General features: G+C 43.2%; 1 protein-coding gene across 1 annotated transcript; it reads right to left on the reverse strand.

Annotated features, from left to right (window-relative positions):
• Positions 1–5,133: 5,133 nt before the first annotated feature.
• Positions 5,134–33,431, reverse strand: LOC109864632 (myoD family inhibitor domain-containing protein-like). The gene is made up of 5 exons (XM_020452488.2): positions 33,106–33,431; positions 32,674–32,836; positions 30,698–30,826; positions 14,053–14,346; positions 5,134–9,497 (listed from the first exon to the last, which is right to left on the reverse strand). Exons 2-5 carry the CDS (start codon positions 32,765–32,767, stop codon positions 9,247–9,249), a joined length of 768 nt encoding a protein of 255 aa, XP_020308077.2. The 5' UTR covers positions 32,768–32,836; positions 33,106–33,431; the 3' UTR covers positions 5,134–9,246.
• Positions 33,432–72,089: the final 38,658 nt, after the last annotated feature.

The raw sequence follows: 72,089 nt of genomic DNA on the forward strand, positions 1-72,089 counted from the left end.
TGCATTTAACAGTTCTTACTTTCGCCACTAGAGGGTGATCAGACAATTTCTAGGGGTCTGTAAGTAGTTGACTTTTTATGCTTGCCAATTAGCTGGCAGTTCTCAGCTGTTAGCAGCCAATGACTAGCAGTTTCTCACTGGTGATAAAAACTGATTTTTGCTGTCATTACTGAATTATTTAATGTAACAAATCTAACAAACCTCAACCAATTCATGGTAACATCATAAACAATTCATTTAAACCCAGCGTTTATTTGAAACAGGCATTTATTAGCTTAAATGTGGGCCAATACCAGGCTATTAGAAAGGGACAGGTGGCTATTTGAGACTGCATTTCATTTATGTTTTACATTAGTAATTTGTAAAAATAGAGAAGAGTAACGGCCCAAGGCAACTGCCCTGAGGGATACCGCACTGTACATATCTGATATTATTGTTTGCATTAGTTAGTTACATACCTTTGACAAGCATGGCAGCATTACCTGGTTGTAAATACCCTGAGTATAATGAAGCAAGCACTCAGCGTTCCAAACAAACTGTCAATCCTAACGAGATGACTGGAGGCCACTTGGAGCCGTTCATTTAAGTGATGTTAAGATCAAACAATCAAACCAGCGACCCGGGGAGAAAATACAACACATCCACATCAGTAAATGACGGGTAACAATGGTGACATCTAATTTATAGTTCAAGGACCGTGCACAAGCAAACAAACAGGCATTTCTGTTCCACACGTCCTTCTCAATTTGCCTCTCCCACGGTCCATTGCCTTTGGAAGGAAAAAAAAAGTTGAAAGTGCACAACTTTAGTCTGATGTCTCACTTGCAGTGCAGAGGCCTGAGCCCGCAGCCCACCAGTCTTAAACTACCTCCCCACCCAAACAAAGGAAACAAGCTGACAGGCCTTGACACAAATGGTCCATTTACATGCACGCTTACTTACAGATACAACCCAGAGGGTGGGGTGGGGGGCTAGAAGGCTGTAACGGGTGGGGGTGCACTTTGTGCAATCGAGCGGAAATTATTTGAAAACATCTCAATGTGTCTACCCTATTTCCTTCCATCCCTCCTTGCCTTCTTTCTTTACTTCATTTCTTCCTTTCATTCTCTCAGGCAGGTGTTGTCAGTCCCCACTTCACAGAGTCAAGTGGCAGAAACTTTGAACCTCTGCACCCCATTCATCTGGCAGGTTTTGGGCTCAGCTCGTGATCTTTATAAGCGCCTGGCTCTTGCTGTCTTTACATGTTGTCAGCAGCGCCTCCAGGTAACAGAGAGATTAAGCACAGTGAGATGCCCTCGTACATCAGCAAAGCTTTAGTGAAGGGGGTCTTTAAATATTTAGGGTATGAGTAGAATGACACGTTGCTGCGCAAAATAAAAAACAATACAAATCTAACCATTTACATTTAATTCCTGGATGTCTGTTTTGTAGATAACTATGGTTTAGAAAAACTGCAAAATTGTTATTTTTGTACAAGATAATACATTTCTTTGTATGACAGTGATATCCTATGTGAGGAGATGGAGGAATATTTCATGTTAAATATAAAAGCGTTCATACATCATTAAATGCACATACATCAAATCAGCATGTTAAAAATACATCTATAAAGGCTCAGATATCTAGACATTTCTATAAATAATCATCCATCAAAATGATTAAAAAATATTTTAAAAATCAAAATCTTAATCCATCAATATAATTTTCATGTGTGCATACTCTAGCCACATTCTCAAGCATTTTCAAAACAAGCAAATAAACATCACGTGATTTCACCGTTCTGGCCCTGTTGTCAGACTCAATTAACTTCTCCAGGTAATGACCCTATTTGCATAGTAAACCGGGCCCGCGTGTGTGAACCCTAATGGGGCCACTACCTGAGGAGATTAATTGAGAGTGACATGAATTGAACTCCATTCTTTTTTCCGCCCCTCTTTCTTGCTTACCCCCTCCGCAAAGATCTGTCTCATTTTATTTTCTACCGCGCTACAAGCCTAAATAGCAGGAGTCCTTCAAACTTTGACACGGGGCTCTGAGAAGAAAGGATGTTGCTTGCATTATGCATCATTACATGTGATGTTCGGAGCAGGTGCAACACCGGGCTTGCATGGTGTTCCTAGCCATGGCAGAGAATAAAATAAATACCCCAGCTTCATAAGTGAAATGGAACATGAGATGTGCCTTATTACCAAACATGCTGCGTCTCTGTTCTAATTACCAGGTAACGAGGTTTAAATTTGCACAGGCTGAAAAGGACAGCAGTACAAAAGCACACAAAAACAGACAAATCCCACTGTAATGCTAAACATAAGAGTACTATAGCTGGAGCCATTTGGAAGATAGTCCTTTCCGGCAAATTGCCATGTAATGCACCCATCCTCGTTTCCTATCAAATGACTTGTACTCGATATAATTACCGGTGTGGTTAATCTTATCAACATGTGAATGAAGTCCACCTCTAATGTGAAACTGAGGCAACTAAAAACACCATTAAAACCCCGTCCCTTTAAACCCCCGTTCCTTTATGCAATAAAAAGTGACAGAATAAATTTGTTCTCATGGCTAAGGGCAGCAGACATTCATTTTCCTAAGTGACAATTCCATCCCACCCAGAAAGGAGAGGAAGGAAGTGAGAGAGAAAGAGCGTGCGCGCGAGAGAGCGAGGAAGAGAAAGAGGGGTGGCAAGGCACTCTGACTTATTTAATATTGTAAGAGCGATGACCCCAGGTCCAAGAAGCGCCAACTTTTAAGACTGAAAACAGAAACAATGGATTCGTCTTAATTGTGACATTACAGGCACTCGCACAGCCAGGAACAGAGGGGGACTGATTAAAAGGACGGGAAAGGTGGGTGACTTTGTGAAAAGGTCATCGCACACTTATACACCTGGGGTTTTCACGTATTTTCCTCTCAAAAAAAAAGAGAAGGAGAAAAAAAAAGAACAAATTCCTATGTGATAAAAAGAGTAAGGAAAGGCATTTCGGGTGCCGGGGATGATATTTTACAATGCATTAGTGAAATAAGATGGTAATTTCGTGGGCAGTGTGTATCCGGGCAGAAAATTACAAAAGGGAATGATCCTCCCTGTCTCTGTTAGCTTTCAGCGAGTTCGCCTGCCATCACCCAGGTGGGCTAGGCGTGGGGGTTAATTGAGAGGTTAACAGGAGGTTGTGTCAGTCAAAGGTCAGTGCTGTGCTCTACCCGGCAGGGGGCCCCGTGGTCTCCATGGTCCCTGCTAACCTCGCCGAGTGTTGGTGGCCGTGTTTCCGTGTTCCTCCGCTGCGTCTATGTGAGAGGCTTTCTAATAGAGAGTAGAGCAGAGGGGAGCCACACTGAGCCGTACTACAGACTACCTATTGTCTCAGTGATGAATAGTGGGAAAGATGAAAAAGGACAGTAGCGCAACAGAGTATCATAGGGTCTCTGGTCAGTGCTGTAGTCATACTACTGACCTCCCACATGACACACCGGTGTCATTTGATGTTACAATATAGTTGGATAAAAAAAATATATACTATAATACTATAAATTGCATAATATTGTAACTAACTGCCAATTCATAAGTATTTTGGAAAGCAGACAGTATAATTACAGAGCACCAGCTAAGAGTTGGTCAAAGTAGAAAGCACACAGACCTGACTTGGAGACCACCACACATTGACTGCTGCCAACCAATTAAGGATGTACAGTACATATGACATTCAGTGCATTCGAAAGTATTCAGACCCCTTGACTTTTCCCACATTGTTACAATTTAAACCATTTTTTGAATAACGCTGTATTTTCTTCCTCAATCTACACACAATGACAAAAAAAAAAAAAACTTTTGCTTTAAGGACAAAATTTAACATCATATTTACATAAGTATTCAGACCCTTTACTCAGTACTTTGTTGAGGCACATTTGGCAGTGATTACAGCCTCGAGTCTTCTTGGGTATGACGCTACAAGCTTGGTACACCTGTATTTTGGGATTTTCCCATTCTTCTCTGCAGATCCTCTCAAGCTCTGTCAGGTTGGATGGGTAGCGTCTAACCAGCCCCATAGCATGATGATGCCACCACCATGCTTCACGGTAGGGATGGTGCCAGGTTCCCTCCAGATGTGATGCTTGGCATTCAGGCCAAAGAGTTCAATCTTAGTTTCATCAAACCAGAGAACCTTGTTTCTCATGGTCCGAGAGTCCTTTAGGTGCCTTTTGGCAAACTCCATGTAGGCTGTCCTGTGTCTTTTATTGAGGCTTCCTTCTGGCTACTATACCATGATTACCAAATTGGTGGAGTGTTGCAGATATGGTTGTTCTTCTGGAAGGTTCACCCATCTCCACAGAGGAACTCTGGAGCTCTGTCAGTGACCATCGGGATCTTGGTCGCCTCCCTAACCAAGGGCCTTCTCCCCCGATTGCTCAGTTTGGCCAGGCGGTCAGCTCTAGAAAGAGTCTTGGTGGTTCCAAACTTCTTCTATTTAATAATGGAGGCCAACATAGTCTTTGGGACCTTCAATGCTGCAGACTTGTTTTGGTACGCTTCCCCAGATCTGTGCCTTGACACAATCCTGTCTCGGAGCTCTACGGACAATTCCTTCGACCTCGTGGCTTGGTTTTTGCTCTGATATGCACTGTCAACTGTGGTACCGTATATAGACCGGTGTGTGCCCTTCCAAATCATGTCCAACCAATTGAATTGACCATTGGTGATGTAGAAAAATCAAGGATGATAAATGAAAACAGGATGCACCTGAGCTCAATTGAGTCTTATAGTAAATAACACATTGTTTAAAAAAAAAAGGTTATACATTTGTAAAAATCTAAACAAATCTGTTTTTGCTTTGTCTTTGTGGTATTGTGTGTAGATTGATGAGGAAAAACATTATCCATTTTAGAATAAGGCTGTAATGTAACAAAAAGTGAGAAAAAAAAAAAGTGAAGGTGTCTGAATACCTTCCAAATGCACTTCATGTGCTTTAGCCATGTGTTCATCCTGTTAATCTCATGCCAATGCTAGGTACGGCATGACAAGAGTGACAAAACAGTTGGCTAAAGTGCCAACAGATCTGCTTCCATGCCAGGAAAGTGTTACACAATGGCTCATAGCAACTCTGAAGACAAGTAATAAAACATTTACAACATTCATACTTATTTTTAAAACGTTTTATTAGTTCAGACATGATTCTGAATTCATGTATAACAGCCTACAAAGTGTGTTGTATGCTAAATGCAGTGAAAAGAGGTCTTCTAGAAGATAGAAACGGTGAAGACGGTACAGTATATCACATACACATCAACTCATGGACAGAATATAAAAACATACGAGTTTGAAAAAAAAAAAGAGAAATACATGTAAATACTATGTCTTCACATTATCTATAGTGTTGTTCCTGTTAATAGGCCTGCATATCCAGAGGAAGACTGTGGTTAGTTTGTCATACGAACGTTAAGAGGTCTGCGGCTTCGTTTCATACAGAGTGCGACGGAACGCTATCGGCTGCGGAGGTGTCCTTCCGACTCCTTTAAACATAATAACAATCCACCATTAGAGAAGCAAGCCTAAGATTTGACAGCACATTATCTTTTGATGGTGTGAAGAGGAGGAACATTACCATTTAGAATAGCTACACACTAATGAGTCCCCTTGTTAAGTATCACTAAAACAAGATCAAAGCAAATCTTTTTTTCGAGGCCGAGGGAAATGATTCACCACAAACTCAACTTGATACACAGAATTAAGACGAGAAAAAAAATCTGCTGGGAAAAAAAATAAAATGTTGCGCATTAGTTTAGGATTCTCTTCTCCTCCGACTGACAGTCAAGAATATTTCCTTATTGTGTTGCGAGTCATTCACTTGTAATCCAAAAGCCGCTTATGGCAAACAGGGTCAGCCATGTCATAATTCCTTATCACTTTCTGTTTCTAAAGAGTGCAGTTGAAGTGGTAATACTGGAGGCAGTATCCCAAATACATGCCAAAATAACATCACAGAAGTAACCGTCGTACCGTACAGTATATAATCAAAGTGGAGTGTAAGACTGAGCAAATAATTGGTCGTCGTCAATGTAAAAACATTGTTTCCTACAATATGAAAATGTTGTGCAATTCAACAGTCGGACAAATTTCTTAGCCCTTGTATATTCCAGGTAGCCAGTATTTCCAATGTATATCCAGTATATTCCCGTCTTGAAAGATCGACAGGTGAAAACCATGGTGAGAGTCTTCAGGATAGACTAAAACCATTATTTCCAACAATATGGCTTTAACATTGCGTAAGGGCACACGCTACAGCATAACTCAAATGTTAATTAAATCATTAGTTATATCAGGCCAACAATCAGGAACAATCTGACAAGATTAATACTACGCATATCTGGAGTGAACTGCTGACGGTAGGCCTAAATCAAAATCTCCTCTGATCTAATAACAGCAATGGCAGCATACTCCAAAGCCTGACAACCCAGATGTCCTTTAACTCAATGTTAACCCTGTAGTTAACCCTGCCTGTGATCCATCACTCCTTCTCAAAGAGATTTGTTGACACAGGAGGTAGATATTTTGCTATTAGACTACATAGCATAAATGGTATCGTAATATCTGTCAAAAGACACTGGGATGGGACAATTAACAAGCGTTGGAGATTTTAGTTCTAGGTTTCCGAGATTAGCATTGGTTATACGTAATGGAGCTTCATTTGTAAGTAACTCAAGCACACTTGAACCCGAAAGACAACTAAAATGTGTCCTACAAAGCATGTACATTTACATCATTTAAATGGCACAGAACAAAAAGTGATTAAATACATTGTTAACAGAAAAGGTATACATTAATCTACCGGATTTAGTGCTGATCTTCAAACTTTCTTTACATGAAGCTTTTCAATACGTATAGGTTTAGCAAACTACAGTAGATATGGACTAGAACTACGGCTGTTCTGATCGGTTGACGCATATTGTTCATGAATGTGTCATGAAGGTGTATTAATATGAGTAGGAAAAACACATCCCAGAAACATCAACATTATTACAGTGTCATACAGTACTGACTAAACTCTAGAGGTCGACCGATTAATCGGAATGGTCGATTAATTAGGGCCGATTTCAAGTTTTCATAACAATCGGAAATCTGTATTTTTGGATGAACGATTTTGCAGATTTATTATTATTTTTTACACCTTTATTTAACGAGGCAAGTCAGTTAAGAACACATTCTTATTTTCAATGACGGCCTAGGAACGGTGAGTTAACTGCCTTGTTCAGGGGCAGAACGACAGATTATTACCTTGTCAGCTCAGGGATTCAATCTTGCAACCTTACAGTTAACTAGTCCAACGCCTGCCTCATGAGGAGCCTGCCTGTTATGCGAATGCAGTAAGAAGCCAAGGTAAGTTGCTAGCTAGCATTAAACTTATCTTATAAGAAACAATCAATCAATCATAATCACTAGTTATAACTACACATGGTTGATGATATTACTAGTTTATCTAGCGTGTCCTGAGTTGCATATAATCGATGCGGTGCGCATTCGCGAAAAAGGACTGTCGTTGCTCCAACGTGTACCTAACCATAAACATCAATGCCTTTCTTAAAATCAATACACAGAAGTATATATTTTTAAACCTGCATATTTAGCTAAAATAAATCCAGGTTAGCAGGCAATATTAATCAGGTGAAATTGTGTCACTTCTCTTGCGTTCATTGCACGCAGAGTCAGGGTATATGCAACAGTTTGGGCCGCCTGGTTCATTGCAAACTAATTTGCCAGAGTTTTACGTAATTATGACATAACATTGAAGGTACGGAAATACGGAATAGTTCAGTATTTCACTGAAAGAATAAACGTTTTGTTTTCGAAATGATCGTTTCCGGATTCGACCATATTAATGACCTAAGGCTCGTATTTCTGTGTGTTATTATGTTATAATTAAGTCTATGATTTGATAGAGCAGTCTGACTGAGCGATGGCAGGCACCAGCAGGCTCGTAAGCATTCATTCAAACAGCACTTTCGTGCGTTTTGCCAGCAGCTCTTTACTGTGCTTCAAGCATTGCGCTGTTTATGACTTCAAGCCTATCAACTCCCGAGATTAGGCTGGTGTAACCAATGTGAAATGGCTAGCTAGTTAGCGGGGTGCGCTAATAGCGTTTCAAACGTCACTCGCTCTGAGACTTGGAGTAGTTGTTCCCCTTGCCCTGCATGGGTAACGCTGCTTCGAGGATGGCTGTTGTCGATGTGTTCCTGGTTCGAGCCCAGGTAGGAGCGAGGAGAGGGATGGAAGCTATACTGTTACATTGGCAATACTAAAGTGCCTATAAGAATATCCATTAGTCAAAGGTATATGAAATACAAATCGTATAATTCCTATAATAACTACAATCTAAAACTTCTTAACTGGTAATATTGAAGGCTCATGTTAAAAAGGAACCACCAGCTTTCATATGTTCTCATGTTCTGAGCAAGGAACTTAAACGTTAGCTTTCTTACATGGCACATATTGCACTTTTACTTTATTTTCCAACACTTTGTTTTTGCATTATTTAAACCAAATTGAACATGTTTCATTATTTATTTGAGGCTAAATTGATTTTATTGATGTATTATATTAAGTTAAAATAAGTGTTCATTCAGTATTGTTGTAATTGTCATTATTACAAATAAATAAAAATTGTCCGATTAATCGGTACCGGCTTTTTTTGGTCCTCCAATAAATCGGTATCAGTATTGAAAAATCATAATCGGTCAACCTCTACTAAACACACTAAAAGGCTGCTAAATATCAAAGTAAAATATGGATTCCTTTGATTTTGCGTCAGGAATTGACAGTTTGGTCGAGAAAAAGAAGAACACTTTTAAAGGCAAATATGTCAGTCGGATAGGATTCCTGAAATGATAGAGATCTTCCTATCCAATAAGGCATCTAAAGTAATACTGTTTAAAGAGCTGATTAACATATTTGTCAACAGTAAACACACTTTGGTTAATTAAAACAACATGTTTATACTTGTGGTATGTAACAAAAGCATTTCTAAACTATTTTTGGCCCCTGCTTGGCCATGTTGGCAGAGAGGCCCAGTGTAGATTAACAGATCCCTCTGTGTAGGCTTATATCGAAGGCACGCACTTGTACACACGCACATATGCTAACTCACCCCACCCCATTAACCCACAAACACTTTCCCCCTCTCCCTCCCTCTGCTGGAGTGTAAAGTACAGGTTACAGTAGCAATACGGCCATCATTCCCAATCCCATCATGGCCCTTCCTATGTGGGGAAGCAGATGCCGCAGCACTCCATGCAGATCTCCAGGCAGTCGGAGGACTCGCAGCAGGCGTCCATGATGCCACAGTCCATGTCGTCGCAGGGGCAGTTGCAATCGTCTCCCATGTCCTCAGCGCAGCAGCAGCAGCAGACCTCCGACGTGCAGGTGCCACAGCTAGCCTGGGCCACCACCATGTTGCACAGGGTCAGGAACTCACAGAACAGACAGGCCAGGATGCAGTGGACACAGCAGTCTGGGTCCAACACACACCATGTCCATAGAGACGGGTGGAGGATGATGAAAAAGGATGAAGGATACATGAAAAAAAAAACACAGAAAACATGATCAAATACAAAGAAAACAAAACAGAAAACAAGAACTAAAGCCTATTAAAAGCCAGTGGGAAAGATCTGATTAAAACCCCTGCCTGGAACGGAGCGAGTTAATCCCTGGGTCCTTTGTAATCAGAAGCCTTGAGCAGGGCTCAGGCAGTTATACAGTCACAAATCAGACTGGCCAATTACTCAGACACATACAGTATGATAATGTCCTAACAGTAAATAGGGCAAGATAACAGACTATCACTATTAACTGACAAAATAATTTGCAAAACAGACAAAACCACAGATTGAAATTGAACAACGGTAGAATAGTCAATAGTAGAATATTGTCTCTATGGATGAAACTGTGTCCATGACTGGGTGTGTGTATTGTCTGGGCGTGAACCTGTGTGTGTGTGTGTGTGTGTGTGGGCATGAACGTGTGTGTGTGTGTGTGTGTGTGTGTGTGTGCATTCAGGTGCATAAGAGAGAGTGTAAACTGAGTAGAAGGTGCAGACTAAGCAGGGAGGAGGAAGGAAGGCCAAATGGAATCAGGGAAAATTCCAAAAGGGACTGAATTCCACTTTTGAGTTTTGATTAGCAGCTTTCTAAATAATTGGGGCATTATCATGCAAATGCAGACATGATTACGTAAAGCTGATTAGCAAAGTCCGAATTCTTCTCTCTGGCAAATTGTTGTGCCAATGCTGCCATTTTCCTCATCACTGATTAACATTCAACCTCTTCTTCGACCTTTTACGTGGCTGGGGAGCACGACGCCAAATCACTGTTGTCTTCCAATGAACGGATGGAAAGCCCTCTCTGCTTCACCAATGAGACAGCTGTCGTTTTATTTTATGGAATTTATTAGTCTGTTTTTTGTTCAGAATGTAAGTGATGTCATGCACTAATGGCCGTTACATGAAAATCAGGTGGTACACAGTAAAAACAAAAAAAATTGACGGACAACAGATTTAGACAAAACGAAGTAAAGAACATGTAGACATTTTTAAAAATCAAAGCACATGCAAGCATTTTAAACAATGTTAGTTGAAATGAACAAACATCTTTGTACTATAAGTCCTGTGTCACAGATCTCCTCTGCCGGGCTGTTTTCTGTACCATGCAAGGAGCTGAGAAGGCTCTCCCAGCAGAGCCAGCCCAGAAGAGCTTTGGAGCTGCAAGATATGGATATGGATGCAGAAAAATGCCAGTACAAACAGAGTGCATTTTCAGAACTTTCATCAGACCATCCTCAGCCTGTCAGAAAGACAGGGCTCCTTTCTGACTGGGTTTGAGGAAGAGAATGAAGGAGAAGGAAAAGAGGAGAGGATGGGACGGGCTGAAGAACACTGAATGCTCATGTTTGAGCAATCAAATTCCCCCCCCCCCCCCCCCCCCTGTTCCCTCACACAGGCAAAGCTTGACCAGTGGCGCTGTATCAGATACAAACCAGATAGAATGCCAACATGGAACAATACAATTGTGTTCCCAAAGATGTTTGAACGCAGCTAAATCATAGGCAAACTACAACGGAGACACTTTCGAAGAAACGCTTCATTTGTCAGCATTTGAAACGATGGCATTAAGTTACTGAAAAATCATGAATTCATGATACTGTGCCTATACATATTGTGCACCGTATCCTAGAACTGAAAGCGCTTGTGTACTACTGGAGAAAGTGGAATGAGCAGAACTTTGCCAATGTCAAATGATGAAACCTCAAAGCCTCTCAAACCTTGAAAGACGCCTTGCAATAATTAAGCTAGTACCAGAACAGTACACGGTTCTGATACAAAATGATCTAAATACTGGCCATAGCGTCAAGCAGTTAGGGCATCTTAGTTAGCTATTCACTTGGATGTATGATTCAACAGCAGCGATTAGTGAAAACCTTACAGAAGGGGGTGAGGAAGGGGGCTGGGTCATGTACACAAGAACGCCAGACATCTCTCCTACCACAAAGAAAAATACGGCGGAAATTGACACCGCCTCAGCGAGAGATCGTTCATGTTTAATGTCAGGCCGCGGCGAAGATGCCCAGATTCTGGAGGGCCAAAAACAGCGGCGAGCGCATCAGAGGAAATTGTTTGAGACATCTGGAGAAAGAAAAAAACTCCAAAGGCTCACATCAAAAAGAGGAGCAGCATGACATAAAACAAGCTGGAATGGGTGCACACCATCGAGCCAAAACGAAAACATTCAAATGAAGAGAGACTGTTGGATGGAGGGCCAGGATACCGCCTAGCTGCCTGCCAAAAGCATAGGGAGGGAGAGAAGGAGGGTGAGGGAGAGCGATTGAGAGGAGAGGCCCACCCCATGCAGTAGCCTTTACAGTGCAAGTCCATAACGCATGAATGAGGGTCAAACTTGTGGCTATGGGGAATATACACACAAACCAAGGTGTGACGACAGAGCAAGCAGACTACAGAGCAAAGAAAGCATTCCAAATCAGTCACCACAAAGCCCTTAAAAAGTATTGGATGGGACTTAAGGAGCTCAAATCATAATTGAATTTTTAAAATTTAAACACAAAAAAGGCCCCAACCGACCCCCAGCCTGACTAAAAGACGAGCGGTAAACAACTCTTCAGTCAGTAGGAAATACAGAACTTATCACAGCTTTATTTCAGTGCTAGAGATCATGTGCCAAGAATGCTCTGTTGTAGAATCCCCTGAGCTAGGTCCTCTTCCAGAGGAGCTGTTTGGTAGCTCATTTCACAGGCAAACAGATTATGGTAATCCATGTAAACATTAAAACACAACAGCTTGCTGTTTTCCGCCGGGAAATAAATACTTGAGTGTGAACATATTGACTTTAGAAAACACAAGTCGGGAAAATAAGCAACACAAAAGCTGTAATGAGACAGACTTATTGAACTGTTGCTGCTATTTGAGTTTGCCAATTAAGATGTGGAAGAAAACATGACACCGGTGGAATACATCATTGGAGAATATTTAACTTGTATCATACCTTATATTTATAGGGAACTCTATCACTTGTTAGTCTCAGCCCTACCGCCAATCTGCTGCATATTTCAAATAGCGTAACCTTGGTGAAGACAATCTCAAATTCCCCAATCCATATAAAAACACACAGTGAGCTCCAAAAGCACTTTGGATTTGAAATGATACAATGACTATGAGGTTAAAGTGCAGACTGTTAAGCTTTAATTTGAGGGTGTCATTCAGGACTACCCATCATCATGGTAGCATCCACATGAATGAAGGTGTGTTTAGAAACATATTCTACTCTTATTTGCAATCAAAGTGACTCCAGAAGGACAACACATTATGTACCATTCATTTCTATTGGGCACAAAATAATCTGAAAACACAACCAAAAACAAACAGCAAATGCATCCAACAAGTCTGTAAGAGTCACAAGCTTGATGTAATCATTCTGAGCTATGAATATAGGACCTAATAATACACTTTTGACTACACATAAATGAATTTTGTCCCAATACCTTCGGTCTACTAAAATGGGGGGACTATGTACAAGAAGTGCTGTAATTTACAAACGGTTCACCCGATATGGACGAAAATACACAAAAATTAAAGCTGGTAGTGTGCACTTTAACCTCAGCAATCGTATCATTTCAAATCCAAAGTGCTGGAGTACAGAGCTAACATTAAAAAAATGTGTCACTGTCCCAATACTTTTGGAACTCACTGTATCACACTTCCTATCATCCAATCTTATTTTTACTCCCTCTTCCTCTATAAGACAAAGTAAAAGACAAAGTGAGAGGAGTCCGAGACGAGGCGATGATAAGCAGGGAGCAGCAGGCAGGTTAGATAATGGATAGCAGATAACAGATAGCAGACAGCTGTTACAAGATAAAAAAGAGGATGTGTATGTGTGTGATTCCCAGACAGACAGAGCCACTGTTAATGAGGAGCCACAGTGGGGCTGGAGACTGGAGGACAGACATGAGCCCATGCAGAGGGAGGAAGGTATGAAAGGAGGGATGACACTTCGCAGGCAACCTGGGCGGCTCAGCCTCATTAGCGGGTCACACCTTACTGACCATTAGTCATTCAGAACACCAATCACCTTCATTACACTCACCTCCGCACAACACCAGAGAAAATGATGGTTCCTCCTGAATTCTAAAATCCATCCTTTCGGTTGTTGTTGAGTAAAATAAAGCCATAGGAAGCAGGCCTTGACCAAATGAAAGTGTACTTTCATCATTAAAATAAGACAACCGACAGAATCTGTCCATTTGACTGTCTATTCTGTCCCCTCCACAAATAGCATTTTAAATGGTGGAAGACCTGCCCTAAAGGTGTTGATGAAGTGCTAGGGGAAAGTCAAGCCAAGCAGATGAAGGATGTGTGTGTTCATTGTGTGATTATTAGTGTGTGAGTGACTCTAATGACCTTAAGTTGGAGCACAGTACTTACCTCCTAGTGAGAGAGTGTGTTCTATATAAGACAGAGTATGTGTGTGTACAGTCGGCGCCCAGTATTTATAACTCACCCTCTGGTAATGTCCCAGGCTTGTGGGATCCGGTGGAGCTTCCCTTACTCTGTCTGCTGCTGTCGCTGTTGACCGACGGGCTGGAACGAAGCTGGCTCTGCATCTTCTGGGAGACGCCGGGCGATGGGTGCTGCTCCACCCCACAGGTACATTGCCGGCGAATTCCATTGCCGTTACTCAGGCCGGTGGAGGATTGGTGGTCATTTTGACTGCTGGCAGAAGCAGTTTCTTCTCCTCCCTCGTCGGGCTCTCCCTGCGCAGAGGTGGTTGGCTGGGGCAGCGGCTGAGGTTGAGCTGGATGGGAAAAGTTTTTTTTTTTATGTCACTCGTCTCTTTTCAGTTAGTGAGGACTTACTGTGCTTTCAGCATGTTTGACAGAGAACATGGCATTTATTCTCTACTCAGGTTATATAGAGAAGGATGTTTAGAAGGTTCAAGGTACTGCGTGTCTTTGTTATGTGCTCATGACAAGTACCAAATAAGTCACTTAAGGTTACTCTTTTCATACCATCAGAACAGATATGGGAATCCCGAGGCTAAACCTTCAACAACTGTCCTTTTCTTGTACTGTCATCGTGGAGCCTTAACAAATAAAAGAGCACAGAAGAGGATGCAACCTTCACCACAGCCAAATGATCACACAGTACAGTATCCCTGTAGGTGAACAGTGATTGAACAAGCGTTTTCTTGGAGAAGCACCCAGGTGAGTTAAGACGGAGAGAGAGAGAGAGACTGATCATGCATTCCTGCCTCTGCTACAGTAGAGTAGTGATTTCCCTTCCCCTTTCGCAAAGCTCTGGCTGTTCACACTCTTACAGTCGCTCCACGTGTGACAGGTAGCAGCCAGCCATGAAGAGTCAACCCCCGAACAAATGAACGTCGGGCCATCTGATAAAATAAAGGGAGCGGTGACATTTCCAGGGGAAGAGACTCCTGCACCTCCAGCTCTACAGGGAGCTAGCTAGCTCCTGCATTTTACGTCCCATCTGCATCACAAAGGAGAGACAGGTAGCAGCACGGTGACTTATTGATCTCCGTTGAATTATTCAGCTCTTTAGGGTTTCTCCCCCTTTCTTTTTCACAACCTCTGCATTTTTAGGGTGCGAGTGCTGTACAAGAGGCGGCCCATACAGCAATACAACACTCACAGGGGAACTTTGTTGGCGACAGCCACACGATGTAGTGTTGATTTGGAGAGTGCTACTACTGTACCTGAACTTTTCCAAGTCCAAGTGGATGCACCAAACAGCGATCTGAAAATGCCCATTCTTTCGTTCCTTTCTGCTCACCAACTAGTACAAATTGTTAACAAGAGAAAGGAAAAAAAATTGAGCTCTAGCCAAACATTTTTTTTTACAACACTCAGCACCCGGGGGGAGACTTCTCTGACGAGAATGTAGATGCAAAACAATGCAATTAAAGAGAGACACTGCTTTGTCTCCTTGTACAGTGGTCCGCATGCTGCCTCTATAAACAAAATACTTTTGGGATCAGGTTTCAATGCAAATTGAATTAGCACAAAGGAGAATTCATTATGCTCTGGTTTAAACCCAGGTTGATAGATTTGACAGCTTTTTACGTGACATTGTTAGTAAACTACGGTGGCTAAAAAAGGAGATTCAACAATTGCTTGTTGCTTTCTTTCACCATATCCACATGTAACTTGTGTGATATCAATTTTGTTCTTCTATAGTGAACATCAACAATCTATTCTGTGATAAGGCACATTTTGTAACAGTGGAATTCAGAATCGGAAACAAACACACCATAATATAAACTAGTACAAAAGTTATCTTAAGCTTGCCACCCAAGTGGCGCAGCGGTCTAAGGCCCCCCCTCGGGTTCGATCCCAGGCTGTCTCACAGCAGGCCGTGACCGGGAGACCCATGAGGCAGCGGACAATTGGCCCGTCGTTGTCAAGGCTTAGGGGAGGGTTCGGCCGGCCGGGATTTCCTCGTCTCACCATGCTCTGGCAACTCCTTGTGGCGGGCCGGGTGCCTGCAAGCTGACTTCGGTTGTCAGTTGGACGGCGTTTAGTGAGCAGTGTGTCAAGAAGCAGTGCGGCGCATGGCTCTCGACCTTCGCCTTCCGGAGTCCGTAGGGGAGTTGCAGCAATGAAACAAGACTAACTACCAATTGGATAACACACAATTGGGGAGAAAAGGGGGTCAATGTAAAAAGTGATATATAATAAGCTCAATACCCTTTACTGAAATAGCCTACTGGGTGGGTACAAACACAGTATGTAGGCAGGACTATGTGACGCCACACTCTGGCCTAAAAGACGACATTTGCCTATGAAATAAATTACCCATAGCAGCTTGTGTAATAAAGCAGTCTCTTTTCTCATACAGAGGTCATGGAGGCATCCACAAACGACCAACCCACAGTCTGTCTATTCCCTGCCTCAGCCAGCATAATTACCTTTCCCTTTGGAGAAAGTCAAGCTTTCAATTTACGAAGTATAAATAGTTATTAGGAAACCACCAGATAAAAAAGTAGCGGTTTGGGTTTCCGACACACTAGAAAGCCTAGAAAGTGGTTCAAGTGCGAGCCTAGGAAGACACATTTCCAGGGACAGGTTCCCAGTGTCACTGGCAGACATTTTTATTTTTACCCAGAGAAGGCAATGGGAGACGAAGATGAATGAACAGGGTAACATTCAGAATCATTGATCACGTTAATGATGATCCTGCCAAAGATGACGGCATGATGAACCATGTAACCACACTGAACCAAGCCAGCTTGTAGAACATAGAATATACTGTAGAACTCCTTCTGGTAATAAGAGAGAAATAGAACTAGCAGCAATAGACAGTAACAGTCAAACATCAACTTGGATAACAACTGTATACTCTATAGATCAAGTATACAATATAAATGCCTATGTAATATAAATGCACTACAAAGTCAATATTCCTACCCAGACAAGGAAACATATCCCCCATAAAAAAAATATATATATTAAAAAATCCCCCCAAAAGTTTAAATAATCATAAGCGATTAAAATTGAACAGTTGAGTGGTTTACCACAAAAACTTGTTCGGAGCTGGTGGACGTACGCAACCTGACAGATCGCATTAAAAAAACATGTTTAGGAGAGGAAGAAAAAAAGCACACTTCAAATTGGACTTCTAACCACCCGATTTCTAACACAACAACTGTTGAGAGTGTACATCTGTAGTTGAATAATACATGGAGTAGTCCTCTACACAGGCTGTCAAACATATCAGAGGGAACTGGGGGTGAGTGGTTCTTGACTGTCTAAGCAGCATCCCAATTTGGTCCCTTATATCTGACAGGCTCAAATATCTCGGGAGCATTTTTTTATTAAAAGGCCAGTGTTTGATGGATTCATGAAGAACACACAAATATAATTGCCATTTGTCACCAAGTGTTCAGCAAGTAGTACCCCCACGCCATGGGGACAGCAGCACCGGTGCGCCTAGAGCGCGCTACGGTCTGTGTGCGGGATCGCTCTGTATGTAAAACTGTGTATAAACACCTACGTTTTGTTTTGTGTGCCAGGAAATAGGTCCTACAGGAAGAATTCAAAATTGCACCCAAAAGACACGAGTATAACACTGACCCACCAGGAAGACACAGGAATATGAACATCAACTCAAATGTGCTGTATAAACAATTATACGACTAAGAGGTCAAAACAGGGCAGCTTGGAATTCTCATTTGCACATTACTACCCTGTAAGTCATAGGTAAGGCAGGAGCTGGATTGAAAAACATAGAACGCTGTGCTTCTATGGCTCAATCCTTTTTAATATTAAACGGGAGAGAGAGTTCTGTTTGCAGAGACCTATTAGGATGCCTATCATAAGGAACATACAGTTAGTTATTCAAATGTCACACGTCAGCAGGCTAAACAGATCCATCCAGCCCCATCTCCTAACAGCTAGCCAGATACAGCTTGTCAAATGCACTGTGGAATACTCACAGGGGGGTGAGGGGGGGGGACAAATATGACAAACAAGATGTAAACTAATCCAACAGGAGCATCTCTTTCAAAAACACTGAAAGGCACTTAAAATGGTAATCCTTCAAGTAACTTGTTTGTTTATCTTTGTACTCATTACATATGTACATATTATAAACATGTTTCCTACACATGTTCCGACCTTATACCTGGTTGATCGAAATGCTAATTTGTGAATGTGCCCATGACCTAGCAGTGGTCTCATCGTCCCCTAAACAGCCTGGGGTGGCGTTTCCCCTCCTAACAAACACCCCTGTAATGTCTGGCTGGCTGGGTTGCTCAATCCAAAAGGGATAGATTTTCTCATTAGAAATTATACGTCTCCCTTTCCCATAGTTATAGACGCAAAACCAGGGGAATTATATGTGGAGGAGGAGGGGGAAAAAAATAGCACCATAAATGTTATTACAAAGGCTCATATTTTTAAAAAAATATCAAAGCTCATTTACAGTTTGACCTTCCAACTCTCTGACAAGGACTTTCTTTATTGTGTCAGAGGACAGGTTGTTGGAAGCGACATGCAATGTCAGAGTCATCGTGAGTTGTCCTTTCAACTCCCCCAACTCAACACAACCCAGGCTGTGATCATTGCACATGTGAGCATCAGGTGTAAAAAAAAAAAAGGCATTTTAATTGCATTCAAATTTACTCAAATCTAGCGTGAAAATGTTGATGAGTGTTAGGGTGCTGTAGCTTAGAATAGCCTGCATAAACTAGTCCAACAAGCCTAGTCTAACTAATTAATGGACAATAGCATTCACCTAAAAAAGAATTGTATAGCAGGAAGGCATTCAACACGTGACAATCTCAGGATGACTCTGTGGTGGTTGTCGTGGTAATGTCAGATCACTCCTATACTAAAAAAGTAACCGTCCAACTGATCACACACAGCTCTATTCATCTTAGCCTAGTGACCATCGGCCATCTGTGCCCATTGAGGGAACTAAATTACCTTCTCTGATAGGATACTCTATCAGCAGGACGTGACAGGTTATGCGACAGAAGTGTTTTAACTCCATTAGCCCTCCTACCCTCCATTCTGATGGTATTCTATAATATTGCATCTAATTCCTGGAGAAACATCCAGACTTATTTTCTTGCCATTTTGAATGAGGAAAGTTACTACTACTCAGCTGGTTTTCAGCTGGTTCACACACTTCATTCTCTGTGACAAATTATCATTCAAATTTGGGCCTTCAAATGTAACCTGCTGTAGTGATCTGACACTTGAGTGTTTTAATATTCTGAGCCATCCTCTCTTTCCCTTGTTTGCAGTCTCTTCCCTATTTTAGACTGCCTCTCTCTCACCCTCTTGATAACAATGACAAGGAAAGCAGGGCATCTGGGATTTCCTCATTTCAAATTTGGTCATTTCGCCACTGATTGAGGGGGGAAAAAATAACCCCTTCGGACCTTGTTCTGCTTAATTACATTTTACAGTGGAGAAGGCATCTTGAAAGACAAGAGCTTGATTCGACGACCTGAACCTTTCAGGCGCTCTTGGGGGAGTTGGAGGCTATCATCAATTACCCTTCGATTTCAAAACGGAACATTTGGCGAGATGAATATGTCTGACTGCTATCTAAATCATTAAAAACACCCAATGAGATGCCGTTTTCTCTTAAATGAATCACATTGAGAGGAAAATCATTCACATTGTGCAAACGCCAAAAGCTCACAGGCGTTGAAGTTCTTCTCGTTCCCCCTTTTGTGTTGTGTGGAATTTGGTGTGCTGCTAATTTGAATGGTGCAAATGTAGCAGAACAGAACAGATCAAAGACATCCACCACAGCCTTAAAATTACACTTTTCTCCCTCCTTTTCATCAAAGATTTTTTTTTTAAATGAAAAGACCTGTGCTGTGACTGTCTTAAGCTTTATAAAATCCAAATGTTTCCCCAATCTGTTTCCATCTGAGAGCAAGAGAGGAGTGTAGTAAAATCAAATGTAAACATGTCTTCACAAGTTTAAGAAAATTCACATATAGCACAGATTTATGCTTTACACAGGCATCTACCACATTTTCTAGAAAGATCAATTATGACGTGACTCAGAGCAGCCCTAGGGGAGCTGCCAGACTCCATACTCGCAGAGTGCTCCACCCTCTCTGATGACTCAAAACCAAAATTAAGCAGCAGCGAAGTGGAGTGAGGAGATTATTTTCAGCTTCAGTTACATTGATGACTCACAGATTCCACAAATTTCTAAATCTCTATGCTGAAGTTAGCTACAAATTCCACAGGAAACAGACTTGTTTGAAATTCAAAAGGGGCACAGTGCATCTGGAGGGAGGGCATTACTGTACTAACAGCAGCAGAGAGGAGGACAGATGCATTCCAAATCAACACACAGCAACAAAAAAACTACAAAAGGAACTAGGCAAAACTGACCTGTCCATATTTTTTTTTATTTTTTTATTTTACCTTTATTTAACCAGGCAAGTCAGTTAAGAACAAATTCTTATTTTCAATGACGGCCTGGGAACAGTGGGTTAACTGCCTGTTCAGGGGCAGAACGACAGATTTGTACCTTGTCAGCTCGGGGGTTTGAACTCACAACCTTCCGGTTACTAGTCCAACGCTCTAACCACTAGGCTACCCTGCCGCCCCATAACGGCCAGCTAGTATAGGGTCTGTATGGGGCAGACAGTCTATAAAAAAATATCTATAGACATGGTTCCTTTATTTGCTCAGTATCAATCTGAGCATTAACCACAGCTAATGGGACAGCTATGGGTCAATGGTCTTTGTCTTCAGAGGTGCCAATCAGGGCATTAAGCTGTGTGATCAGACTAGGGGACAGAGGTGCTAGTCTGCCTCTGAGTGGGTTTTTAACGGAGACGGCCGTATTGATTTCAGCTCTAGCCAGGGAGCGCCGTCTGCACGGTGTCTGAATGGAGCCAGCCCAGCCGGGTCCCCAGTCACAGTCCAGTGATCAGAGCCCTGGCAGAATGACCTACCAGAGAGGTGGTGAACCTGCAAACATCGTGGGGGCAACATCACTAGAGATCTCTGTAATAGAAAAGGGTTTTAACCTTAATGTTGGAGCCAAAACCCTGTTAGAAGCCAAGTAATCCCCCCTGCACTGCTCTCATTTGAAGTGGGACCCTGTGTGTGTGTGTGAGAGAGAGAGAGAGCTTTCCTTCTCTCTTCTCCAAGGCACTCTCTCTGTGCTGTATTGTGGAGTTGGTTCGGGAACCAACAGAGTGGAGCTGCACCAGGGCATTGCTGTTCAGGGAATGCAGCAGAGCCTTCGCAGTAGAGTTGATATAGCGGAGCTCTGTGCACACCTGCTCTGACTGCTCCAAGATGACAGGTAAACTAGGGAATGAGATCTAGGCCTGTGTGTTTTACTCCGATTACAAAACTGACAATTTGAATGTGTTTAAGTATTCAAATCTTCCCTCCAACACGGCAAAACAATATTTCGTTCTCCATAGCCAATAACCTTGTTTATTTGCATTATGGCGGTGATAAGATATCCACACATTAGACATACTTGTGTATAAGATTTCAGTACACAGATGGGTGTGAATACAGTGCCTTCAGAAAGTATTCAAACCCCTTGACTTTTTTCACATGGTTACAAAAACAGCCTTATTCTAAAATGGATTAAATAAAAATCCTCAGCATTCTACACACAATAGCCCATAATGCCATAGGGAAAACAAGTTAGTAGGAATTTTTGCAAATGTTTTACCAATAAAAAAACTGAAATACCTTATTTACATAAGTATTCAGACCCTTTGCTATGAGACTCGAAATTGAGCTTCGGTGCATCCTGTTTCCATTTAAGTGTCTACAACTTGTTTGGAGTTCATCTGTGGTGAATTCATTTGATTGGACATGATTTGGAAAGGCACACACCTGTCTATATAACACAGTTGACAATGCAAGTCAGAGCAAAAATAAAGCTATGAGGTCGAAGGAATTGTCCGTAAAAAACTCTGAGACAGGATTGTGTCAAGGCACAGATCTGGGGAAGGGTACCAAAAAAAGTCTTCAGCATTGAAGGTCCCCAAGAACACAGTGGCCTCCATCATTCTTAAATGGAAGAAGTTTGGAATCACCAAGACTCTTCCTAGAGCTGACAGCCTGGCCAAACTGAGAAATCAGGGGAGAAGTGCCTTGGTCAGGGAGGTAACTAAGAACCCGATGGTCACTCTGACAGAGCTCCACAGTTCCTCTGTGGCGATTGGAGAACCTTCCAGTAGAACAACCATATCTGCAGCACTCCACCAATCTGACCTTTATGGTAGAGTGGCCAAATGGAAGCCACTCCTCAGTAATAGACACATGACAACGGCTTGGAGTTTGCCAAAAGGCACCTAAATACTCTCAGACCATGAGAAACAAGATTCTCTGGACTGATGAAACCAAGATTGAACTCTTTGGCCTGAATGCCAAACGTCACATCTGGAAGAAACCTGGCACAATCCCTATGGGGAAGCATGGTGGTGGCAGCATCATGCTGGGTGGATGTTTTGTCAGCGGTAAAGACTGGGAGACTAGTCAGGATCGAGGCAAAGATGAACGGAGCAAAGTACAGAGAGATCCTTGATGAAAACCTGCTCCTGAGCACTCAGGACCTCAAGATGTTCACCTTCCAACAGGACAACAACCCTAACCACACAGCCAAGACAACACCGGAGTTTCTGAATGTCCTTTAGTGGCCCAGTCAGAGCCCAGACTTGAACCCATTCGAAGATCTCTGGAGACAACAGAAAATAGCTGTGCAGAAACACTCCCCATCCAACCTGACAGAGCTGGAGAGGATCTGCAGAGAATGGGAGAAACTCCCCAAATACAGGTGTGCCAAGCTTGTAGCATCATACCAAAGAAGACTCAAGGCTGTAATCGCTGCCAAAGTGTGTCAAAGTACTGAGTAAAGGGTCTGAATACATATGTAAATGTGATGTTTTAATAAATTAGCAACAATTTCTAAAAACTTGTTTTTGCTGTCATTATGGGGTATTTTATGTAGATTGATAAGGGGGGAAAACTATTTAATCAATTTTAGAACAAGGCTGTAACCTAACAAAATGTGGAAGTCAAGGGGTCTGAATACCTTCCGAAGACACTGTATCTAATCATTTCACTTTAGTATTTTCAATCTCTTTTTTTTTTGTTTAAAACATCCACAATGAAAATGCTTCAACACTTCTGGAAATGCTCATTTGAATGCTTAAAATGTCCCATATGAAATCCATCTACAGCAAGACAATGAGGAAATAATTACAATGGCCATTTTAATCAACCCCTGTGCTACCATTTCACCCTATTTATACTGTTTTTGATTCCATGACCCACGGGTAAGTAATCACTTGAAAATGATGCCTCTGTTTTTAATGCACTCTTGCTTTAGACACATTTTGTTCAGTAGAGACAGGGGGTCTACTGGATTACAAGAAAGATTTAGCTCATGGATAACAACAACCATGCTGTTCTTTTTGGCGGAAAGAATAGCACAACAAAATTGATGAGACACATTTTTTGAAAATGTATGATAGGAACGTTTTTGAAGTTCACAGGATCTTACCCGGTTTACTAGGGTGCTACATTTTGTATGTGGGTCTAACTCGTCTTTACACAACACTATTCAAAACAATGACGATTCCTGGATCTCTCACTATTCTGCATTAATTTCATAGATGCTATATTGAGGCATCAATAAGCAAGCTCTTCTGCAACAATTCATCAACATATCTACCATTGGAAGTGTCAAATATGAACTACCTAAAAGGTCATTTCTACACCCGGTTAATAACCTTGAAGCTTCCAGAGTAAAAGCACAATCAGGGATTCACACAAAGGCCACACTAATGTCTTTCTTTTCAAGGCGACAGCCATGTCATTTGACCTCACGACTTCACTTCAGAATTTCCCTCAAGATAAAAAAAAAAGAATAATCATTTGAGCAGCCAGGGTTCTTCTTTATCCACGGCGAGAGCACTTCAACTATTTGACAATCACAGTGAATAATGTGGCAATTAAACACCTAAAACTGGCGTTAGGTCATGGCAATTTATTTAAGGCCCGGGCCTGCAGAGCCAAAGCCCAGTCTGGAGGAGATATCACCTGAGTGTATTCCCCTAGGGGCCGAGCCTCACAAGACCCTGCTAGCTGCCACATACTGGGGCCTTATAGGTGAAGGGCTCTAACAAAAAAACAGTGACCTGAACATACATGCCCTTCACGCTTTGCAAAATTAAGGTCAGAAATAAACTTGCGTTATTTAGCTCATGTTGACTGTTGAAGAGTAACTTAATTTAAATCTGAAACCAGTTGTTTTAGGCTAAGTTGTAGTGAAACACTTCAATTCTGGTCTTCATTTTAACAGTTTGTTGCAAGTGATATATTGGTCTTTTAGTAGTAAATCTAGCTATTTTTCTCTAGCTTGAGAAGGTTCCTCTATGTTATCTCAAAGGTGGGGTTTAGTATGACATCCACTCCCTCCTAGATGTGCTGGGTGGTACCACCTCAATGCTTACTATAAAAAGGGAGATTCAGTATGACATCCACTCCCTTCTAGATGTGCTGGGTGGTACCACCTCAATGCTTACTATAAAAAGGAAGAGATTCAGTATGACATCCACTCCCTTCTAGATGTGCTGGGTGGTACCACCTCAATGCTTACTATAAAAAGGAAGAGATTCCGTATGAAATCCACTCCCTTCTAGATGTGCTGGGTGGTACCACCTCAATGCTTACTATAAAAAGGAAGAGATTCCGTATGAAATCCACTCCCTTCTAGATGTGCTGGGTGGTACCACCTCAATGCTTACCATAAAAAGGAAGAGATTCAGTATGAAATCCACTCCCTTCTAGATGTGCTGGGTGGTACCACCTCAATGCTTACTATAAAAAGGGAGAGATTCAGTATGAAATCCACTCCCTTCTAGATGTGCTGGGTGGTACCACCTCAATGCTTACTATAAAAAGGGAGATTCAGTATGAAATCCACTCCCTTCTAGATGTGCTGGGTGGTACCACCTCAATGCTTACTATAAAAGCAGGTGACAGCGCGCCTTATTTGGCAATGGTCTTGGTATGTGCCGATACATTTAGCTAAATGCTTCCTTGACCACTGACGTGCCTTACTGCCTTTTGAATTTCGTGTAACGTTTCCACATATGATCAAATTCAACATTTTTGCTTACCGTTTCACACACCTATGTGCTTTTATGAAGAAAAAACAAACATGTACACTACAGTTCAAAGGTTTGGGGTCACTTAGAAATGTCCTTGTTTTTGAAAGAAACGCAACTTTTTGTCCATTAAATTGAATTGATCAGAAATGCAGTGTAGACAATGTTAATATTGTAAATGACTATTGTAGCTGGAAACGGCTGATTCAGGACAACAGTTTTCAGCTGTGCTAACATAATTGCAAAAGGGTTTTCTAATGAGCAATTAGCCTTTTAAAATGATAAACTTGGATTAGCTAACACAATGTGCCAATGGAACACAGGAGTGATGGTTGTTGATAATGGGCCTCCGTACACCTATGTAGATATTCCATTAATGTATTATTATTATATAAATAATACATTTACATTAGCCATTGCCAGATACAAAGTCATTTACAACATTAGCAATGTCTACACTATAACAACATTAGCAATGTCTACACTATTTCTGATCAATTTGATGTTATTTTAAAATGGACAACAATTTCTTTTTGCCTTTCATTCAAAAACAAGGACATTTCTAAATGACTCCAAACTTTTGAACGGCAGTTTAGGCTATGAGGATTATACGTTTATATTCATTGCTACATCCATCGTCAAAAGACAGATGACAATGGTGGTCATGACAACTATTTTCCCAATCTCTATGACTGGCAGTCTACTACAACAGTTGGCTCATAGTTCACTGGTTGTGAGTTCTAATCCCACAAGGGGCAGATATTTGTCCTGTGCCCAAATACTTTTTATTCTGAAAAGTGAAACCATACCTGTAACTACTACCCCCTGGTAATAGCAGTTATTTTTTTTTTTACAGTGCCCAAAACCAATTAGAGTTAATTTGACCATTTTATTTAACTAGGCAAGTCAGTTAAGAACAAACTCTTATTTACAAAAATGGCCTACACCGGACGACGCTGGGCCAATTGAGTGCCGCCCTATGGGACTCCCAATCACGGCCGGTTATGATACAGTCTGGATTCGAACCAGGGTGTCTATAGTGACACTAGCACTGAGTTGCAGTGCCTTGGACCACTGCGCCACTCTTGAGCCCCCCCAAAAAGAGCTACTGCATAAATACTGCACTGCGGGTTGGATTGAATTGATTCCCTGATTTTCATTTTGAAGGTGCTGATTGCACTTTTCTTCCCAAAGCAAGAACGGAATAAATGTGAGTCCACATTTCAATTATTTTTGTGCCCCATTGGGGACTCGAACTTACACCACAGGTGGCAATACATAAAGAACTCAGCGCCTTACCACTGTGCGTCAACTGTCCAGAGCCTAATATACTCGCAATGCACAGAATTGTATTATCAGAGTGCCAGTGGACTTCTGGGAAGTATGCTTTAGTGAGAAAGTGTTAGGATCAGGAAAAACAAAGTTTACCCACCAGCAAAATTTATATTTATATATTTACGAGCATCTCCCCACCCACAACTTCTCACCTGAATGCATAATTGGGGGGGGGGGGGGGGGGGGGGTTAGGCAAAGGCTGAAATTGGGGCTGAAGTTACCCTTTAAGACAGAAATAGACAACATGTTCAGAAAACAAGCGCCAGCTTCTCTGTTTTGATTCAGGCTAATAAAAAAAACAACAGACCCAGACAGATCCCATGCAGCCTAGGGCACCCAACAAGTTGGAAGTCGGACGGCGGGAGGAAAGAAAAAGCAGTAAAGTGGCACTATGTGGTCGGTAAGATGATTTCCTGTTTCAGTAAGCGAGGGCTTCATTAGAGTCAAGCAGGCCCTCTATACACAGGTTGTTTTTTTTTAAATCATTATTTGAAGTGACTAACACATGTTCCTGTACCTTTCGCTCAAAAGGAGATTTGTCGTCTCCCTCACTTTCATATTCCCCAAACACAGTCTGTGGGGGGGTGACTACAATTGCTACATTAAAACTGTTGGCACAGACTTCTTTATTTTGTAGATGAAAGTGATGCATTTCACATGCAAGTAATGCAGAACACCATGGAGTACACTACATAGCCTACACTTAGGGCTGGCACAATAACCTTGTTACCGAAAGTTACGGATGAAGAACTATATGAAAATAAAATAACAGTCATAGCCCTTTAAAAATATATATTTTTTTTAATTTGGGTGTGGAACAAACAGAGAAAATTTACCTCAACGTTTTTTTTAAAACTTTTTTTTTGCCATTCCGTTATTACGGTGACCGTGGTCATTTGGGTGGTCAATTCCCATCATCCAAAATTCCATGACCATCAGAACACCTACTTACACCTGCTAGCTACAGTAGAGACCTTAGTTTGACAAGTTCTTGCTTCAAAATCCCTGTTCGAAGCTGCGCCGGTAAACAAACCAATGGCAAGTCAATTAGCGTAAGAGCAAAAAGGCGCCCTGGAAAAGTTTAACAGCCTAGAAACAAAGAGCTGCTGCAATCAGAATGTAAACAATCCTCTTACAGCTACATGGATGGAAGCAATCAGGTTGTTGTTGCTATTAGTGTTGCCTGACAACACACTCTCCTTATGGAGTGGCAAACACAACAGGGTTTTATAGGAGTTCAAGTTTTTTTCTGATTCTACTGCTTGTACTGACCTGGAATGTGGATTATCGAGTTTGTTTCAAAACAGTCAATCTTGAGGTAATGAGATTGCTTTAGCCTCTTGGCAAAAGACAGTGCGATTTAAGTATAAAATATTGCTTTGGCAAACTTGGCAGGTTAAATGACAAGCAGTAAGAGGCATTGTGAGTGGGTTAATAGTGGCACCTCAAGACAAGAGATTTGGTTGGTAATGAACTGGCAGAACATTCTGGAAAGAACTGTGATAATAGAAACAACCTGTTCCGTTCTAACTCAGAGTTGGAAATAGGTTGACATTCACTTTCCATTCAAAAACGGTGAGAACTTTCCAATCAATGTATTTGTTTCCCCTATCATTTCTGCTGAACAAAAGGGCACAACAGACGCACGAGGAAGTGTTTACATTGCTTATTAACCCTTTACACTCGCTGGGAATTGAAATGTTTTACAGAAGAAATATGAATTGAAATGTTTTACAGAAGAAATATGAAAAGCATATGCATAACCATGGTAGCGGTTGAAAGGGAACAGTTTGGCGATAATGGGACAATTATTACACTAAAAAGGTGAGGACACAACAGTTCACCTGACAAGACTGAATCCAAACCATTACACTGTTGATTTTATCTGCATTTCACATTTACTATACATTTTGCAGCATTTGTTGATAACGAAATCTGAAAATACTCCAGAGACATTCAGTAACATGATAAGACTATTCCTGGGAAATGTGAGGTAGGTGCATGAGACCCCCCCCCCAAAAAAAATGACAGGAGTTTGGTTGAGTGTCTCCAAGTGGCCACACACCTCGCCAAAGTGTGCACAGCTCCTAAGCAATTTCAATGCACTTTTAGAACGCAAAGAACAGTCTTTAACTCTTGTCGCGTGCGGTCCTCAACCTCAGAACGCCTGCCAGTCAAAACCCATACAGCGCTGTGAGGCACAGAGCCAGAGCTCTGACGTCATGTATAGCATGTTACTGTACAGCCACAACGTTCCAATGTAGACGCTTGTTATTTTCAACTTGTATACCGGTATGAGTGTAAAGGGTTAAGAAACAACCAAGTGTGTCTCACCTTGACTGCAAAATAACCACAGATTCCTTTGTTGCCCCTTCTTTCGTTAGTAATTGGATATTTCAGGAGTGTAGCATATTTACATTTGAGTCACTTAGCACACGGTTTCCCAAACTCTGTCCCCCCCCCGGGTGCACATTTTGGTTTTCCCCTAGCACTACATAGCTGATTCAAATAACCAACTCATCATCAAGCTGTGATTATTTGAATCAGATGTGTAGTGCTACGGCATAAACCAAAACGTGACCTAAGGGGCCCCCCACCAGAGAGTTTGGGATCTAGCAGACACTCCTCTCCAGAGCGACTTACAGTTTGTGCCTTCATCTTAAGATAGCTAGGTGGGACAACCACATATCACAGTACATTTCTCCTCAAAGTAGCTATCAGCAATGTCAGCGCTAGTAAGGGAGATTTTTTATTTATAAATCTCACAAATTAAGAACCCCCTTGGGTTGTGCCGTGGTGGAGATCTTTGTGGTCTATACTCGGCCTTGTCTCAAGATGGTAAGTTGGTGGTTGAAGATATCCCTCTAGTGGTGTGGGGGCTGTGCTTTGGCAAAGTGGGTGGGGTTATATCCTTCCTGTTTGGCCCTGTAAGTGGGTATCATCGGATGGCGCCACATTGTCTCCTGACCCCTCCTGTCCCAGCCTCCAGCATTTATGCTGCAGGAGTTTGTGTGTTGGGGGGCTAGGGTCAGTTTGTTATATCTGGAGTACTTCTCCTGTCCTATCCGGTGTCCTGTGTGAATTTAAGTATGCTCTCTCTAATTCTCTCTTTCTTTCTCTCTCGGAGGACCTGAGCCCTAGGACCATGCCTCAGGACTACCTGGCATGACGACTCCACCTGGCCGTGCTGCTGCTCCAGTTTCAACTGTTCTGCCTGTGATTATTATTATTTGACCATGCTGGTCATTTATGAACATTTGAACATCTTGGCCATGTTCTGTTATAATCTCCACCCGGCACAGCCAGAAGAGGACTGGCCACCCCACATAGCCTGGTTCCTCTCTAGGTTTCTTCCTAGGTTTTGGCCTTTCTAGGGAGTTTTTCCTAGCCACCATGCTTCTACACCTGCATTGCTTGCTGTTTGGGCTTTTAGGCTGGGTTTCTGTACAGCACTTTGAGATATCAGCTGATGTAAGAAGGGCTATATAAATACATTTGATTTGATTTGAGTTTGATGTTATCCGCTTCATTCTAAACATGGCTTCAGTGCAAACACGCCATGTAAAACACTATGCTTGCCTTCTAAAAAGATTCAAGTGCACTGAAAGCTGAAACAAGTGGGCCTAGACAGTCAAAGTCAAACCACAACAGGATTTCCTCACTCACACTACAGAAAGCCGAAGGGTTAGAAGAGCAACCATGCCAACTATTGGTCAGTATAGCAGAATGAGAGAACACGCATGCTACTTCATCCCATGTGATTGTTATTTAATCCCACAAGACCATTGTATTGGACCATCTTGCCATTTCTCTCTGAAACTGGGAGGGTAACTTTTCAGAGGGACCATCTGTCAACAGGCATATGTCACTCTGCCACAGGACCTAGTGACAACAAGTGTTGATTGATGATGCCAGCTTATGACAAGTCCGAAGGTCCTGACAGAACATGTTCATGACAAAAACATTACTCAGGTATAATAGCTGGGCTTGGCTACTACACAAGGCTATACATGTTTAGAGTGTTTCTGTCGCAATGTCATTGTTTCTGTCAATGCGTACAATACAATTGTTAGGTATTGTGTTTTGTGTGGATCCCAGTAAAGTAACAGATGAGGATCTGGGCAAACACGTAAGAGCAGGATTTCACCGAAGTGCCCCTCATTGTAACACTTACTTCGAACAGGGTCACAATAGGCCGCGTTTCCCTCCTTCACGTGACTTTGTACTTCGGTGGACGTGCCTCTGGGACACGATGTTCCGGATGGGTTTGTAGTTTCAGATGATTCGTTACGGTCACAAGCATCTAGGATCAAAGCACAGAACATAAGAAAATGAACAACTGTTTAGCAGAAGAAGAAGGTGGGAGAGATAGACAGAGAGATTGTTTGCATGCACTCCCACTGAACAACTCAACTGGTCACAATAAAGTTGCACTATGTACTTCTACTCAGAAACAGATGTAAACGGTGACGAGAAGGTCAACTTCGGTGGACGTAATACTACTATCAGGGACAGAAGGACAAGCCAAGTCAGGGCTGCCTTATTTTTTGCCAGAGAAAACATTGTCCTTTGTCGAAAGGTTACACAACAGAGTCGGGAGCAAGGCGGTTTCAGGTAAAAGCCAAAGCCAGATTTCTGGATCTCATTTTCTCTACTTTCGGGTGTGCACTACCTGCCAAGGTTGTTACAACCATAAAGACAGCCTTCATCTACATTGAAAAAAAGTATGTAGGCAAAAACCTGCTCCGATAACTATGCAAAAAGGTCAGATCCATCTCTCTGAGTGACGTTATTAGTACTGTGATCCCTCATCAAATACTGTATATTAAATGATCAATGCAAAAATGCCATCTCCATTCCTGTTATGTTTAGCTAATTGGCTACAACATCAAAAACATCTACACTGTCTTTATGACATTAAAAAAAGAGGACCAAGGCACTCTTCATGCAATTAAAATGCCTTTATTTGTATGGCATGTTCAATGGAAACAAAGTTGTAAAAATTCTCACGCGTTTCAGCTGCATGACCTTTGTCAGGGAGTCTTTATGACATAGTTGAAAAAACAAATTCAGTTTGCTTCAGACAATTCCTGTATGGGTTTTTTTTTTTTGGGGGGGGGGGGGGGGGGTTATGTTTTGGTTGTATCCATAGTCCTTTCATGTTGTTTGGTTCTGGAAAAGAAGGTGACGAATGTCTCAGCGCAACATGGCAAATGTTATTTTCCTTAGACGGATGATGTATTTGTTGCAGGCCTGTAATGCTGCCGCTCTGTTTGGTAAGCAATGGCAGATAGATGAACGAGCCACAGTGGCTCTAGATAGATATGGCCCAATCTTAGCCAGAGGCAGGGGCTGATAGATGGCAAGTCTTTAGTCTTGGTGTGACTCCCTCCCTCTCAGATCGATGCACACTTACAGTAGCAGTGTGTGATGCATCGCTGTATTTAGTGACTACAGTTAGAAATAAATTAGCCTATTCTCAGAACATCTACAGCCTCCTGAGAGAGGGGAAATCCAGTCTTAACTGAGAAAGGCTTAGAAGGTCCAGCAAAAATCCATTTGCCACCAGTCTCTGTGATTGCTTACTCTGTCCTACTTTGCTATTTTTGACAGTGCTGTAATGATGCTTGGTATAAATAAGATGGGGTAACGGTTCACTGGCTGTTTGAAAGAAGAAAAAAATATTTTTTTAAAACAGGGCCAAGCTTATTTTACATGTGATAATCTTAGGGCAACTAGAAAGTTAATTAAAAACTATAATTGGCTGTGGTTCCTGCTAATAGTCGCCAAGGCGTTCCTTCAATCTTTATTGCGAAATAATGAAAACATTAACATGCCTAATGCTGGTGAATAGATACTGATGTCTGGTAAAACGGCAGGAATATAATTTAGCGGCAATGGGTTCATGTTGGTTGTTATTATTATTCTGAGTGAACTGGTGGATTTTGACATGCAAGATCATGACTTCAATGATGACTAATCTCGACCAAGTTATTATTGATGGAATATTCCCTCAATGGTAAATTGACACCAGAGTTCATTGAAAGTGAAAGCGATGTAGAGCACAAGTACAACACCGTCACCAAACCAGTAAAAAACAATTGCATAAGAGTCATGTTGTCAGCCCTTATAAGCAGTAGATTGTCATACCGTGAGAGTTTGGGAGAAGAGGACTTGTCTCCTGTTGAAGGTTCTCCCCTGGCCCAGCAGGCCCTTCCGGAGGTAAGACGGTATCCGTGGACATGAGACAGTCCTCTTGGAGAGATACAAGACAGATTACGAAGGTTCTCCTTTTCCTCCTTAGCCCTTAACCCTGGGAATTTGAATGTAGACGTGAGTAACAAACTACCACTCAAGTGAACGACAATGCTGGTTCTCTCTCATAGAGAGCAGAGTATGAGTGACGTCAACCCAAAATATATGTCGTTAAAAGTTAGTGGAATTTTCTCCCTTTACTGCCTTACAGAAACTATACAAACGGCAAGGAAACCTGCAACTAAGTAGTTTACATTTCTACATATATGGTTATTTATTATAGGCCTGCACTGTAAACACATGCATAATAAGTTTGTTGATAAGTACCTTACAAACATGACAACTCCCTGCCTCAAGTTTTACTCATTCCCATCCCTCCTCCATAGTGAAATGCCTTCCCGTTTGAAAATGCAGCACTAGTTGTAAATTCAAATATCTCCAAAGTTATCCATACGTTTCCAATGATTCGCTTTATTCCGATTATCGCGCGGGACGAGTTGTAATATTACTCCTAATGGTCCTCGACGTTCTGCTGGTTCGCTTGATAAAAGTTTGGTCTAAAACATTTTCATCATATCCGGATTCTGAAAGCCACTCGCACACGTTCGGCCAGCTGCAGAAATTACAGTAGAGAGCAGTGTCTAAAGGACCATGGGAACATGTTGGAAAAGTCAACTTTGACGTGTAAACAAACTATTGCCACTTGACCGTATCCTAAACAAAGTGTCCTCAAGGTATAGCTGCTTATTTGCTCTGAAGATTATTGTCTGCTTGTCACCTATCATTATATTGATATGCATCGATGCACCTTGTCCAAGAATGATGCAGATCGTCCTCCCAAGTCATCACACGACTCAAATCGTTTTTTAAATCTAACTATTAAACTGAACACTTCTGAAGTTTAAAACGTATTCAAGAGTACGTTTACAACATAATACGTTGCATGGACTCACAGTGTTCAATAATAGTGTTTAAGATGATTTTTGAATTACTACCTCATCTCTGTAACCCGCACATACAATCATCTGTAAAGTCCCTCAGTCAAGCAGTGCAATTCCAATACAGATTCAACCAGGACAATTGTCCAATGCCCTGTAAAGAATGGCACCTATTGGTAGATATATATACAGTACCAGTCAAAAGTTTGGAGACACCTACTCATTCCAGGGTGTTTCTTTATTTTTTACTATTTTCTACTACAATATAGAAAATAACTATGAAATAACACATATGGAATCATGTAGTAACCAAAAAAGTGTTAAACAAATCAAAATATATTTTCTATTTAAGATTCTTCAAAGTAGCCATCCTTTGCCTTGATGACAGCTTTGCACACTTGCCATTCTCTCAACCAGCTTCATGATGTAGTCACCTGGAATGCATTTCAATTGACAGGTGTAAAAGTTAAATAGTGGAATGTTATACAGAAGATAGCCCTATTTGGTAAAAGACCAAGTCCATATTATGGCAAGAACAGATCAAATAACCAAAGAGAAACAACACTCCATCATTACTTTAAGACATGAAGGTCAGTCAATGTGGAAAATGTCAAGAACTTTGAAAGTTTCTTCAACTGCAGTCTCAAAAATGGTCAAGTGCTATGATCAAACTGGCTCTCATGAGGACCGCCACAGGAAAGGAAGACCCAGAGTTACCTCTGCTGCAGAGGATAGCATCATTACAGTTACCAGCCTCAGCAATTGTAGCCCAAATAAATGTTTCACAGAGTTCAAGTAACAGACACATCTCAACATCAACTGTTCAGAGGAGACTGCATGAATCAGGCCTTCATGATTGAATTGCTGCAAAGAAACCACTACTAAAGGACACTAATAAGAAGAAGAGACTTGCTTGGTCCAAGAAACACGTGCAATGGACATTAGACCAGTGGAAATCTGTCCTTTGGTCTGATGAGTCCAAATTAGAAATGTTTGGTTCCAACCGCTGTCTTTGTGAGATGCAGAGTAGGTGAATGGATGATCACCGCATGTGTGTTTCCCACCGTGAAGCATGGAAGAGGAGGTGTGATGGTGTGGGGGTGCTTTGCTGGTGACACTCTCAGTGATTTATTTAAAATATAAGAAACATATATGTTAAACTATTGTCCTGACTCTCTGTGGTCACAAAAGATCCCATGGTACTTGTTGTAAGAGTAGGGCATAGGAGGCTGCTGAGGAGAGAACGGCTCATAATAATGTGCAGAACCGAGCCAATGGAATTGTGTCAAACACCTGGAAACCATGTGTTTGATGTATTTGATGCCATTCCACCAATTCCGCTCCAGTCATTACCACAAGGCCGTTCAACCCAATGAAGGTGGCACCAAACTTCCCAATCTGGCCCTGGTACCAGGATGGCCACCTAATCATCCCCAGCTTCCAATTTTCTCATTCATCCCCCTGCTCTTCCCTGTAACTATTCCCCATGTCGTTCCTGTAAATGAGAATGTATTCTCAGTCAACTTACCTGTTAAAATAAGGATTTGATTTTGAACCATTTCACCATGAGGCCAATGGTGACGTTAAAACAGTTACTGGGTTTAATGGCTGTGATAGGAGGAATCTGAGGATGGATCAACAGCATTGTACTTACTCCACAATACTAACCTAAATGACTGAATGAAAAGAAGGAAGCTTGTACTGAATAAAAATATTACAAAACATGCATCCTGTTTGCAACAAAGCACTACAGTAATACTGCCAAAAAAATGTGGCAAATAAATACACTTTTTGTTCTGAATACAAAGCGTTATGTTTAGGACAAATCCAACACAACACATCACTGAGTAAAACCATTGATATTTTCAAGCATGGTGGTGGCTGCATCATGTTATGGGTATGCTTGTCATCGGCAAGGACTAGGGAGTTTTTTTGGATAAAAAAATAAACATAATAGAGCTAGAGGAATGCCTGGTTCAGTCTGCTTTCCAACAGACTGTGGAAGACAAATTCACCTTTTAGCAGGACAATAACCTAAAACACAAGGCCAAATATATACTGGAGTTGCTTACCAAAAAGTCATTGAATGTCCCTGAGTAGCCTCGTTACAATTTCGACTTAAATTGGCTTGAACTGGCTGTCTATCAATGATCAACAACCAACTTGAAAGAGCTTGAAGAATTTTAAAAATAATAATGTGCAAATATTGTTCAATCCAGGTGTGCAAAGCTCTTAGAGACTTACCCAGAAAGACACAGCTGTAATCGCGGCAAAAGGTGATTCTAACATGTATTGAATACGTATCTAATCAAGATATATTAATTAAATTATATTAGTATTTTGTGTAGATCGTTGACAAGAAAAATGCAATAAAATCCCACCTGGTAACACAACAAAATGTGGAAAAAGTCAAGGGGTGTGAATATTTTCTGAAGGCATCCTCCTACTTTGAAGGGGTAAGAGGGGTAGGCTCTAGTCGAGATGATCCTATCCGCAAATCAAATATTTTAATATATATCAACAAGGCCACACAAAGGGCCTCCCGAGTGGTGCAGCAGTCTAAGTCACTTGAGGCGTCACAACAGACCTGGGTTCGATCCCAGACTGTGTCGCATTTGGCTGCGATGGGGAGACCCATTAGGCGATGCACAATTGGCCAAGCGTTGTCCGGATTAGGGGAAGCTTTGACTGGTCGGGATGTCCTAGTCCCATCGCACTCTAGCGACTCCTTGTGGTGGGCCGGGTGCACGCAGGCTGAATTCAGGGTGTTTCCTCCAACACATTGGTGCCGCTGGCTTCCGGGTTAAGCCGGCAGTGTCAAGAAGCAGTGCGGCTTGGCAGGGTTGTGTTTGGAGCACGCAAGGCTCTCGACCTTCACCTTTCCCAAGTCTGTACGGGAATTGCAGCGATGAGACAAGACTGTATCTACAAATTGGGGAGAAAAAGGTGTAAAAAGTAGTTATAAAATTATAAAAAGCAAGCTCATACAATCAGACTGAGCAATGGCAGAAGGAGGTTCAGAAATTAAATTATAAAAAATATGTTGCATTATTGTCATGAAATAAACACACACTGTGATTTATTAGACATACAGTGATGATTTTAAAAGGCTACACAGGGGCTTTAAAACGGGCACCAATAATGTTCAAAATCGTCTAACCTAAGACTAAACCAGCAGACCACTTCAACTACAATAACTTTCTCAGTAATGGTTACAGAAAAAAACGAATCTTGCTATGACTTCGATATGTTGCTGTTTATCTACCCTGAATGCACTATAAGTTACTCTGGATAAGGTTGTCTGTTGAATGACCAAATGTAAATTTAAAAACAAACAATTGCAACGCATGTTGGGTATTATTCTAATAAGCTCCACCCCCAAACATGTACACATTTTGATGTTCCTGACCTGACCAAATCTGAACGAATCATAGACCTCTAGGCTATGTTTCACAAGTTTGAGCAGCACAGTAAAGTATGACACAGTTCAGTATAGCACAGTATGGTATGGTACAGGACAGTACAGTTTTATCACTGGGGCCTATCTCTCTGCCATCCAGGACCCCTCTGCCAGGCGGTGTCAAAGACTCCAGTCACCCAAGCAATAGACTGTTCTCTCTGCTACCGCACGGCAAGCTGTACCAGTGCACCAAGTCGGGAACCAACAGGAACCTGAACAACTTCTACAGCCAAGCCATAAGACTGCTAAATCGCTAATCAAATGGCTACCCGGAGTACCTGCAATTACTCTCTTACACTGACTCTATGCACACACATTGGACTATACCCACAAACTCAAACATACAGTGGGGCAAAAAAGTATTTAGTCAGCCACCAATTGTGCAAGTTCTCCCACTTAAAAAGATGAGAGGCCTGTAATTTTCATCATAGGTACACTTCAACTATGACAGACAAAATGAGAAAAAAAATCCAGAAAATCACATTGTAGGATTTTTTATGAATTTATTTACAAATTATGGTGGAAAATAAGTATTTGGTCAATAACAAAAGTTTATCTCAATACTTTGTTATATACACTTTGTTGGCAATGACAGAGGTCAAACATGATCTGTAAGGTTTTCACACACTGTTGCTGGTATTTTGGCCCATTCCTCCATGCAGATCTCCTCTAGAGCAGTGATGTTTTGGGGCTGTTGCTGGGCAACACTGACTTTCAACTCACTCCCAAAATTTAGTATGGGGTTGAGATCTGGAGACTGGCTAGGCCACTCCAGGACCTTGAAATGCTTCTTACGAAGCCACTCCTTCGTTGCCCAGGTGGTGTGTTTGGGATCATTGTCATGCTGAAAGACCCAGCCACGTTTCATCTTCAATGCCCTTGCTGATGGAAGGAGGTTGTCACTCAAAATCTCACGATACATGGCCCCATTCATTCTTTCTTTTACACGGATCAGTCGTCCTGGTCCCTTTGCAGAAAAACAGCCCCAAAGCATGATGTTTCCACCCCCATGCTTCACAGTAGGTATGGTGTTTTTTGGATGCAACTCAGCATTCTTTGTCCTCCAAACACAACGAGTTGAGTTTTTACCAAAAGGTTATATTTTGGTTTCATCTGACCATATGGCATTCTCCCAATCTTCTTCTGGATCATCCAAATGCTCTCTAGCAAACTTCAGACGGGCCTGGACATGTGCTGGCTTAAGCAGGGGGACACGTCTGGCCCTGCAGGATTTGAGTCCCTGGCGGCGTAGTGTGTTACTGATGGTAGGCTTTGTTACTTTGGTCCCAGCTCTCTGCAGGTCATTCACTAGGTCCCCCCGTGTGGTTCAGGGATTTTTGCTCACCGTTCTTGTGATCATTTTGACCCGACGGGGTGAGATCTTGCGTGGAGCCCCAGATCGAGGGAGATTATCAGTGGTCTTGTATGTCTTCCATTTCCTAATAATTGCTCCCACAGTTGATTTCTTCAAACCAAACTGCTTACCTATTGCAGATTCAGTCTTCTGTCATAGTTGAAGTGTACCTATGATGAAATTGACAGGCCTCTCATCTTTTTAAGTGGGAGAACTTGCACAATTGGTGGCTGACTAAATAATTTTTTGCCCCACTGTACTTACACTGACAACCCAACACACACACATATACTACAAACACCCATACACACATAACATGTTCACAGACTCACATGCTCTGCTGGTACGGTCAATTATCTATCCTGTTGCTGTTACGGTTTTCTAGTAGTGAAGGAGAGTCGGACCAAAATGCGGCGTGGCTATTGAGATTCATGTTTAATAAAAACAAAGTAAACACGAATCAATACAAAACAATAAACGTAATGAAAACCGAAACAGCCTATGCTGGTGCAAACTAACAGAGAGGACACATAGGACAATCACCCACACCAAACTCAAAGAATATGGCTGCCTAAATATGGTTCCCAATCAGAGACAACGATAAACACCTGCCTCTGATTGAGAACCACTCCAGACAGCCATAGACTTAGCTAGATACCCCACTAAGCTACAATCCCAATACCAACACCAAAACCCCAAGACAAAAGACACCCCAATACAAAAACTCCATGCCACACCCTGGCCTGACCAAATACATAAAGATAAACACAAAATACTTCGACCAGGGCGTGACAGAACCCCCCCCCCCTAAGGTGCGGACTCCCGAACGCACCTCAAAACAATAGGGAGGGTCCGGGTGGGCGTCTGTCCATGGTGGCGGCTCCGGCTCCGGCACGGGACGTGGACCCCACTCAGTCAATGTCTTAGTCCCCTCTCCCTTCGTCCCTGGATAGTCCACCCTCGCCGCCGACCATGGCCTAGTAGTCCTCACCTAGAACCCCACTAGACTGAGGAGCAGATCGGGACTGAAGGACAGCTCGGGACTGAGGCAGCTCGGGACTGAGGGGAAGCTCGGAAGTGAGAGAAAGCTCAAGTGTGAGAGGAAGCTCAGGACTGAGAGGAAGCTCAGGAGTGAGAGGAAGCTCAGGCAGGTAGATAGATCTACCAGATCCTGGCTGGCTGGTGATTTCAGCAGATCCTGGCTGACTGGCAGATCCTGGCTGACTGGCGGATCGGGCAGATCCTGGCCGACTGGCAGATCCTGGCTGACTGGCATATCTGGAAGAGTCTGGTTGACTGGCAGATCTGGAAGAGTCTGGTTGACTGGCAGATCTGGAAGAGTCTGGTTGACTGGCAGATCTGGAAGAGTCTGGTTGACTGGCAGATCTGGAAGAGTCTGGTTGACTGGCGGATCTGGAAGAGTCTGGTTGACTGGCGGATCTGGAAGAGTCTGGCTGACTGGCGGATCTGGAAGAGTCTGGTTGACTGGCGGATCTGGAAGAGTCTGGCTGACTGGCGGATCTGGAAGAGTCTGGCTGACTGGCGGATCTGGAAGAGTCTGGCTGACTGGCGGATCTGGAAGAGTCTGGCTGACTGGCGGATCTGGAAGAGTCTGGCTGACTGGCGGATCCTGGCAGACTGAAAGATCTGGCTGCTCCATGCTGACTGGCGGCTCTGGCTGCTCCACGCTGACTGGCGGCTCTGGCTGCTCCATGTAGGCCGACAGCTCTGGCAGCTTCTTACAGACTGACAGCTCTGGCCGCTCCGTGCAGACTGGCAGCTCCGTGCAGACTGACAGCTCCGTGCAGACTGACAGCTCCGTGCAGACTGACAGCTCCTTGCAGACTGACAGCTCCTTGCAGACTGACAGCTCCGTGCAGACTGACAGCTCCGTGCAGACTGGCAGCTCCTTGCAGACTGACAGCTCGGACTGCTTCATGCAGACTGACAGCTCTGGCTGCTCCATGCAGACTGACAGCTCTGGCTGCTCCATGCAGACTGACAGCTCTGGCTGCTCCATGCAGACTGACAGCTCTGGCTGCTCCATGCAGGCTGGCAGCTCTGGCTGCGCTGAACAGGCGGGAGACTCCAGCAGCGCTGTAGAGGAGAAAGTCTATGGCAGCGCTGGAGAGGAGGGAGCCCCCGTTAGGATGGGCCGGAGAGACAGCCTGGTGCGGGGGGCTGCCACCGGAGGGCTGGTGCGTGTAGGTGGTGACGGATAGACCGGGCCGTGCAGGCGCACTGGAGCTCTTGAGCACCGAACCCGTCCAACCTTACCTGGTTGAATGCTCTCGGTCGCCCTGCCAGTGCGTCGAGGTGGAATAGCCCGCACTGGGCTATGCAGGCGAACCGGAGACACCGAGCGCAAGGCTGGTGCCATGTAAGCCGGCCCAAAGAGACGCACTGGGGACCAGATGCGTAGAGCCGGCTTCATGGCATTTGGCTCGACGCTCAATCTAGCCCGGCCGATACGCGGAGCTGGAATATACCGCACAGGGCTGTGCACCCGCACTGGGGACGCCGTGCGCTCCACAGCATAACACGGTGCCTGCCCGGTCTCTCTAGCCCCCCGGTAAGCACAGGGAGTTTGCGCAGGTCTCCTACCTGGCATAGCCATACTCCCTGTGAGCCCCCCCCCCCAAGAAATTTTTGGGGCTGACTCTCAGGCTTCCATCCGTGTCGCCGTGCTGCCTCCTCATACCAGCGCCTCTCCGCTTTCACCGCATCATCTAGTTCTTCCTTGGGGCGGCGATATTCTCCTGGCTGAGCCCAGGGTCCTCTTCCTTCCAATTCCTCCAAATAGTGCAGCCTCTCCCACTGCAGCTGCTGCTCCTGCTGCTGCTGCCTCTGTTGCCTCTGTTGCCTCTCCTGTGGCTCCTGCCTGTTGACACGCCGCTTGGTCCGTTGGTGGTGGGTGATTCTGTTACGGTTTTCTAGTAGTGAAGGAGAGTCGGACCAAAATGCGGCGTGGCTATTGAGATTCATGTTTAATAAAAACTAAGTAAACACGAATCAATACAAAACAATAAACGTAATGAAAACCGAAACAGCCTATACTGGTGCAAACTAACAGAGAGGACACATAGGACAATCACCCACACCAAACTCAAAGAATATGGCTGCCTAAATATGGTTCCCAATCAGAGACAACGATAAACACCTGCCTCTGATTGAGAACCACTCCAGACAGCCATAGACTTAGCTAGATACCCCACTAAGCTACAATCCCAATACCAACACCAAAACCCCAAGACAAAACACATCCCAATACAAAAAACCCATGCCACACCCTGGCCTGACCAAATACATAAAGATAAACACAAAATACTTCGACCAGGGCGTGACAGTTGCCTATACACTTTACCCCTACCTACAGTGCATTTGAAAGTATTCAGACCCCTTGACTTTTTCCACATTTTAGTACGTTATTATTATTCTAAAATGGATTGAAAACCCCATAACGACAAAGCAAAAATAGATTTTCTGACATTTTTGCACATTTACACTTTTTTTCTAACTGAAATATCACGTTTACATAAGTATTCAGACCCTTTACTCAGCACTTTGTTGAAGCACCTTTGGCAGTGATATTACAGCCTTGAGTCTGCTGGGGTATGATGCTACAATCTTGGCACACCTATATTTGGGGAGTTTCTCCCATTCCTCTCTGCAGATCCTCTCAAACTCTGTCAGGTTGGATGGGGAGCGTCGCTTCACAGATATTTTCAGGTCTCTCTAGAGATGTTCAAGTCCAGGCTCTGACTGGGCCACTCACGGACATTCAGAGACTTGTCCTGAAAATTTCCCAGGACATAGACATATCAGATATGGGCAGAAAGCTTAAATTCTTGTTCATCTAACTGCACTGTCCAATTTACAGTAGCTATTACAGTGAAATACTACCATGCTACTTTTTGAGTAGAGTGCACAATTATGAACTTGTGAAGTTATTAATAAACCAATTATGCACATTTCGGGCAGTCTTGAATCAACATTTTGAACTGAAATGCAATGGTTCATTGGATCAGTCTAAAACTTTGCACAGTGCTGATGCAATCTAGTGGCCATAATCTAAATTGCGCCTGGGTTGGAATAATACGTTATGGCCTTTCTCTTGCATTTCAAAGATGATGGTACAAAAAATGTAAAACGCATTGTTTTTCTTTGTATTGTCTTTTACCAGATCTAATGTGTTATATTCTCCTACATTCATTTCACATTTCCACAAACTCCACAGTGTTTCCTTTTAAATGGTGTCAAGAATATGCATATCCTTGCTTCAGGTCCTGAGCTACAGGCTGTTAGATTTGGGTATGTAATTTCAGGCGAAAATGGAAAAAAAGGAGCTTATCCTTAAAAGGTTTTAACTAGTCGGATACAAAGGATTTACTTCAGACACCCGACACGGCCCACATCCCCGTCATTTGCAGGAGAAAGAGATGGAGATATTGGGGACTTGGTTGTGTGCCTTGTAAGGATCCGACGACGAGTGGGTAATCTGCCTCTACCATCAGTCCTAATAGCCAACATACAATCATTGGATAAGAAAATAGACAAGCTACGATCACAAATATCCGACCAACGGGACATTAAAAATTGTAATATCTTATGTTTCACCGAGTCGTGGCTAAACGATGACATGGATAAAATACAGCTGGTGGGGTTTACGCTGCATTGGCAAGATAGAACAGCTGCCTCCGGTAAGACAAAGGGTGGCGGTCTGTGTATTTGTAAACAACAGCTGATGCACGAAATCTAATATTAAGGAAGTCTCAAGGGTTTGCTCGCCTGACGTAGAGTATCTCATGAAAAGCTGTAGACCACACTATTTACCAAGAGAGTTTTCAAGTCCGCACTCAATGAGCTGCATAAGGCCACAAGCAAACAGGAAAACGCTCATCCAGAGGCGGTGTTACTTGTGGCCGGGGACTTTAATGCAGGGAAATTTAAATCCATTTGACCTCATTTCTACCAGCATGTTAAATGTGCAACCAGAAAAAGCCCTTTACACAGAGACGCGTACAAAGCTCTCCCTCGCCCTCCATTTGGCAAATCTGTCCATAATTCCATCCTCCCAATTCCTGCTTACAGGCAAAAACCAAAGCAGGAAGCACCAGTGACTTGGTCAATAAAGAAGTGGTCAGATTACACAGGTGCTAAGCTACAGGACTGTTTTGCTAGCACAGACTGGAATATGTTCCAGGATTCTTCAAATGGCATTGAGGAGTACATCACATCAGTTACTGGCTTCATCAATAAGTACATCGGTGACGTCGTCCCCACAGTGACTGTACGCACATACCCTAACCAGAAGCCATGGATTTTAGGCAACATCCTCACTGAGCTAAAGGGTAGAGGTGCCGCTTTCAAGGAGCAGGACTCTAACCCGGACCCTAATAAGAAATCCCACTATGCCCTGAGACGAACCATCAATGAGGCAAAGCGTCAATACATGACTAAGATTGAATCGCACTTCACCGGCTCCGACGCTCGTTGGGTGTGGCATGGCTTGGAAACTATTAGAGACTATAAAGGGAACCACAGCACCGAGCTGCCCAGTGACACGAGCCAACCAGACAAGCTAAATTACTTCTATGCTCGCTTCAAGGCAAGCAACACTGAAGTATGCATGAGACCATCAGCTGTTCCAGATGTCTGTGTGATCACGCTCTCCGTAGCCGATGTGAGTAAGACCTTGAAACAGGTCAACATTCACAAGGGCACGGGGCCAGATGGATTACCAGGACGTATACTCCGAATATGCGCTGTCCAACTGGCAAGTGTCTTCACTGACATTTTCAACCTGTCCCTGCCTGAGTCTGTAATACCAACATGTTTCAAGCAGACCACCATAGTCCTTGTGCTCAAGAACACTAAGGGAACCTGCCTAAATGACTACCGACCTGTAGCACTCACGTCTGTAGCAATGAAGTGCTTTGAAAAGCTGGCCATGGCTCACATCTTATTCCTCTCTTATCCCAAGATGGCATAGCAGTTCACACGTCTTTTGTCCTCGTCTTGTCGTGTCCCGTATATATATATATATATATATATATATATATATATATATATATATATTTACAACTTTCTTCGCATACCTTTTTATATATATATATTTTTTTTTCATAAACTCATCTTCAAAACACTCTCCTGCAACCCGCCTCACCAATTTATATTTATTTAAAAAAATAAAGTATTATTTACCTCAAATCTGTAATCCTCCATAGAAGCTAACCAGAAGTTAGCCAGAAGCTAGCCTGAAGCTAATCAGAAGCTAATCAGAAACTAGTTAGCTTCTTTACTGGCTAATCGTTAGTATTCCGCTAACCACGGTTTAGCTCGAAAATCTATCGGCAGTTTTGTACGGCGCGGCTCGGACCGGAACATACCAGACCTATATTTCTCTCCATGTCCCTGGATTTCAACCGCTAACTCTGGACATTTATACCTGGATCTCGCAGCTAGCTAGCTGCTATCTGGCTTTCGTCGATTCCGGAGCAAACATCAATTATTCCGGAGCTAGCCAGCTGAAGAGTTCCATCAATCACTCCTGGGCTACAATCACCTATCCGGACCCGTTTTACTGCCAACGCGGAGCCCCACCAGGCCTTCACAACTGAACTACCGACGTTACCTACCCGAGGGAGTTATCCGGCTGGCTCCTCCGTCGCGACGTTACCTGAACGCCCATCTGCGGTCCGCTAACCGTTAGCTGTCTTATCGGCTGCTATCTGAATAGACCTCTATAGGCCTCTATAACTATATCCATTGTTTTTATAGTTTTTTTGTGTGAATTGGATTCATCCCCTCTACCACACGGAACCCCACTAATCCTACCGACGGAAACGCACGAGGTGGCTAATAACAGACCTCCATCCTATGCTAGCTTGCTACCGATGGTCCGGCTAGCTGTCTAAATCACCGTGACCCCAACCAACCTCACTACACACTGGACCCTTTTGACCACTCGACTAAGCATGCCTCTCCTTAATGTCAATATGCCTTGTCCATTGCTGTTCTGGTTAGTGTTTATTGGCTTATTTCACTGTAGAGCCTCTAGTCCTGCTCACTATCCAACCTATTAGTTCCACCACCCACACATGCAATGACATCTCCTGGTTTCAATGATGTTTCTAGAGACAATGTCTCTCTCATCATCACTCAATACCTAGGTTTACCTCCACTGTATTCACATCCTACCATACCTTTGTCTGTACATTATACCTTGATCCTATTTTATCGCTCCCAGAAACCTCCTTTTACTCTCTGTTCCAGACGTTCTAGACGACCAATTCTTATTGCTTTTAGCCGCACCCTTATTCTACTCCTCCTATGTTCCTCTGGCGATGTAGAGGTGAATCCAGGCCCTGCAGTACCTAGCTCCACTCCTATTCCCCAGGCGCTCTCTTTTGATGACTTCTGTAACCGTAATAGCCTTGGTTTCATGCATGTTAACATTAGAAGCCTCCTCCCTAAGTTTGTTCTATTCACTGCTTTAGCACACTCTGCCAACCCGGATGTTCTAGCTGTGTCTGAATCCTGGCTTAGGAAGACCACCAAAAATTCAGACATTTTAATTCCAAACTACAACATTTTCAGACAAGATAGAACTGCCAAAGGGGGCGGTGTTGCAATCTACTGCAAAGATAGCCTGCAGACTTCTGTCCTACTATCCAGGTCTGTACCCAAACAATTTGAACTTCTACTTTTAAAAATCCACCTCTCTAAAAACAAGTCTCTCACCGTTGCCGCCTGCTATAGACCACCCTCTGCCCCCAGCTGTGCTCTGGACACCATATGTGAACTGATTGCCCCCATCTATCTTCAGAGCTCGTGCTGCTAGGCGACCTAAACTGGAACATGCTTAACACCCCAGCCATCCTACAATCTAAACTTGATGCCCTCAATCTCACACAAATTATCAATGAACCTACCAGGTACCTCCCCAAAGCCTTAAACACGGGCACCCTCATAGATATCATCTTAACCAACTTCCCCTCTAAATACACCTCTGCTGTCTTCAACCAAGATCTCAGCGATCACTGCCTCATTGCCTGCATCCGTAATGGGTCAGCGGTCAAACGACCTCCACTCATCACTGTAAAACGCTCTCTGAAACACTTCAGCGAGCAGGCCTTTCTAATCGACCTGGCCGGGGTATCCTGGAAGGATATTGATCTCATCCCGTCAGTAGAGGATGCCTGGATATTTTTTTTAAATGCCTTCCTAACCATCTTAAATAAACATGCCCCATTCAAGAAATTTAGAACCAGGAACAGATATAGCCCTTGGTTCTCCCCAGACCTGACTGCCCTTAACCAACACAAAAACATCCTATGGCGTTCTGCATTAGCATCGAACAGCCCCCGTGATATGCAGCTGTTCAGGGAACCCAGAAACCATTATACACAGGCAGTTAGAAAAGCCAAGGTTAGCTTTTCCAAGTAGAAATTTGCTTCCTGCAACACTAACTCAAAAAAGTTCTGGGACACTGTAAAGTCCATGGAGAATAAGAACACCTCCTCCCAGCTGCCCACTGGACTGAAGATAGGAAACACTGTCACCACTGATAAAACCACCATAATTGAGAATTTCAATAAGCATTTTTCTACGGCTGGCCATGCTTTCCACCTGGCTACTCCTACCCCGGTCAACAGCACTGCACCCCCAACAGCAACTCGCCCAAGCCTTCCCCATTTCTCCTTCTCCCAAATCTATTCAGCTGATGTTCTGAAAGAGCTGCAAAATCTGGACCCCTACAAATCAGCCGGGCTAGACAATCTGGACCCTTTCTTTATAAAATTATCTGCCGAAATTGTTGCCACCCCTATTACTAGCCTGTTCAACCTCTCTTTCGTGTCGTCTGAGATTCCCAAAGATTGGAAAGCAGCTGCGGTCATCCCCCTCTTCAAAGGGGGGGGACACTCTTGACCCAAACTGCTACAGACCTATATCTATCCTACCATGCCTTTCTAAGGTCTTCGAAAGCCAAGTCAACAAACAGATTACCGACCATTTCGAATCTCACCATACCTTATCTGCTATGCAATCTGGTTTCAGAGCTGGTCATGGGTGCACCTCAGCCACGCTCAAGGTCCTTACGGTGCAGCTGTATTCATTGATCTGGCCAAGGCTTTCGACTCTGTCAATCACCACATCCTTATCGGCAGACTCGACAGCCTTGGTTTCTCAAATGATTGCCTCGCCTAGTTCACCAACTACTTCTCTGATAGAGTTCAGTGTGTCAAATCGGAGGGTCTGCTGTCCGGACCTCTGGCAGTCTCTATGGGGGTGCCGCAGGGTTCAATTCTTGGACTGACTCTCTTCTCTGTATACATCAATGATGTCGCTCTTGCTGCTGGTGAGTCTCTGATCCACCTCTACGCAGACAACACCATTCTGTATACTTCTGGCCCTTCTTTGGACACTGTGTTAACAACCCTCCAGGCAAGCTTCAATGCCATACAACTCTCCTTCCGTGGCCTCCAATTGCTCTTAAATACAAGTAAAACTAAATGCATGCTCTTCAACCGATCGCTACCTGCACCTACCCGCCTGTCCAACATCACTACTCTGGACGGCTCTGACTTAGAATACGTGGACAACTACAAATACTTAGGTGTCTGGTTAGACTGTAAACTCTCCTTCCAGACCCATATCAAACATCTCCAATCCAAAGTTAAATCTAGAATTGGCTTCCTATTTCGCAACAAAGCATCCTTCACTCATGCTGCCAAACATACCCTTGTAAAACTGACCATCCTACCAATTCTCAACTTCGGCGATGTCATTTACAAAATAGCCTCCAATACCCTACTCAACCAATTGGATGCAGTCTATCACAGTGTAATCCGTTTTGTCACCAAAGCCCCATATACTACTCACCATTGCGACCTGTATGCTCTCGTTGGCTGGCCCTCGCTTCATACTCGTCGCCAAACCCACTGGCTCCATGTCATCTACATGACCCTGCTAGGTAAAGTCCCCCCTTATCTCAGCTCGCTGGTCACCATAGCATCACCCACCTGTAGCATGCGCTCCAGCAGGTATATCTCTCTGGTCACCCCCAAAACCAATTCTTTCTTTGGCCGCCTCTCCTTCCAGTTCTCTGCTGCCAATGACTGGAACGAACTACAAAAATCTCTGAAACTGGAAACACTTGTCTCCCTCACTAGCTTTAAGCACCAACTGTCAGAGCAGCTCACAGATTACTGCACCTGTACATAGCCCACCTATAATTTAGCCCAAACAACTACCTCTTCCCCTACTGTATTTGTTTATTTATTTATTTATTTTGCTCCTTTGCACCCCATTATTTTTATTTCTACTTTGCACATTCTTCCACTGCAAATCTACCATTCCAGTGTTTTACTTGCTATATTGTATTTACTTTGCCACCATGGCCTTTTTTTGCCTTTACTTCCCTTATCTCACCTCATTTGCTCACATCGTATATAGACTTGTTTATACTGTATTATTGACTGTATGTTTGTTTTACTCCATGTGTAACTCTGTGTCGTTGTATGTGTCGAACTGCTTGGCTTTATCTTGGCCAGGTCGCAATTGTAAATGAGGACTTGTTCTCAACTTGCCTACCTGGTTAAATAAAGGTGAAATAAAAATAAATAAAAACATCAACTCCATTATCCCAGAAACCTTAGACCCACTCCAATTTGCATACCGCACCAACAGATCCACAGATGATGCTATCTCTATGCACTCCACACTGTCCTTTCCCATGTGGACAAAAGGAACACCTATGTGGGAATGCCATTCATTGACTACAGCTCAGCATTCAACACCATAGTGCCCTCAAAGCTCATCACTAAGCTAAGGACCCTGGGACTAAACACCTCCCTCTGCAACTGGATCCTGGACTTCCTGATGGGCCGCCCCCAGGTGGTGAGGGTAGGTAACAACACATCTGCCAAGCTGATCCTCAACACGGGAGCTGTCATGCCAAATATTGTCCCCCGGCCAAATAGTGTCCCCTTCTACGTCACAATGGGGTTCGATAAACTATTAGCGTCTGTATATCAACGGTGTGATAACCTAATCATTCGAATTTTGGAGATCATTACAACCTAAACGGCGCTCTTTTCATCTTCGCTATCCAAACAAGGCTGAATTCCTCGACAATTTCCTGTTTAAACAAGTTTTGTTTAGCTAATAAAATGAAAACATTAATTCAAACTACTTTTGGTATCTTGTTAACGTTACAACATGAAATCGATGTCTTAAACATTGCTGTTTCGGGAATGGCAAAGAAAGGTTGTAATCTGTTTGGAACATTAAAGTAATTTACCTTACAGATTACGAAATCAGCTCATTTCCACTCCATTCATATGTAAATCCGTTTGATTCATACACTGGCTTGTCTGGCTGTCATGTTTTCATTTTAACCTGCCTTTCCCTTATCTACAATAAAATAATATAATTTCAATAGTCCTGAAATGTTATCTGTTTCGCATAGCTTATATACTGTATGTACAGAAACTTTAGAAGCTTCTGATGGGCTAATTAACATCATTTGAGTCAATTGAAGGTGTACCTGTGGATGTATTTCAAGGACTACCTTCAAACTCAGTGCCTCTTTGCTTGACATCATGGGAAAATCTAAAGAAATCAGCCAAGACCTCAGAAAAATAATTGTAGACCTCCACAAGTCTGGTTCATCCTTGGGAGCAATTTCCAAACATCAGAAGGTACCACGTTCATCTGTACAAACAATAGTGCGCAAGTATAAACACCATGGAACCACACAGCTGTCATACCGCTCAGGAAGGAGACGTGTTCTGTCTCCTAAAGATAAATGTACTTTGGTGTGAAAAGTGCAAATCAATCCCAGAACAACAGCACAGGACCTTGTGAAGAAGCTGCAGGAAACAGGTACAAAAGTATCTATATCCACAGTAAAATGAGTCCGATATCAACATAACCTGAAAGGCCGCTCAGCAAGAAAGAAGCAACACTACGGTTTGCAACTGCACATGGAGACAAAGATCATACTTTTTGGAGAAATGTCCTCTGGTCTGATGAAACAAAAATAGAACTGTTTGGCCATAACAACCATCGTTATGTTTGGAGGAAAATGGGGAGGCTTGCAAGAACACCATCTCGACCTTGAAGCACGGGGGTGGCAGCATCATGTTGTGGGGGTGCTTTGCTGCTGGAGGGACACGTGCACTTCACAAAATAGATGGCATCATGAGGGAGGAAAATTACGTGGATATATTGAAGCAACATCTCAAGACATCAGTCTGGAAGCTAAAGCTGGGTTGCAAATGGGTCTTCCAAATGGACAATGACCCCAAGCATACTTGCAAAGTTGTGGCAAAATGGCTTAAAGACAACACAGTCAAGGTATTAGAGTAGCCATCACAAAGCCCTGAAAGTCCTATAGAAAACTTTTTGGCAGAACTGAAAAAGTTTGTGCGAGCAAGGAGGCCTACAAACCTGACTCAGTTACACCAGCTCTCTCAGGAGGAATGGGCCAAAATTCACCCAACTTATTGTGAGAAGCTTGTGGAAGGCTACCCGAAAAGTTTGACCCAAGTTAAACAATTTAAATGCAATGCTACCAACTACTAATTGAGTGTATGTAAACTTCTGACCCACTGGGATTGTGATGAAAGAAATACAAGCTGAAATAAATCATTCTCTCTACTATTATTCTGACATTTCACATTCTTAAAATAAAGTGGTAAATGTCAGGATTTGTGAAAAACTGAGTTTTTAAATGTATTTGGCTAAGGTGTACAGTATGTAAACTTCCGACCTCAACTCTACATGGTAAGAACGTGTTCTCTTTCCAGTCATTTCGGTCCTCTGAAGCAGCAGGAAGTCAGCAGCTTGTCACTGGCTTTGGAGAACAATACTGAGGGATTAATTTTGTGCTGACTGAGCAAGCGTTTATGCAGTGAAATAGAACTAGAACTGCCTGCATCCTCCTACGAGTTCAAATAGAGCCAAGCAACCAGCATTGCAATGGACGTGTTGGTTCATTATGTAATAGAGGTTCTAAATTCTAGCAACATCCCTAGCAACAGAAGCTACAACTCATCGAATCCTATTGTGACATTGAGTGGGACACTATTTGGCTGGGGGACACTATTTGGCATGACAGGGCCCCTCAGGTGTGTGTGTTCACCCATGACTTCATGGCCAGGCACGACTCCAACACCATCATTTAAGTTTGCCGTTGACACAACAGTGGTTAGCCTGATCACCGACAACAACGAGGGAGGAGGTCAGAGACCTGGCAGTGTGGTGCCAGGATAACAACTTCCCCCTCAATGTGATCAAAACAAAAGAGATGATTGTGGACTACAGGAAAAGGAGGACGCCCCCATTCTCTTTGTCAAGGCTGTAGTGGAGCAGGTTGAGAGCTTCAAGTTCCTTGGTGTCCACATCACCAACAAACTAACATGGTCCAAACACACCTAGACAGTTGTGAAGAGGGCACAACAAAGCTTATTCCTCCTCAGGAGACTGAAAAGATTTGGCATGGGTCCTCAGATCCTCATAAGGTTATACAGCTGCACCATCGAGAGCACCCTGGCGGCTTGCACCACTGCCTGGTATGGCAACTGCTCGGCACTACAGAGTGTAGTGCGTACGGCCCAGTACATCATTGGGGCCAAGCTTCCTGCCATCCAGGACCTCCATACCAGGCGAAGTCAGACGAAAGACCTAAAAATTGTTGAAGACTCCAGTCACCTTAGTCATAGACTGTTCTCTCTGCTACCGCACGGCAAGCGGTACCGGAGCTCCAAGTCTAGGTCCAAAAGGCCTCTTAACAGCTTCTACCCCAAGCCATAAGACTCCTGAGCAGCTAATAAAATGGCTACCCAGACTATTTGCATTGTTGTCCCCCCCCTACCCCACCTTTTACACTGCTGCTACTCACTGGTTATTATCTATGCATAGTCATTTTAATTCTACCTGCAGTACCTACATATTACCTCAATTACCTTGACTAACCTGTGCCCCCATACACTGACTCTGTACCAGTACCCCCTGTACTGTATATAGCCTCGCTACTGTTGTTTTACTGCTGTTCTTTAATTATTTTGACTTATTTTGTTACAGCTGCATTGTTGGTTAAGGGCTTGTAAGTAAGCATTTCACTGTAAGGTCTACACCTGTTGGTTAAGGGCTTGTAAGTAAGCATTTCACTGTAAGGTCTACACCTGTTGGTTAAGGGCTTGTAAGTAAGCATTTCACTGTAAGGTCTACACCTGTTGGTTAAGGGCTTGTAAGTAAGCATTTCACTGTAAGGTCTACACCTGTTGGTTAAGGGCTTGTAAGTAAGCATTTCACTGTAATTTGATTTGATTTTTGCCGCTGAAAAACATCCCCACTGTATGATGCTGCCACCACCATGCTTCACCGTCGGGATGGTGCCAGGTCTTCTCCAGATGTGACGTTTGGCATTCATGCCAAAGAGTTCAATCTTGGTTTCATCAGACTGTACTATAATGTACTGTAATGTGCTCTACTGTACTGTGCTGTCCAAACTTGTGAAGCATAGATTTCTATGATTGGTTCAGATTTGGTCCAGACCAAATCTGCAACAATTATAGACTACTATGTTTGGGCCAAATATAGGCTGGTCCGGACCAGACCAGACATCTGTGGATGTTGAAATCAAGACCGATCCCGACCAAATCTGAACCAAACAGAAACGTCTAAGATCGGTTTGGATTTGTTCTGGACCGAACCAAAAAGCACCATCTGTGGACATTGAAATCAAGGTCTGTCCGGACCGCACCAAAAAAAGACCCCCCCCAAAAGACGTCCTCCTCACAGCTCTGTGCCAAATGCCTTAAAAAGACAATATATATTCTATATTCTAAACCATCTATTAAAGATTTTACATTAGACATGCATTTATTTAGTTAAACATTAGCTTTGAACTTTGTCTTTGCTTTAAAAGATAGATAGCACCCCATGCAGTGACCCCTGTGCAGGAGCCGTATAGGGCCTATTGTTAGCGCGGTATCATGCTGATTGCTATTATATACCATGAACCCTTTTGGTAACGGAAGTGAAATGTAACATGAAAGTAGGGTGACTGATGTGAAATATGCCCTCCTCATTGACTGGGTGAACTCCATTCTCTGCTCCTAATGCAAAAATCACTCCGGGTCTCCGGCATAATGATTTACGATGAATCTGTGTCAATGTTGAACTCACAAACCCCACATAATCCATCTTGCAGATACCTACCCACCTTGCAGTCGGACTGGAAGAATGCAGCATTCCCCGTTTCTAAGTGTCGAATCTATTACTGGGCTCATCTGTAATCACAGTGGGCCTCTGTGCCCCACAGATGGTAATTACCTGTATACAGACACACCCTAACTCCCTGCTAAAGGTAAAAACTTGACAAACCACGGTTGCTGTGCTTCCAAGCTATTTCACCTGTCTGTTTGGGGTATTTCAATGGATGGTAACTGGGAACGGATATGACTAAAATCGTATTAAAGTAATAGGCCACTGACCTTGGTGGAATGGATATTGTACAAGTCAAAGATTGAATGATGTGTGCTGCAAATATCTCAGATGTATAGCTTCTTGCACAAGTCAAGCTTCCTCTTTGAGACAGTGATTTTTCACACATTCAGACTACATTGCAAAATCTATTTTCCCCTTTTTTACAGAGAGACACACGCTGACAAACATTAGCTTGTGTGTGATCATGTGTGGTGTCAGCGCCTAAATAAGGCGAGGTGGAATCCTCTGTGTACACACTACATCACAGCAGGTTGTCACATTGTGTCAGTGTCGTGTCAGCGTGTCAGCATTGTGCATCTGTTGCAGTCACATCTCAGAAGACACAGGAAATGTCTCTATTGACTTAATCTGTTTGTTTGGCAGCCTGCCTGATTGCTGGAGTAGAAAAGAGCCAGACAAAGCCAGTCAGTGAACCCAATGTCCAAAACACATTACTTCACAGAGCAAAAAATGCAGCCAAACTATCTGTCAACACCGCCACTACTCTAGTCATAAAAGGCCATCCGGTGTTGTAATGTTGTAAACATCGCAACATACATACTGTGCAGCCCAGGCTTACTGTTTAGAGACAGTTATAGAGTCCTGATAAAGAAATACAGTAGCAGTCAAAAGTGTGGACACACCTACTCATTCCAGGGTTTTTGCTTTATTTTTGCTATTTTCTACATTGTAGAGTAGTAGTGAAGACATCAAAACTATGATATAACACATATGGAATCAAGTATTAACCAAAAAAGTGTTAAGCTAATCAAAATATATTTTCTATTTGAGATTCTTCAAAGTAGCCACCCTTTGCCTTGATGACAGCTTTGCACACTCTTGGCATTCTCAAAAACAGCTTCACCTGGAATGCTTTGCCAACAGTCTTGAAGGAGTTCCCACATATGCCGAGCACTTGTTGAAAATAGTAAAAATTAAGAAAAACCCTGGAATGAGTACGTGCCCAAACTTTTTACTGCTACTGTATGAGTAGAATGGCGCAGGAGAGGATGACAGACGTTCTAAGTGCTCCTAACCAACTGAGTTATTTATGTATTTATTTATTTGCGTTGTTTGTAACTCTTTATTTTTTTATTTTGTACATAATGTTGCTGCTACCGTCTCTTATGACCGAAAATAACTTCTGGAAATCAGAACAGCGATTACTCACCACAATCTGGTAGAAGCTTTTTCCTTTAACGAGTCTGACGTGAAGGATATACTGCTTTCCCGGGAACAGGCCCAAATCCCCATCATTTGCGTGAAGAGAAGACTGAGAAAAAGGAGGCGGAGGTCGGGCTGCCTTCTGAGAATTCATAGGCGAGCGAGTAAACCTCCACCGCCATACGTTTTATTGGCAAACATGTAATCATTGGAAAATAAAATCGATGACCTACGAGCAAGATTAAACTACCAACGGGACATTAAAAACTGTAATATCTTATGTTGCACTTAGTCGTGGCTGAACAATGACATGAACAACATACAGCTCGCAGGTTTTACACTGTATCGGCATGATAGAACGGCAGCCTATTGTAAGTCAAGGGGCGATGGTCTATGTATATTTGTAAACAACAGCTGGTGCACAATATCTAAGGAAGTCTGTAGGTTTTACTCTACTTCAGGCGAGCATCTTATGATAAGCTGTAGACCTCCCTCAACGTGATCAAGACAAAGGAGATGATTGTGGACTACAGGAAAAGGAGGACCGAGCACTCCCCCATTCTTATCGATGGGGCTGTAGTGGAGCAGGTTGAGAGCTTCAAGTTCCTTGGTGTCCACATCACCAACAAACTAACATGGTCCAAACACACCTAGACAGTCGTGAAGAGGGCACGACAAAACCTATTCCCCCTCAGGAGACTGAAAATATTTGGCATGGGTCCTCAGATCCTCAAAAGGTTATACAGCACCATCGAGAGCATCCTGACTGGTTGCATCACAGCCTGGTTTGGCAACTGCTCGGCCTCTGACCGCAAAGCATTACAGAGGGTAGAGTGTACGTCCCAGTACATCATTGGGGTCAAACTTCCTGCCATCCAGGACCTATATACCAGGCAGTGTCAGAGGAAGGCCCTAAAAATTGTCAAAGACTCCAGCTACCCTAGTCATAGACTGTTCTCTCTGCTACCGCATGGCAAGCAGTACCGGAGCTCCAAGTCTAGGTCCAAGAGGCTTCTAAACAGCTTCTACGCCCAAGCCATAAGGCTCCTGAACATCTAGTCAAATGGCTTCCCAGACTATTTGCATTGCCCCCCCCCCCTTTTTATTATTTATGGATAGTCACTTTAGTAACTCTACCTAAATGTACATATTACCTTAAATACCTAGAATATCCGGTGCCCACACACATTGACTCTGTACTGGTACCCCCTGTATATAGCCTCACTATTGTTTATTTTACTGTTGCTCTATTTCTCTAACTGCATTGTTACTCTATTTCCGAGAGTCAAGGCACGTGCTTTGCAACGTGTTCCTAACTGATAATCAATGACTATACAAGCCAAATGAGAAAAGCGTCACTTAATTACAGTAGGCTATGTTGGTGCTCCTAGGTATGAACAAACTGTTCAAAGCTAGGGGATGGAAATAGGTCCGTGGTATTCAGATCTGGGCCTCACGCTGGGTTTTCTTCTCTTCTTGGCAGTTCATGATTGGTTGAGTAATGGATTAATGTAATTGATTGGCCAGAAAGTCCACTCATTCCCAGCTCTAAATCAGTCCCTGATTAGAGGGAAAGAAAGAAAACCTAGCAGTATTGAGGAGAACTTCCAGGCTCAGAGTTGAATAGCCCTAAACTAGGACCTGCTTATATACTTATAGTTAACTAAGAGGTACACCATGGTCCTTATGCATCGCTCACACCAGTGTCCTGTGGTGGACGCATTTGGTTTTTGTTATGGAATGAAAGTTTCACACCAAACGGTGTAAAAGAAAAGCAGTGGAACTGGAAACCTGTAATTATGCCTAATGAGCTTATTCTTTGGCGCTGTGATTGGAATAGAAATGTGAAACTTACCGACGGACCCGGGTCCTCGTCTTGACTTTAATGGCCAAGCGAAATGAGAAGGTGACACGTCGAACCGGAACACCAGGGCACAGCCACAATACACACCCGTAACTGATCAAACCTTCAAAGAGACTCACAAGGAAGTCGATGGCTAGAATGAGAGGAACTTAATAAGTCAAGCTTTGAAGCCAGCAGAGTAAAAAACACCAGCCATCCACAGACCAAGATGACCGTGGCATTGGGTGACCCTTGACGCCCTGTGTGATTAACGGCATTATGGTCATTTTTGACGGCGTTTGAAATACTCTCTGATCAACACCCTGCACCCTTTTATTGGTCGCACTGTCAGACACTGAGACAGACTTTGTTTTCACAGCGCAAGCCTAGTCTGGAGCTGTCTGCTTGAAACGAATATGACATGAATAGATATGCGACTCATTAAAAAACAAGTTTCCTGCTGATCAGCACTGTTGGGCAATTGCTATAATTGATTGGTGATTCAGCTCCCTCAAGGGAAGGAAGAGAAGAAGAAGAAATATTCCTCTCCGCTTGCCTTGTACACATCTGGACTCAAACTTTGGAATAGATGAAGAAGGCACGTAATCAATAGCAAATGTTCACACTGGGTCAGACTAGCCATGAGTTCATGAATATGTATCCCTCTCTTCAATAAAAAAATGGCCCTTGGTCTGAGCAAAAAGAGAAGGTGATGGAAAACGAATGTTTAAAAAAACAAAAGACCGCTCAGCAGGTTTTCATGATGATAAATAAGGCCAGATGACTCATAGTCCACATGTACAGCTGCAGGACAAAGTGACAGTTAGGCTTTAACAATTTGGCTGACAGCTCCTGATGATGGGATCCAAAGATCAAAGTTGAGGCCCATGTGCTGCTAAATTAACCCTGTTGACATTCTACCCCAAGCCACAGATGCATGTGTCAAATCGTCCAATCCATCACGGTCCTGCACTCATTTTCTGCTGTTGATACAGATGAACAGAGAGTGAGAGTGAAAAAGGAGTCCATCTGAGTCAGTATTAGTTAGCTCTAAATGTGGAACTGGACCCCCTGGCTGTGGGAATCATTGCAACACTCATCAGCAGCCCCAAACCCATGTACACACACACACACACACACACTCAACCTAACCTCTACCACCAGCAGCCTGTAGCCCTAATGTTACTTTCACAGCTGCAGCAGAGTTCTAGTACGTGAGACCAACAACATGCCAAAGGACAGAGTTTGACGCGTGAGGGGTTGTGTTGCTAATTTCTTTAATGTTAACATTCTTTGATAAGCTACAGACTGCATGGACAGTGTGCCACAGCTGATGTGGTACATGATGAAGGTACATGCAGTCTATATTCAGTATGACTCTTTTACGATGCTAACCAAAGATATGTAAAACTCTTCTCTGCTTTGTTAATATAAAAATAATACAATTAGTTAACTTTAAGGGGTAATCTGCAGTTCTAACAATAACAAAGCAAACTCTCCCACCACTGTTTTGATAAAGGGATGAGGGATGGGGCTGAGGAGATGTAACCACTTTCAAATGAATTGACAGAGCTATGGATGCAAGGATTGACTGTCCATGATATCAAAATTATAGTTTTAACCATGTTTTGAGGCTATACGTTTACAATTACCGCATATTATTCACAAACAATGGAGTAAAACAAGCTTATATTTTGGGTTCTGCTGGGAGTTGAACTAACCTCATTAGGCATTCACAAGTTATATTTGTCAAGAGTCAATGGGTTTCTATATTTTTTTAAAGTCAAAAAATGGATGTAGCAATCCCAGATTTCCCCTTTAAAGTTTTGAGCAGTTTCTTGTCCTTGGCTGGATCTGATTGACGTTGTTTTCAAAGCTGAACACCACCACAATATTTGGATCTTTGTGATTCATCAGAGAAGTATCATTAGCATAAACCTAAGCCAAAGCTATACAGTGGAGACACTGGCTAAAAGAAATCACAGTAGGTTACTTACTTGTGAAGGCGTGACGCAACATAGCCTGTGTGTCCAGCTTTGAGCCGTCTCACACAGTGCCAAACACATACCCCAGAGTCCTGTTAGTGTACCCCCCTGAGTGCAGCAGGGCAAGACTAGAGGCATATCATCACACACACACACACAATGCTGTGAAGCCACCATAATATTGCACAAAACTACAATTTGGCCTATTTATGATTAATTGAATGCCCCTGCCTTCGCCTCAGATTAGACTTTGAAATATATTGGAATTAAATAAGGCAAGTCTGGAAGTGAAGGAATATCACATTTTTAACAAATGTGGGTTTTAATTTACCTCATGTGGAGATGGACTGTGGTCACCTGCAAAGAAGCCAATCCACTGTGTCTAGGTTTGGCTGGGTGTGCAGATATAAAATAAAACCAACGCAATTTGTATGGAACAGCAGTCAAATATTTATCCAGTTGATGAGGTCTGGCTCTGTGGGCTGCTCTGACAATAATTAAAGACAAACCAAGCTAAAGGTGAGACGCAATGACCTCAATGTTGAAATGGTGTAACATCCAGATGGCTTGGTACGAATAGCTGGCACAATAGTGGACAGTGCAACAGTATTAGCTTGTTGATACTGTGGGAGCGTTGAGGTTGAATTTTAGTTAGATAGTTCCTGTTAAGAATGTTTGATGTGTTCTGACGAGACATTCTAAGTGTCCGGGTGGCTGTGTACCTTGATTGTAGAATCAGGTCAAGCATTTCCACACGCTGAGTGAGATGTTTAAACTAGAGTTCTAATATCCCCAAATAAACCTTTTAAGCGCCTAGGTTCATCCAAATTCCCCAACCATGTCTTCCTTCTCAACTCAATTATCTGCCCATTACTACGTACGCCAGTCTCACCTCGCTGTAGTTTGTCAATGACAAAGATCTATTGACTTTGACGCACAGTGCTGTATGTTATTGACAAATAGGTAGAATGGGTATTGTTAGTATAGTAAGGGGTGGCCTGTGGAGAAGGCATTGGTCTCACTGACCAATGGGATCACAGTCTGAGGTAGGTGTCCGATGTGCACCACTCAGCACCCTCTGGGAAGAATAAGAGGACTGCACCTAAAAAAAAATCAATAAAGCACTGGAGCTCTCTGTGGTCTCCTTCATAGTGTAGAATGTGTGTTTTATGTTTGCGCGTGTGTATGTGTTCTCTCTCTCTCTCTCTCTCTCTATGGATCGTAGAAGCCCCAGCTCACAACACAGACTGATAACTCAGTTAGAGGGGAAGTAAGTCCACAGACATCTTTACACTATTCAAATCAGTGATTATATGTGTATTTGTGAGTGTGTATTTTTTTTATGTGTGCTTGTGTGTGTGTGCGTGTTCATGTGTGTGTCTGCGCGCTTGAGTGTGTGCCTGTGCCAGCTCACGTAAACACAAGCCTGAGTTGGCCTGTATCCATTCAGAATGTGATGATGCTATTTTTCTCTTTTCATACAGTCCAACATGCCTTTTCAAATGCCAAATCTAAGCCAAGGACTCACATTATTAATGTGAAGGTTGTGAGATGTGGGAGGAAACAAGGCAGGATGGGAGAAAGAGGGGATTTCACAAATCTGAGATCAAAGATGTCTAATTATGTAAATGAAGAATTCTCCAAATGTCAGCATTACTAAAAAGGATTAGGATTTCAGAAGGTAAACGATAAAGCACCAATCAGCTTGCCTAATCAATACAATACATTTCATATTAACCATCATTAAAAAAATATACTAACTTTGAGGTTTAATCATACATACGTATTGACCGCGAACTGAAAAATGTGTTAATATTAAAGGAACAACTCAATCAAATAAACATGGTCTTTGTTAATTACAGGAGCTTTGTTCACATGTTCCTAGAAATGGAAGGATGTTAAAACTGAACTGAAAAACGCTCTGGAGAAATCTCATCAGACATCAGAAGGAAGAGGGGACTCTTTGGAAAACATCCTCAATGACCACATTGACAACAACAAAAAGACAACCCTGCTGCTGGCTGATGCTATCTGCTATCCCTCACACAGATCAGAGAGCAGAGTGTTCCTGGTTGAGTCTGAAATTACATTCCTCTCCATATATCAGGGAGGGGCAACTCCAGTCCTCGGTGTCACACTTTTCCCCCTTCACTAGCAAACACAGCTGATTTCATCTAATTGCATTCTAAACTGAATATCACGATTAGTTGATTATTGGAGTCAGGCGTGTTAGCTGGGGCTGGGGTAAAAGTGTGACACCAATTAGGCCCCCGAAGACTGGAGTTGCCAGTCCCTGCCCTATATAGTGCACTAATTTTCAAAAGTTGTGTACTATTGTGGGGAATAATGTGCCGTTTTGGACAGAACCACAGAGGACAGAGTCTGTTCGAGCTCTGTTCCTGTTTTGCGTGTATCTCCTGCCAGCGTCATGGCGACAGAGGAATGTAGACGTGGCTAACCTATGCTCCAGTAAAATAATCTGGTCCCAGATCTGTTTGTGCTGTCTTGTCAACTCTTATGGTCATTTCTTGGTAAGACAGCACAGACAGATCTGGGACCAGGATAGGGAGCCAACATGGTGACCTGTTTTCACCTTGTCACATACTGTAGCTACTGGACTGTACACTGACACTACAACAGCTCAGCCTCAACACACAGAACACACAGGTAGACTCACCGAGAGGACATTCATCACTGGTAGCAGATTGATCACACTCTAAAACGGAACGATGACACTGTGTCCCACAATCTAATACCTCTTCAATGTTTACAGTTTTAAACCCTATGATATTTTGATGTCTCACTTTGGGGTCAATAGCTTTAAAAAAAGTATTATAATAATAACTGTGAGGACTGACGTTGGAGACAAGAAGCAAGTACAAGGAGTGAACATTTAATGGAAAACGGACATATAACAAAAACAAGAACAGTGTCTGGACAGGAGGAACAAAATTACATTACGACAATAATACTGACACGGGGATCACAACTGAGGAACAGACATATATAGAGAGGACAATCAACAACGTGAAGGAGTCCAGGTGAGTCCAATGAGCGCAGATGAGCGTTATGATGGTGACAGGTGTGCGTAATGAAGGGCAGCTTGGTGTCCTCGAGCGATAGAGAGAGGAAGCGGGAGTAGGCATGACAAATAACCCCCTATGAAATTTGGCTTTGAGAACCTTGCATTTTAAAACGAACAACAACATCCTTAATTCACCAGGCGATGAATGCAGCATTACCTGTCTGAGATCCCCTGTGGTTTCCAGTTAAATGAAGATTATATCCGATTAATTATATCTCCCTATGTGGCTAACCTGGGAGGGTTCGGTTCAGCATCCTGATGTGTGTGTGTGTGTGTGTGTGTGTGTGTGTGTGTGTGTGTGTGTGTGTGTGTGTGTGTGTGTGTGTGTGTGTGTGTGTGTGTGTGTGTGTGTGTGTGTGTGTGTGCGTGTGTGTGTGCCTGTGTGTGTTATGACGCTGTATTATATTACAGGAGGAGATAAGACTACCCATCGATAAGAGATCTAATTACAGGCAACATAAAACACATTTAACTCACAAAATATTATTCAATATCTTCCTTACTATGGTTTTGCATTGGAAATGGTTGTTTTGCTATTTGCTTTGGTGAAACTCCTTTGTGATTCCTAACTGCCCATTGCATCACGTTTTCATGCCGTTATCGGATTGGCCAGTCATCTAGTCATCTTCTGTCTGCTGTCGGCTGTGTCACTCACAACCCCATTGAACATACTAGGATGAGCTTGAGACAGAACAAAACATTAGGTATTACATCCATTTGCATATCATTAGGAAGATGGGAGGCCACCACCCCCTATGGGTTACTCCCTTATAAATATATTTAAATATATAAATATCATGAATACATTCATTGATATTGCCCTCACATCATCTCGTAGTGCAACGCCGCCTTGTTTCTCTGGGGAGAGGACTCATATGACACATAGAGACAGACACACACAAATAACACACACAGACACCGAAATAAACAGACGCAGGCATTGAACAGACACAGACACACACACACGCACACTTCTGTGCCTATCTCCCTTTTCATTTTTCACAGTTCAATGAAAAGAGCAATCATCAGCGTCACGAGCGTCGCTGTGGGCCAACACCTGGCCGCGTTTAGTGGAGCAGGAGCCGCGCTGCAGCCAGATGTAAGCTGCAGGTCTGGGGCACACGGAGGGAGCCCCAACAATGACCCCTGGGTCCGGGCGGTGAGAGGAACCAGTGAAACCCTAACGACACTTCCATCACAACCAGTTCATATTATTATCCTTCACGGACGTGGAGTCCAACCCTCAAAGTTTAAGACTTCAACCATCCACCAGCATCACTGATATTGTTTCAAACATGCCAAGTATAAGAAGTACACTGCACAACACATAATGTAAGACGTAGAGAGAGAGGGGGGGGGGAGAAAGAGAGAGTGAGTGAGAGAGAGAGAGAGAGAGAGAGATGTTTTGATGTTAACCTGTCCGTTGTACTGTATTTACTGAAATGCTGTACCACTATACTGCGTTGGCAACATCTCCAAATTGTACTTCATGCCAATAAAGCAATCTGAATTTGATAGAGAAAAAGAGAGAGACAGAAGAGAGAGAAGAAAGAGAGAGAGCCGGTATGGCATTTGACCCCTGTGTGACCTGCATGCCAACCCCTCACATGTGGTTCACATCTGTCCTCCACTGCAGTGCCCCTTCATGCTCTGGCTTCTGGCTCTGAACCACTTGTTGCAGCAGCAGGCACAGAACATGGAGCCCCAGTCAGCCTCCATACGCCTGCTAGCCAATTAACAGCAAAATAAACCCAAACAGACTTCAATTGATAAATCTTTAATGATACGAGGGATTTTACAGAAAGGCACACTTGACAGTGTTAATTTAAAGCAAATACCGAAGCTTGATTAAAAATTCCCCAGGCCGGGGAAAAGATAAATGTTTGAATAATTTATCAGATTTAATTGACATGACTGTGATGCTGTAAACAGAAATGTTTTGATGTTCGTAATGCATTTTGACACAAAAGGAATTTTTGGGATGGATCCAAAAAGCGCACAATAGAAATGTGGGCAAGATGGGTTCACAAGAAGAGGAGAACAGGGGAGGGGGGGGGAGGCTCCCCCTTCCTGATTTAGTAAGCTGTCTGCGAATGCACTAAATGAACTTTCAGTACTCTCTATTTACATATTATTCCAGATCTTTGCAGGCTGCAAGTGAGACCGCCATCGGGTGTCTTATAATAACTCATTTGAGAAAAATAATGTCAGGAAAAGAACCAGGCAGGGTGGGGCTGTGCGAACGCACAGCAAACACAGTGGTACACAAACCTCGGAGCCAGCCCCAGGCAAAGCACTTTATTTTGACCCTGGGAGGATGACACTAAACAAGGATGTAAATACACTGAGAGAGAGGGAAAGGAGGAGAGGGAGCCAATAATTTTCACGCTGGGCACATCTGGTGTTTGTCACAGCAGTGCGTTGGGGCTATATTGTGGATCTTGACACACACACACACACACACCAGCCTGTATGCGCTCAACCTGGCTCCACTGTCATGGCCTCTCCCAGGTATATGCTGATAGACAGACCGCCACTCAGAGGGAGAGGGAGAGAGAGAGATGAAGGAGAGCATTTGGAAAATGAGAATGTAGGGGTTGTCTTCTTCGCCAGAAGACATATGACCTGCAGGTGTGTATATAGGTGGCCACTTGTACGATAAGACACCTATTTGCATGTGTGTAGTCACTCCGTCCTGGCAGGTCTGGACCGGTAAACATCACTGTTATCTGTAAACAAACAGACTTACTAGTGACTATAATTTAATACATCAAATGTTGATGGGGATCCTCTCCCGAGCAACAGAACGGCCTATACCATGATACAATGTACACCTGAATACATGCATACAAAACCAGGGGCCTTGCTGGTTGTAGGGCTATGTTGACTGAATTCTTCAAGATGTTATTTTGGTTTGACACAAGTCTAGGCTCAATCAAATCAAATCAAATCAAATCAAATTTATTTATATAGCCCTTCGTACATCAGCTGATATCTCAAAGTGCTGTACAGAAACCCAGCCTAAAACCCCAAACAGCAAGCAATGCAGGTGTAGAAGCACGGTGGCTAGGAAAAACTCCCTAGAAAGGCCAATACCTAGGAAGAAACCTAGAGAGGAACCAGGCTATGTGGGGTGGCCAGTCCTCTTCTGGCTGTGCCGGGTGGAGATTATAACAGAACATGGCCAAGATGTTCAAATGTTCATAAATGACCAGCATGGTCGAATAATAATAAGGCAGAACAGTTGAAACTGGAGCAGCAGCACAGTCAGGTGGAAGTTGAAACTGGAGCAGCAGCATGGCCAGGTGGACTGGGGACAGCAAGGAGTCATCATGTCAGGTAGTCCTGGGGCATGGTCCTAGGGCTCAGGTCCTCCGAGAGAGAGAAAGAAAGAGAGAAGGAGAGAATTAGAGAACGCACACTTAGATTCACACAGGACACCGAATAGAGTGGTGAGTGGAAAGACGAGACAGACAGACACACAGAGAGAGAGAGGATTGTATATAGTACAGGGCCTTTGTCTGTGGAGGCAGAGAGAGACAGAGGCACAAGCATGTCACTAAGGAGGAAACCAAGAGGAAGGCACACAACACAATTAGTCCGGTCAGAGATTTGAATAGCAGACCGTTTGGCACAAGACACACACACACACACACGGACAGGTTTAAGTCTCATTTATATTTTTGTTCATACAGTTGAAGTGAGTCTGCAGTCAGAGAAAAAGCCTCTGTTGTATGTGTGTGTGTGTGTGTGTGTGTGTGTGTACCCAACCAGCAGTGAACGATCGTTCATTTCCAAAGTATAACACCAATTTCGGCATGGGGGGGGGTCTTGAAGCAGAGCTGACATTATAACACACACCAGAAGTTTACTTGCCGGGACAATGTATCACTTTAATATCAAAGGAAACGTCTCCTTTTAAAAGGAAGCGGTGATGGAAGTCAGCTCGCTTGTGCTTTATTCACTTCCTTCAATAAACATGCAGTCGGGGTATAAGGTAATCAGGAAACACGGTCCAATAGGTCTACAATGTATCAAAGCCTGTGCTCGGAGGCAACAGCAAAACCCTAACAAGCCAGTTTATTACCGGTAGCTGTTACTGACATTAGTCAAAACCAAAAGAAAGATAAAATAGAATAAGGAATGAACGCGACGCTGGAATAGCCCTCGGCAGCCTGTTCTCCTCGCGCTTTTGATAACCACACGCCTCCTTCTTTGATATGATAACAAATATAAATTGTTTAAAAACATCAAATGCGAGGAGAGCTGTAGCTAGACCCAGACTGCTGGTGGTGTTCATCTAGAAGAGGGTGACATACAGACATACACAGCCAGGGTCGGATTCAAAGACAGCAGGAGACTCATTCATATCGAGAGACCTCGGTTCAGCTCGGCTCCGCCAGGCCCATTCTGCTGTAAAAAAAAAAGGTGGCAATACAGGCTCCCATAACCTCTATACCTGAATCACTCATCCAAGGGTTACCCTCCTGCTCCCCTCCTCAGGGGGGTCCATGTGGTCGGACTCCCTCTGGTCGTGCTCTGCTGTCTGGGAGGCTTGTACAGGATGCTCCGGGGTTCATGGAAGGTGAAGAGGGAAGATTGAATCCCTGCCTCCTCTCGTCCCTGGATTTGTTTGTTTCGATCCCGGGCTAAACTGAGGGAGTAGCCATTAAAAGGTGGGTGGGGAGGGAGGGGAGAGAGAAGGAGGGAGGGAGGGATGAGTACAAGCCCCAGAAGGTATGCTGGTGTGTTGAGGGTAAAGAAGATGCTGCAAGAAAGAAAATCTCATCCAATTTTTTTTTGCCCCATGGGCAGTAAAATGCAAATAACAGATCAAAGGGGTTTGGAATAGAAAACTGGAGAGATTGGAGTGAATATCATCACAGCTCCTCGCCATGACACTTCAGTGGGTTATGTATAATGGGTATGGGAGAGATACCTCAAACTCATAACTAACCTGTGCTGGACAGGTGCTCCTTCTCCCTCTCCCTCTCCCTCTCCCTCTCCCTCTCCCTCTCCCTCTCCCTCTCCCTCTCCCTCTCCCTCTCCCTCTCCCTCTCCCTCTCCCTCTCCCTCTCCCTCTCGCTTCACAAAGTGATGCAATGTTCCACTGTTACTTGTTGGCATGACGATGATATTTGATATTGACGGCCTGATTAAATTGTACAGTTCTCTACACTGTCTTCCCAACTGACTGTCGATAAAACATCAGAGTTCCTATCCGGTCATGAACACATGAACATTGCATAGGAACCTCAGGTTCTAACTAATCAATGCCACTTTTAAACACATAAAGATGTGCTTCTCTTTTTAAAGTCACTGCTGTTTCCAGATTTCTTTGAAATTTCACCTGTAATTAATTGCAATATGAGTGAAATGGTAATTAAGTGGGTTAAAAAGCAGCGTTTATGTGTTGGAATGGTTGGGGCATATACTGGTCGTTAAAATAGTCAAATCAAACCAGATGTTATTTTTCACATGTGCCGATTACACCAGACTTACAGTGAAATGCTTACTTACAAGCCCTTAATCAACAATGTAGTTTTAAGAAAATACAAAAAAAGTAAGAGATAAGAAAGACAAATAATTAAAGAGCAGCAGTAAATAACAATAACGTGGCTTTATACAGGGGGTACCGGTACAGAGTCAATGTGCAGGGGTACCGGTGTCCAGGTAATTGAGGTAATATGTACATGTAGGTAGAGTTATTAGAATGACTATGCATAGATAATAAGATAATAACAGAGAGTAGCAGGGGGGGGGGGGGGGGGGACAATGCAGATAGTCTGGGTAGCCATTTGATTAGCAGTTCAGGAGACTTATGGCTTGGGGGTGGAAGCTGTTTAGAAGCCTCTTGGACCTAGACTTGGCGTTCCGGTACCGCTTGCCATGCGGTAGCAGAGAGAACAGTCTATGACTAGGATGGCTGGAGTCTTTGACCATTTTTAGGACCTTGCTCTGACACTGCCTGGTATATAGGTCCTGTATGGCAGGAAGTTTGGCCCTGGTGATGTACTGGGCCGTACACACTACCCTCTGTAGTGCCTTGCGGTCGGAGGCTGAGCAGTTGCCATACCAGGTAGTGATGCAACCAGTGCTCTCGATGGTGGAGCTGTATAAATCCTTTTGAGGATCTGAGGACCCATGCCAAATATTTTCAGTCTCCTGAGGGGGAATAGGTTTTGTCGTGCCCTCTTCACGACTGTCTTGGTGTGCTTGGACCATGTTAGTTTGTTGGTGATGTGGACACCAAGGAACTTGAAGCTCTCAACCTGCTCCACTACAGCCCCATCGATGAGAATGGGGGCATGACCTCCTCCCTATAGGCTGTCTCAACGTTGTCAGTGATCAGGCCTACCAATGATGTGTCATCGGTAAACTTAGTGATGGCGTTGGAGTCGTACCTGGCCGTCCAGTCATGAGTGAACAGGGAGTATAGGAGGGACTGAGCACGCACCCCTGAGGGGCCCCCTTTGTTGAGGATCAGCGTGGCGGATGTTTTGTTCTACCTTTACCACCAGTCCAGGATCCAGTTGCAGAGAGAGGTGTTTAGTCCCAGAGTCCTTAGCTTAGTGATGAGCTTTGAGGGCACTATGGTGTTGAACGCTGAGCTGTAGACAATGAATGTCATTCTTACGTAGGTGTTCCTTTTGTTCAGGTGGGAAAGGGCAGTGTGGAGTGCAGTAGAGATAGCATCATCTGTGGATCTGTATGCAAATTGGAGTGGGTCTAGGGTTTCTGGGATAATGGTGTTGATGTGAGCTACAGATGTGAGTGAGTACTACGCGTCGGTAGTCATTTAGTCAGGTGACCTTAGTGTTCTTGGGCACAGGGACTATGGTGGTCTGCTTGAAACATGTTGGTATTACAGACTCAGACAGGGAGGTTGAAAATGTCAGTGAAGACACTTGCCACTTGGTCAGCTCACGCTCGGAGTACTCGTCCTGGTAATCCGTCTGGCCTGTTTAAAGGCCTTACTCACATCGGCTGCGGAGAGCATAATCACACAGTTGTCCGGAACAGCTGATGCTCTCATGCATGTTTCATTGTTACTTGCCTCAAAGCGAGCATAGAAGTAATTTAGCTCGTCTAGTAGCCTCGTGTCACTGGGCAGCTCTCGGCTGTGCTTCCCTTCGTGGTCTGTAATAGTTTGCAAGCCCTACTACATCCAACAAGCATCAGAGCCGGTGTAGTACGATTCGATCTTAGTCCTGTATGGATGCTTTGCCCGTTTGATAGTTTGTCTGAGGGCATAGTGGGATTTCTTATAAGCTTCCAGGTTAGAGTCCCGCCCTTTGAAAGCGGCAGCTCTACCCTTTAGCACAGTGCGAATGTTGCCTATAATCCATGGCTTCTGGTTGGGGTATATAAGTACAGTCACTGTGGGGACAATGTCATCGATGCACTTATTGATGAAGCCAGTGATTGATATGGTGTACTCCTCAGTGCCATCGGAAGAATCCCAGATCAAATTCCAGTCTGTGCTAGTAAAACAGTCCTGTAGTTTAGCATCTGCTTCATCTGACCACTTTTTTATAGATCGCGTCAGTGGTGCTTCCTGCTTTAATTTTTGTTTGTAAGCAGGAATCAGGACAGAATTATGGTCAGATTTGCCAAATGGAGGGCGAGGGAGAGCTTTGTGCATGTCTCTGTGTGTGGAGTAAAGGAGGTCTAGTGTTTTTTCCCTCTGGTTGCACATTTAACATGCTGAGTGAAATGAGGTAAAACTGATTGAAGTTTTTCTGCATTAAAGTCCCTGGCCACTAGGACCACCGCCTCTGGATGAACATTTTCCTGTTTTCTTATGGCGGTATGCAGCTCATTGAGTGCCGTTTTAGTGCCAGCATCGATCTGTGGTGGTAGACAGCTACGAAAAACACAGATGAGAACTCTCTAGGTAGACAGTGTGGTCTACAGCTTATCATGAGATACTCTAACTCAGGCGAGCAAAATCTATATAGACCACCACCCCTTGTCTTACCAGAGGCTGCTGTTCTATTCTGCCGATAGAGTGTATAACCTGCCAGCTCTATGTTCTTAATGTCATTGTTCAGCCACGACTCAGTGAAACATAAGATATTACAGTTTTTAATGTCCCGTTGGTAGGATATACATGCTTTCAGTTCGTCCTATTTATTTTCCAGCGATTGAACGTTAGCTAGCAGTACGGAGGGCAAAGGCAGATTAGCCACTCATCACCTGATCCTCACAAGGCACCCTGATCTCTTTACGCGAAATCTCCCTTTTATTCTCCAGCGAATGACTGGGGATTGGGGGGTGTTCGGAGTATTACGTCACCTGATCCTCACAAGGCAACCTGATCTCTTTCCGCAAAGTCTCCCTTTCATTCTCCAGCGAATGACGTGGATGAGAGCCTGTTCGGGTGTTTGGAGTATATCCTTCCCGTCCGACTCATTAAAGAAATATGATTTGTCCAATTTGAGGTGAGTAATCGCTGTTCTGATGTCTGGAAGCTCTTTTCAGTCTTAAGAGTTGGTAGCAGTAACATTATCTACAAACTAGTTACAAACAATGCGAAAATAAAATAAACAATACTTCTGATTGGCCAGCTCGTCCTCCTCAGGAGGATGAAATCGTCCTCTATGAGAAAATAGCAAAAAAAAATTATGCGGTCTGTTTGAGATACAAGTTTGAGGTGGGATTTTTTAAGAGTTTTGTTCTCTAATTTATGCTTTGGCCACAAATATAAGATGAGTCAACAACGTTATTTGGATATGAGTTAACAGAATATGAACTTTAAAAAGTGCGATTTTGACTGGACAGTTACTTTAACATCCAGTGTGTTCAATGTATATGCTTATAGTCCATGAAACATGCCTAGCAGTACCATTTCTCAAGTTTGGACCTCGAGGTCAGAGACACTGCAGATTTTCCTAGCCTCTAATCAGGAGCTGATTCAGACCTGGGACACCAGGTGAGTGGAATATCTGGCCAATCAGTGACGCGATTAATCAATCTATTATAATGACCAGGGAGAAAATAAATCCAGCAATACTTCAGAATTCAGATCCTGCTAACCATCCTTGGTGTGTGTGTAGAGGTGAGATGAGAACGTGAGAAGCCTCCTAGGTCTAAGTAGCAGACGAAGAACAGCTGAGAATGTGGCTCTGATTGGCTCACCGTTGCCATGACTACTGGTAATGACCCGTGCCATCTGACCTGGAGGAGAAGCCAATCATATGGCTTTGTAACAGTGATCATGACATACGCAACTGTGAAGGGTAGATCAGTGAAGGGTAGATCAGTGAAGGGTAGATCAGTGAAGGGTAGATCAGGGAAGGGTAGATCAGTAATAATACTGTCAATGTTTTGTATGTAAATCATTTGTTGTTTAAGAATTAGGAGTAACAAAATCATGAGAATTACACAAGACAATTATTGGTGAGGCTTTATGATAAGATTGAATTTAGAATTGGTTAGATCTGAAAAATGGTAATGTGATTTATTTCAAAATAAGAATAATTTCCAATCTGAGGATATCTGCCAAACGCATACAAAGCATTTCTATTGATGTGGATGACAAATAAAAATGAGGAGTTAATCTCTCCAAAATGCCTCTTTCTCTAATCTTTATAGTCACAATAACCTCCCATTTCAAATCCTCCTCTGCTTCACCCTGTGTGCCATCCAGATCAGCAGTGTTCTTCACTAATAGAAAAGGCTTTGGCCCATCTGGATAACAGAGAACAGGATGCACTGACTGACACAAGAGTCTAAACACAGCTAGCTGTATTTTATGGTTGGTCAGCAGAACCTGTGTGGGGAGGTTGACACTGTCTTCAGCCCACCCCAAAGCCACTGTTTCTTCCTTCCCAGGACAAAAGTTTTTGCCATTAAATGTAAATCCTTAATCCTCCCTCCTGTCCTTCCCACACCCCTCCTCTTCTCCTCCCCGTCCTTTCCCGATCCCTTCCCTCTATACATAAACCTTTCTCATTCTCTTATTGCCAATAATTTGGATTC

Source organism: Oncorhynchus kisutch, linkage group LG19, assembly GCF_002021735.2.
Source record: "Oncorhynchus kisutch isolate 150728-3 linkage group LG19, Okis_V2, whole genome shotgun sequence".
Classification (NCBI taxonomy): Eukaryota; Metazoa; Chordata; class Actinopteri; order Salmoniformes; family Salmonidae; genus Oncorhynchus; species Oncorhynchus kisutch.

What these genes read in the sequence shown, in the direction of transcription:
- LOC109864632 (XM_020452488.2), bottom strand. Translation starts at nt 32,767, where the DNA reads ATGTCCACGGATACCGTCTTACCTCCGGAAGGGCCTGCTGGGCCAGGG. An exon ending in CTATTGTGACCCTGTTCGAA is followed by an intron (nt 14,347 to 30,697) that starts GTAAGTGTTACA and finishes TTTCCCATCCAG; the next exon opens with CTCAACCTCAGCCGCTGCCC. An exon ending in GCCTGGGACATTACCAGAGG is followed by an intron (nt 9,498 to 14,052) that starts GTGAGTTATAAA and finishes TGTTGGACCCAG; the next exon opens with ACTGCTGTGTCCACTGCATC.